The sequence below is a fragment of the Schistocerca gregaria genome, unplaced genomic scaffold (genome assembly GCF_023897955.1).
Source record: "Schistocerca gregaria isolate iqSchGreg1 unplaced genomic scaffold, iqSchGreg1.2 ptg000556l, whole genome shotgun sequence".
In the NCBI taxonomy this organism is placed as follows: domain Eukaryota; kingdom Metazoa; phylum Arthropoda; class Insecta; order Orthoptera; family Acrididae; genus Schistocerca; species Schistocerca gregaria.
The window spans coordinates 1,847,356-1,919,444 of NW_026061949.1; the positions used below are offsets into that span (position 1 = coordinate 1,847,356).

Below are 72,089 nucleotides of genomic sequence, written 5' to 3' on the forward strand. Positions count from 1 at the left end.
TTATTGATTTCCCAGAACATATGTATATGGACATATCACCAAACCATCATTTTCTTTATACATATATTGAGCGGACCAGGCAGATGGCGGCAAGCAGTTCAGGGGCAGATTGTGCTAGGCCATGTCTGAGTGTCGCACTCATTACCGTCACCACTCACATTGATTGTAAAGGAATATTTAATTTTCTTTATTGATTTCCTAGACCATATGTATATGAAAATATCACCAAACCAACATTTTCTATAAACATATATATCGAGCGGGCCAGGCAGATGTTGGCAAGGAGATCAGCGGCAGGTAGTGCTAGGTCTGACACGAGTGTCGCCCTCATTACCCTCACCACTCATATTGATTGTAAAGGAACATTGAATTTTCTTTACTGATTTCCCGGACCATATGTATATGAACATATCACCAAACCTACATTTTCTTTATACATATATCGAGCGGGCCAGGCAGTTGGCGAAAGGAGTTCAGTGGCAGATAGTGCTAGGCCTAGTCCCAGTGCCGCCATTATACATGTCAGCACTCACATTGATATAAAGAATATTTGAATTTTCTTTATTGATTTCCCAGAGAATATGTATATAAACATGTCCCCAAACCAACATTTACTCTATACATATATCGAGCGGGACCAGGCAGATGGCAACAAGGTGTTAAGGGGCAGATAGTGCTTGGCCTGGTCCGAGTGTCGCCCTCGTTTCACCACTCACATTGATTGTAAAGGAATATTGAATTTCCTGTTTGGATTTCCCATACCATATGTATATGAACATACCACCAAACCAACATTTTGTTTAACATATATCGAGCGGGCCAGGCAGATGCCGGCAAGGGGTTCAGGTGCAGATTGTGCTAGGCCTGGTCCCAGTGCCGACGTCATATCCGTCAGCACTCACATTGATAGTAAAGGAACATTGAAATTTCTTTACTGATTTTCCAGACCATACATATATAAACATACCAGCAAACACAAATTTTCTTTATACATATATCGAGTGGGCCAGGAAGATGGGGCAAGGAGTTCAGGAGCAGACAGAGCTAGGCCTGGTCCCATTGCCACCGTCACACCCATCAGCACACACATTGTTTGAAAAGGAACATTGAATTTTCTTTATTGACTCCTCTGGCAATGGCGGCAAGGAGTTCAGGGGCAGATTGTGCTAGGCCTGGTCCTAGTGCCGTCGTCATACACGTCACCACTCATATTGCTTGTAAAAGGACATTGAATTGTTTTATTGATTTTCCAGACCATATAAATAGGAACATATCATCAAACCAACTTTTTCTTAATACATATATCGAGTGGGCCAGGAAGAAGGCGGCAAGGAGTTCAGGGGCAGATAGTGTTGTGCCTGGTATCAGTGCCGCCGTCATAGCTTTAAGCACTCACATTGATTGTAAAGGAACATTGAATTTTCTTTATTGATTTCGCAGACCATATGTATATGAACATATCACAAAACCTACATTTTCTTTATATATATATTGAGCGGGCCAGGCAGTTGGCGAAAGGAGTTCAGTGGCAGATAGTGCTAGGCCTAGTCCCAGTGCCGCCATTATACATGTCAGCACTCACATTGATATAAAGAATAGTTGAATTTTCTTTATTGATTTCCCAGACCATATGTATATAAACATGTCCCCAAACCAACATTTACTTTATACATATATTGAGCGGGCCAGGCAGATTGCAACAAGGTGTTAAGGGGCAGATAGTGCTTGGCCTGGTCCGAGTGTCGCCCTCATTTCACCACTCACATTGATTGTAAAGGAATATTGAATTACCTTTTTTGATTTCCCAGACCATATGTATATGAACATACCACCAAACCAACATTTTGTTTAACATATATCGTGTGGGCCAGGCAGATGCCGGCAAGGGGTTCAGGTGCAGATTGTGCTAGGCCTGGTCCCAGTGCTGACGTCATATCCGTCAGCACTCACATTGATAGTAAAGGAACATTGAATTTTCTTTACTGATTTTCCAGACCATACTTATATAAACATACCAACATTGTCTTTATACATATATCGAGTGGGCCAGGTAGATGGCGGCAAGGAGTTCAGGGGCAGACAGTGCTAGGCCTGGTCCAAGTGTCGTCCTCATTTCCGACACAACTCACATCGATTGTAATGGAATATTGAATTTTCTTTATTGATTTGCCAGACCATATGTATATGAACATATCATCAAACCAACATTTTCTTTATACATATATCGATCGGGCCAGGCAGATGGCGGCAAGCAATTCAGGGGCAAATTGTGCTAGACCGTGTCCAACTGTCGCCCTCATTACCGTCACCACTCACATAGATTGTAAAGGAATAATTAAATTTCTTTATTGATTTCCTAGACCATATTTATATGAACATATCACCAAACCAACATTTTTTATATACATATATGGAGCGGGCCAGGCAGAGAGCGGCAAGTAGTTCAGGGGCAGATAGTGCTAGTCTGTGTGAGAGTGTCGCCCTCATTACCGTCACCACTCACATTGATTGTAAAGGAATATTCAATTTTCTTTATTGTTTTCCCAGACCATATGTATATGAAAATATCACCAAACCAATATTTTCTATATACATATATCAAGCGGGCAATGGCAGATGGTGGCAGGGAGGTCATGGGCAGATAGTGCTAGGCCTGGTGCTAGTGCCGTCGTCATACCCGTCACCACTCACATTGATTGCAAATTAACATTGAATTATCTTTATTGATTTCCCAGACCATGTGTATATGAACACATCACCAAACCAACATTGTCTTTATACATACACTCCTGGAAATGGAAAAAAGAACACATTGACTCCGGTGTGTCAGACCCACCATACTTGCTCCGGACTCTGCGAGAGGGCTGTACAAGCAATGATCACACGCACAGCACAGCGGACACACCAGGAACCACGGTGTTGGCCGTCGAATGGCGCTAGCTGCGCAGCATTTGTGCACCGTCGCCATCAGTGTCAGCCAGTTTGAATTGGCATACGGAGCTCCATCGCAGTCTTTAACACTGGTAGTATGCCGCGACAGCGTGGACGTGAACCATATGTGCAGTTGACGGATTTTGAGCGAGGGCATATAGTGGGCATGCGGGAGGCCGGGTGGACGTACCGCCGAATTGCTCAACACGTGGGGCGTGAGGTCTCCACAGTACTTCGATGTTGTCGCCAGTGGTCGTCACAAGGTGCACGTGCCCGTCGACCTGGGACCGCACCGCAGCGATGCACGGATGCACGCCAAGACCGTAGGATCCTACGCAGAACCGTAGGGGACCGCACCGCCACTTCCCAGCAAATTAGGGACACTGTTGCTCCTGGGGTATCAAAGAGGACCATTCACAACCGTCTCCATGAATCTGGGCTATGGTCCCGCACACCGTTAGGCCGTCTTCCGCTCACGCCCCAACATCATGCAGGCCGCCTCCAGTGGTGTCGCGACAGGCGTGAATGGAGGGACGAATGGAGATGTGTCGTCTTCAGCGATGAGAGTCGCTTCTGCCTTGGTGCCAATGATGGTCGTATGCGTGTTTGGCGCCGTGCAGGTGAGCGCCACAATCAGGAATGCATACGACCGAGGCACACACGGCTAACACCCGGCATCATGGTGTGGGGAGCGATCTCCTACACTGGCCGTACACCTCTGGTGATCGTCGAGAGGACACTGAATAGTGCACGTTACATCCAAACCGTCATCGAACCCATCGTTCTACCATTCCTAGACTGGCAAGGGAACTTGCTGTTCCAACAGGACAATGCACGTCCGCATGTATCCCGTGCCACCCAACGTGTTCTAGAAGGTGTAAGTCAACTACCCTGGCCAGCAAGATCTCCAGATCTGTCCGCCATTGGGCATGTTTGGGACTGGATGAAGCATCGTCTCACGCGGTCTGCACGTCCAGCACGAAGGACTACATCCAGCATCTCTACGATCGTATCCATGGGAGAATAGCAGCCTGCATCGCTGCGAAAGGTGAATATACATTGTACTAGTGCCGACATTGTGCATACTCTGTGGCCTGTGTCTATGTGCCTGTGGTTCTGTAAGTGTGATCATGTGATGTATCTGACCCCAGGAATGTGTCAATAAAATTTCCCCTTCCTGGGACAATGAATTCACGGTGTTCTTATTTCAATTTCCAGGAGTGTATATCAAGTGGTCAGGCAGATGGCTTCAAGGAGTTCAGGGGCAGATAGTGCTAGGCTTGGTCCAAGTTCCGTTGTCATAAGCGTCAGCACTCACGTTGATTGTAAAGGAACATTGAATTCCCTTTATTGATTTCCCAGTCCATATGTATATGAACATATCACGAAACCAACATCCTCTTTATACATATATCGAGTGACATTTAGATGGCGGCAAGGAGTTCAGGGGCAGATATATCTGGGCCTGGTACGAGTGTCAACCTCATTATAGTCACCACTCACTTTTATTGTAAAGGACCATTGAGTTTTCTTTATCATTTTTCCTGACCATGTGTTTATGAACACATCACCAAAACAACATTTTCTTTATACATATATCGAGAGGGCCATGCAGATGGCAGCAAGGAGTTTAGGGGCAGGTAGTGCTAGGCCTGATCCGAGTGTCGCCCTTATTACCATCACCACTCACATTGATTGTAAGAGAACACTGATTTTCTTTATTGATTTCCCAGACCATATGAATATGAACATATCACCAAACCAACATTCTCTTTATACATATATCCAGCGGTCCAGGCAGATGGCGGTAAGGAGTTCAGGGGCAGATAGTTCTTGGCCTGGTACGAGTGTCACCCTCATTACCGTCACCACTCACATTGATGGTGAACGAACATCGGATTTTGTTTATTGATTTCCCAGAGAATATATATATGAACATATCACCAAAACAACATTTTCTTTATACATATATCGAGTGGTACAGGCAGATGGCGGCAAGGAGTTCAGGGGCAGATAGTGCTAGGCCTGGTCCCAGTGCCACCATCATACCCTCACCACTCACATTGATTGTAAAGGAACATTGAATTTTATTTATTGATTTCCCAGACAATATGTATATGAACATATCACAAAACCAACATTATCTTTATACATATATAGAGCGGGCCAGGCAGATGGCGGCAGGGAGTTCAGGGGCTGAAAGTTACGGGCCAAGTGCCAGTGCCGCCCTCATGCCCGTCACCACTCACAATGATTGTAAAGGATCATTGAGTTTTTTTTAATGATTTCCCAGACCATATGTATATCAACATACCGCAAAAATAAGATTCTCTTTATACATATATCGTGCGGGCCAGGCAGATGGCAGCAAGGAATTCAGGGGCAGATAGTTCTGTGCCTTGTCCGAGTGTCGCCCTCATTACCGTCACCACTCACATTGTTGGTAAATAAACATCGAATTTTGTTTATTGATTTCGCAGACCATATGTATATGAACATATCACCACACCAACATTCTCTTTATACATATATCGAGCGTTCCAGGCAGATGGCGGCAAGGAGTTCAGGGGCAGATAGTGTTAGGCCTGGTCCCAGTGCCACCATCATACCCTCACCACTCATATTGATTGTAAAGGAACATTGAATTTTCTCTATTGATTTTACATACCATATCTATATGAACATATCACCAAACCAACATACTATTTGTACATTTATCGAGCGGGCCAGGCAGATAGTGGCAAGGAGTTCAGGGGCTGAAAATTCTGGGCCAATTAGCAGTGCCGTCCTCATACCCGTCACCACGCACAATGATTGTAAAAGAACATTGAATTCTTTTTAATGATTTCCCAGACCATATGTATATGAACATATCACAAAACCAACATTCTCTTTATACATATATCGAGCGGTCCAGGCAGATGGCGGCAAGGAGTTCAGGGGCAGATAGTTCTTGGCCTGGTCCGAGTGTCGCCCTCATTACCGACACCACTCACATTGATGGTAAACGAACATTGAATTTTGTTCATTGATTTCCGAGACCATATGTATATGAACATATCACCAAACCAACATTTTATTTATACATTTATCGAGTGTTACAGGCAGATGGCGGCAAGGAGTTCAGGGGCAGATTGCTATGGGCCAAGTCGCAGTGCCGCCCTCATACCCTCACCACTCATATTAATTGTAAAGGAAAACAGTATTTTCTTTATACATTTCCCAGACCTTACGTATATGAACATATCACCAAACCGACATTTCATTTTTACATATATCGTGCGGGCCACGCAGAAGGCGGCAAGGAGTTCCGGGGCAGATAGTGCTAGGCCTTGTCCCAGTGCCGCCGTCATACCCGTCAGCACTGACACTGATTGTAAAGGAACATGAAATTTCTTTATTGATTTCCCAGACCAGATGTATATGAACATATCACAAAACCAACATTTTCTTTATACATATATCGAGCGGGCCAGGCAGATGGCAGTAAGGAGTTCACAGGCTGAAAATTGCCAGCTAAATTCCAGTGCCGCCCTCATGCCCGTCACCAATCACAATGATTGTAAAGGATCATAGAGTTTTTTTTAATGATTTCCCAGACCAGATGTATATGAACGTATCACAAAACCAAGATACTCTTTATACATATATCGAGCGGGCCAGGCAGATGGCAGCAAGGAGTTCAGGGGCAGATAGTTCTGTGCCTTATCTGAGTGTTGCCCTCATTACCGTCACCACTGACATTGTTGGTAAATGAACTTCGAATTTTGTTTATTGATTTCACAGACCATATGTATATGAACATATCACCAAACCAACATTCTCTTTATACATATATCGAGCGGGCCAGGCAGATGGACACAAGGAGTTCAGGGGCAGATAGTTCTGGGCCAATTCCCTGTGCTGCCTTCATACCCGCCACAACTCACATTGATTGTAAAGGAACATTGAATTTTATTTATTGATTTCCCAGACAATATGTATATGAACATATCACAAAACCAACATTATCTTTATACATATATAGAGCGGGCCAGGCAGAATGCGGCAAGGAGTTCCGGGGCAGACAGTGCTAGGCCTTGTCCCAGTGCCGCCGTCATACCCGTCAGCACTGACATTGATTGTAAAGGAACATGAAATTTCTTTATTTATTTCCCAGACCAGATGTATATGAACATATCACCAAACCAACATTTTCTTTATACATATATCGAGCGGGCCAGGCAGATGGCAGCAAGGAGTTCACTGGCTGAAAATTGCCGGCTAAATGCCAGTGCCGCCCTCATGCCCGTCACCACTCACAATGATTGTAAAGGATCATTGAGTTTTTTTTAATGATTTCCCAGACCAGATGTATATGAACATATCACAAAACCAAGATTCTCTTTATACATATATCGAGCAGGCCAGGCAGATGGCAGCAAGGAGTTCAGGGGCAGATTGTTCTGTGCCTTGTCCGAGTGTCGCCCTCATTACCGTCACCACTCACATTGTTGGTAAATGAACATCGAATTTTGTTTATTCATTTCGCAGGCCATATGTATATGAACATATCACCAAACCAACATTCTCTTTATACACATATCTAGCGGGCCAGGCAGATGGACGCAACGAGTTCAGGGGCAGATAGTTCAGGGCCAATTCCCTGTGCCGCTCTCATACACGTCACCACTCACATTGATTGTAAAGGATCATTGAATTTTGTGTACTGATTTCCCAGACCATATGTATATGAATATATCAACAAACCAACATTCTCTTTATACATATATCGAGCGGGCCCGGCAGATGGCTGCAAGGAGTTCAGGTGCAGATAGTGCTAGGCCTGGTACCAGTGCTGCTGTCATAACTGTCAGCACTCACATTGATTGTAAAGGAACATTGAATTTTCTTTATTGATTTCCCAGACTATATGTATATGAACATATCACCAAACAAACATTCTCTTTATATATATTTCGAGTGGGTCAAGCAAATGGCGGCAAGGAGTTCAGGGGCAGATAGTTCTAGGCATGGTCTGAGTGTCGCTCTCATTACCGTCACCACCCACATTGATGGTAAATGAGCAATGAATTTTCTTTTTTGTTTTCCCAGACCATATGTATATGAACATATCACCAAACTAACATTCTCCTTAAATATATATCGAGCGGGCAAGGCAGACGACGGCAAGGAGTTCAGGAGCAGATAGTGCTAGGCCTGGTCGCAGTGCTGCCGTCATACCCATCAGCACTCACATTGACTGTAAAGGAACATTGATTTTTCTTTTTCGATTTTGTAGACAATATGTATATGAACATATTACCAAACCAACATTTTCTTTATACATATATCGAGAGGGCCAGGCAGATGATGGCAAAGAGATCAGGGGCAAATAGTTCTGGGCCAAGTCGCAGTGCTGCCCTTATACCTGTCACCACTCACAATGATTGTAGAGGAACATTGAATTTTTTTATTGATTTCCCAGACCATATGTATATGAACATTTCACAAAACCAATACACTCTTTATACATATATCGAGCAGGCCAGGCAGATGGCGGCAAGGTGTTCAGCGGCAGATAGTTCTTGCCTGGTCCGAGTGTTGCCCTCATTACTGTCAACACTCACATTGATTGTAAAGGAACAATGAAACTTCTTTACTGATATCCCAGACCATATATAATAAACATATCACCAAAAAACATTCTCCTTATATAAATATCGAGCGGGGCAGGAACATCGCGGCAAGGACTTCAGGAGCACATATTTCTGGGCCTAGTCTGAGTGTGGCCCTCATTACCGTCACCAGTCACATTGATATTAAAGGAACATTGAATTTTCTTTTTAGATTTCCTGGACCATATGTATGTGAACATATCACAAAACTAACATTTTACTTATACATATATGGAGCAGGCAAGGCAGATGGCGGTAAGGAGTTCAGGCGCTGATAGTGCCGGTCCTCGTCCTGTGCCGCCGTCATACTCGTCACCTCTCACATTGATTATAAGGGAAAACTGAATTTTCTTTATTGATTTCCCAGACCATATGTATGTGAACATATCACCAAACAAACATTCTTTTTATACATATATCGAGCGGAACAGGCACATGGCGGCAAGGATTTCAGGAGCAGATAGTGCTAGGCCTGGTCCCAGTGCCGCCGTCATACCCATCAGCACTTACATTGATTGTAAAGGAATATTGAATTATCTTTATCTCATTTTAAAGACCATATGTATATGAACATATCACCAAACTAACATGTTCTTTATACATATATCGAGAGGGCCAGGCAGATGTTGGCAAGGAGTTCAGCGACAGATAGTTCTGGGCCAAGTCCCAGTGCCGCACTCATACCCGTCACCACTCACAATGTTTGTAGAGGAACATTGAATTTTTTTAAAGATTTCCCAGACCAGATGTATATGAACATATCAGCAAACCACAATTCTCTTTATACATATATAAAGAGGGCCAGGCAGATGGCGGCTAGGAGTTCAGGTCCAGATAGTTCTGGACCTGGTCCAAGTGTCGCCCTCATTACCGTCACCACTTACATTGATTGTAAAGGAACATTGAATTTTCTTTATTGACTTCGCAGACCATATGTACATGAACTAATCAACAAAACAACATTTCCTTTATACATATATCGAGCTGGCCAGGCAGATGGCGGCATGGAGTTCAAGTTCAGATAGTTCTAGGCTTAGTCCCAGTCCCGCCCTAATACCCGTGAACACTCACAATGATTGTAAAGAAACATTGAGTTTTTTTATTGATTTCCCAGGCCATATGAATATGAAGATATCACCAAACCTACATTTTATTTATACATATATCCCAGGCTGATGACGGCAAAGAGTTCAGGGGCAGACATTCTGTGCCTGGTCCGAGGGTCGCCCTCATTACAGTCACCACTCAAATAGATTGTAAAGGTACATTAAATTTTCTTTATTGATTTCCCAGACCACCTGTATGTGATTGTAAAGGAATATTGAATTTTCTTTATCTCATTTTAAAAACCATATGTATATGAACATATCACCAAACTAACATGTTCCTTATACGTATATCCAGAGGGCCAGGCAGATGGTGGCAAGGAGTTCAGGGGCAAATAATTCTATGCCTGATCCGAGTGTCGCCCTCATTACAGTCACCACTCACATTGATTGTAAACGAACATTGAATATACGTGATTGATTTCCCAGACCATATGTATATGAACATATCACCAAACCAACATTCTTTTTATACATATATCGAGCGGGCCAGGCACATGGCAGCAAGGACTTCAGGGGCAGATAGTGCTAGGCCTGGTCCCAGTGCCATCATCATACCTGTCAGCAGTCACTTTGATTGTAAAGGAACATTGAATTTTCTTTATTGATTTCCAGACCACACGTATATGAACATATGACCAAAACCAACCTTCTCTTTATACATATATCGAGCGTGCCAGGCAGATGGCAGCAAGGAGTTCAGGGGCAGATAGTTCTCTTCCTGGTCGCAGTGCCGCCATCATACACGCCACAACTCACATCGATTGTAAAGGAACATTGAATTTTCTTTATTGACTTCCAGACCATATGTATATGAACATATCACCAAACCATCATTTTCTTTATACATATATCGAGCGGTCCAGGCAGATGGCGGCAAGGAGTTCATGGACAGATAGTTCTATTTCTGGTCCCAGATCCTCCGCCATACCCGTCACTACTCACAATAATTGTAAACGAACATTGAATTTTCTTTATTGATTTCCATGACCATATTTATATCAACATATCACCAAACCAACATTCTCTTTATACATATATCGAGCGAGCCAGGAAGATGGCGGCAGGGAGTTGAGGAGCAGATAGTTGTAGGCCTGGTCTGAGAGCTGCCCTCATACCTGTCACAATCTACATTGAATGTAAATGAACATTGAAACTTCTATATGGATTTCCAGACCATATGTATACGAACATATCACTAAACCAACATTTTCCTTATATGTATATCGAGCGGGCCAGGCAGATGGCGGCAAGGAGTTAAGGGGCAAATAATTCTGCGCCTAGTCCCAGTGCCGGCCACATATCCGTCACCACTCACACAGATTGTAAAGGAACATTGGATTTTTTAAATGATTTCCCAGACCTTATGTATATCAACTCATCACCAAACCAACATTCTCCTTATACATATATCGAAGAGTCCGTGCTGATGGCGGCAAGGAGTTCGGGGACAGATAGATCTGGGACTGGTTGGAGTACCACCTTTATTACCGTCACCACTCATATTAATTTTAAAGGCACATTGAATTTTCTTTCTTGATTTCCCAGACCATATGTATATGAACATATCACCAAATCAACATTCTCTTTTTATGAATATAGAGCGGGCCAGTCAGATGGTGGCAAGGATTTCAGGGGCATGTAGTTCTGTGCCTGGTCCGAGTGTCGCCCTCATTACCGTCGTCAGACACATTGATTGTAAAGCGACATTGAATTTTCTTTATTGATTTCCGAGAACATATGTATATAAACATATCACCAAACGAACATTCTCTTCATACATATATCAAGTACGCCAGGAGAGATGGCGCAAAGAGATCAGGGAAAGATAGTTCGGGGCCTAGTCCCAGTGCTGCCCTCATACCTGTCACCACTCACAATGATTGTTAAGGAACATTGAATTTCTTTAATGATTTCCCAGACAATATGTATATGAACATATTACCAAACCAACATTCTCTTTATACATATATTGAGCGGGCCAGTCAGATGGGGGCAAGGAGTTCAGCGGCAGTTAGTCCTGGGCCTAGTCCCAGTGCCGGCCTCATACCTGTCACCACTCACATTGATTGTAACGGAACATTGAATTTTTTTTATTGATTTCCCAGATCATATGTATTCGAACATATCACCAAGCCAACATTCTCTTTATACATATATCGAGCGGGCCAGTCAGATGGCGGCAATGAGTTCAGGGGTAGATAGTGCTAGGCCTGGTCCCAGTGCCGGCCTCATACCAGTCACCACTCACATTGATTGTAACGGAACATTGAATTTTTTTTATTGATTTCTCAGATCATATGTATACAGTCATATCACCAAACCAACATTCTCTTGATACATATATCGAGAGGGCTAGGCAGATGTTGGCAAGGAGTTCAGGGGCAGATAGTTATGGGCCTAGTCCCAGTGCTGACCTCATACCCGTCACCATTCATATAGATTGTGTAGGAAAATTGAATTTTTTTTAATGATTTCCCAGACCATATGTATATGAACACATCACCAAACCAACACTTTCTTTATACATATATCAAGCAGGCCAGGGAGATTGCGCCAAGGTGTTCAGGTGGTAGGCCTGGCCCCAGTGCAGCCATCATACCCGGCCGCACTCACATTGATTGTAGAGGAACATTGAATTTTCTTTATTGATTTCCCAGACCATATGTATATGAACACATGACCAAACCAACATATTCTTTATACATATATCGAGAGGGCCAGGCAGATGGCGGCAAGGAGTTCAGGGGCAGGTAGTTCTGGGTCTATTCCGAGTGTCGCCCTCATTACCGTCACCACTCACAATGATTGTAAAGGAACATTGAATTTTCTATATTGATTTCGCAGACCATATGTATATGAACATATCACCAAACCAACATTCACTTTATACATATATCGAGCGGGCCAAGCAGATGGCGGTAAGGAGTTCAGGGGCAGATAATTCTGGGCCTAGTCCCAGTGCTGGCCTCATACCTGTAACCACTCATATTGATTGTAAAGGAACATTGAATTTTTTTAAAATGATTTTCCAGACCTTATGTATATCAACACACCACCAAACCAACATTTTCTTTATACATATTTCGGGAGGGCCAGCAGATGTTTCAAGGAGTTCCGGGTCAGATAGTTCTAGGAATGGTCCGAGTGTCGCCCTCATTACTGTCACCACTCACATTGATTTCAAAGGAACACTAAATTTTCTTTACTGATTTCCCAGATCATATGTATATGAACATATCACCAAACCAACATTCTCTTTATACATATAATTAGCGGGCCAGTCAGATGGGGGCAAGGAGTTCAGCGGCAGCTAGTTCTGGGCCTAGTCCCAGTGGAGGCCTCGTACCCGTCACTACTCACATTGATTGTAAAGGAACAATGATTTTTCATTATTGATTTCCCGGACCATATGTATATGAACATATCACAAAATCAACATTCTCTTTATACATATATCGAGCAGGCCAGGTAGATGTCGGCAAGGAGTTCAGGGGCAGATAGTGCTAGTCCTGGTCATAGCGCCGCCGAAATACTCATCACCACTCACATTGATTGCAAAGGAACAGTGAATTTTCTATATTGATTTCCCAGACCATATGTATATGAACATATCACCAAACCATTATTCTCTTTTTACATGTATCGAGCGGGCCGGGGAGTTGGCGGCAAGGGGTTTAGGAGCAGATAGTGCTAGGACTGGTGACGGTGCCGCCCTCAAAACCGTCACCACTCCCATTAATTGTATAGGAACACTGAATTTTCTTTATTGATCTCATAAACCATATGTATATGAACATATCACCAAACCAACATATTCTTTATACTTCTATCGAGCGTGCCAGGCAGATGGCAACACGGGGTTCAGGGGCAGATATTTCTAAGCCTGGTCTGAGAGCCGCCCTCATACCTGTCACCACCCACATTTAATGTTCCTTTACAATCAAATTTCTTTATTGACTGCCCTGATCATAAGTATATGAACATGTCACTAAACCAACATTTTCTATATACATATATCGAGTAGGCCAAGCAGATGGCGGCAAGGAGTTAGGGGGCAGATAGTTCTAGGCCTGTCCCAGTGCCGCCGTCATACCTGTCGCCACTCACATTGATTGTAAAGGAACATTGAATTTTCTTTATTGATTTCATAGACCATATGCATATGAACATATCACCAACCCAACATTTTCTTTATATATATGTCGAGTGGGCCAGGCAGATGGCAGGTAGGAGTTCAGGGGCAGATAGTATTAGGCCTGGTCCCAGTGCTGGCCTCATACCCGTCACCACTCACATCGATTGTAAAGGAACATTGAATTTTCTTTATTGATTTCCCACACCATATGTATATGAACATATCACCAAACTAACATTCTCTTTATATATATATTGGGCGGGCCAGACTCATGGCAGTAAGAAGTTCAGGGGCAGATAGTCCTGGGCCTGTTCCGAGTGTCTCCCTCATTACTGTCACAACTAACATTGATTGTAAAGGATCATTGAATTTTCTTTATTGATTTCCCAAACTATATGTATATGAACATATCACCAATCCAACATTTTCTTTACACATATATCGAGCGGGCCAGGCCGATGGCTGTAAGGAGTTCAGGCTCAGATAGTTCTAGTCCGAGACCCAGTGCCACCGTCATACCCGTCACTATTCACATAGATTGTAACGGAAAATTGAATTTTTTTTATTGATTTCCCAGATCATATGTATACGAACATATCACCAAGCCAACATTCTCTTTATACATATATCGAGCGGGCCAGTCAGATGGCGGCAATGAGTTCAGGTGCAGATAGTTCTGGGCCTGGACCGAGTGTTTGTTGCCCACATTACCATCACCACTCACATTGATTGTAAAGGAACATTGAATTTTCTTTATTGATTTCCCAGGCCATATGTATATCCACATATCACCAAACCAACAATATCTTTATACATATATCGAGTTGGCCGGGCACATGGCGGCAAGGAGTTCAGTTGTAGATAGTTCTGGGCGTAGTCCCAGTGCCGGCCTAATACCCGTCAATACTCACATTGACTGTAAGGGAACATTGAAACTTTTTAATTATTTCCCAGGCCATATGTATATTAACATATCATCAAACCAACATTTTCCTTATACATATATCAAGAGGGCCAGGCAGATGGTGGCAAGGAGTTCAGGGGTAGATAGTGCTAGGCCTCGTCCCAGTGCTGGCATCATCCCTGTCACCACTCACATAGATTGTAAAGGAACATTGAATTTTTGTTATTGATTTACCAGACCATATGTATATGAACATATCACTAAATCAACATTTTCTTACTACATACATCGAGTGGGCCAGGCAAATGGCGGGGAGGAGTTCAAGGGCAAATAGTTCTGTGCCTGGTCCTAGTGTCGCCTTCATTACCGTCACCACTCACATGGATTGTAAAGGAACATTGAATTTTCTTTATATATTTCCCAGACCATATGTATATGAACATATCACCAAACCAACATTTTCTTTATACTTATATCAGGTATGCAAGGCTAATGGTGGCAAGGAGTTCAGGGGCTGATAGTGCTAGACCTGGTCGCAGTTGCAACATCATACATGACACCACGCACATTAATTGTAAAGGAACTTCGAATTTTCTTTATTGATCTCCCATACCATATGTATATGAACATACCACCAAACCAACATATTCTTTAAACATATATCGAGCGGGCCAGACTGATGGCAGCAAGGAGTTCAGAAGCAGATAGTTCTAGGCATGGCCCTTGTGCTGCCCTCATACCTGTCAACACCCACATTGATTGTAAAAGAACATTCAGTTTTCTTTATTGATTTCCCAGGCCATATGTATATGAACATATCACTAAACCAACATTTTCTTTATACATATATCGAGCTGGCCAGGCAGATGGCGGCAAGGGGCTCAGTGGAGGATAGAGCTATGCCTGGTCCCAGTGCTGCCCTCATACCCATCACCACTCTTTTTACATATATCGAGTGGGCGAGGCAGATGGCGGCAAGGAGTTAAGGGGCAGATAGTTCTAGTCCTGTTCCATTGCCACCCTCATACCTGTCACCACTCACATTGACTGTAAAGGAACATTGAATTTTCTTTATTTACACTCCTGGAAGTTGAAATAAGAACACCGTGAATACATTGTCCCAGGAAGGGGAAACTTTACTGACACATTCCTGGGGTCAGATACATCACATGATCACTCTGACAGAACCACAAACACATTGACACAGGCAACAGAGCATGCACAATGTTGGCACTAGTACAGTGTATATCAACCTTTCGCAGCAATGCAGGCTGCTATTCTTCCATGGAGACGATTGTAGAGATGCTGGATGTAGTCCTGTGGAACGGCTTGAAATGCCATTTCCACCTGGCGCCTCAGTTGGGTCAGCGTTCGTGCTGGACGTGCAAACCACGTGAGACGACGCTTCATCCAGTCCCAAACATGCTCAATGGGGGACAGATCCTTAGATCTTGCTGGCCAGGGTAGTTGACTTACACCTTCTAGAGCACGTTGGGTGGAACGGGATACATATGAACGTGCTTTGTCCTGTTGGAACAGCAAGTTCCCTTGCCGGTCTACGAATGGTAGAACAATGGGTTCGATGACGGTTTGGATGTACCGTGCAGTATTCAGTGTATTTCCCACAACATATGTATATAAACGTATCACCAAACCAAAACTTTCTTTATACATATTTCGAACGGAACAGGCAGATGGCGCCAAGGGGCTCAGGGCCACATAGTTCTAGGCCTCTTCAGAGTCTCACCCTCATACCCATCACCACTCACCCTTAAATTGTAAAGGAACATTGAATTTTCTTTATTGATTTCCCAGACCATATGTATATGAACATATCACCAAACCAACATTCTCTTTATACATATATCAAGAGGGCCAGGCAGATGGCGGCAAAAGTTTCAGAAAAAGATAGTTCTGGGCCTGGTCCGAGTGTCGCCCTCATTACCGTAACCACTCACATTTATTCTAAAGGAACATTGAATTTTTTTTTGGATTTCCTAGACCATATGTATATGAACATAACACCAAACCAACATTCTATTAATACATATATCGAGAGGGGCAGTCAGATGGCGGCAAGGAGTTCAGGGGAAGATAGTTCTAGACCTGGTCCAAGTGCCACCCACATACCTGTCACCACTCACATTGTTTATAAAGGAACATTGAATTCTTTTATTGATATCCCAGGCCATATGTATATGAATATATCACCATATCTAAATTCTCGTTATACATACATAGAGTGGACCAAGCAGATGGCGGGAGGGAGTTCAGGGGCAGATAGTGCAAGGCCCGCTCCCAATGCAGCCCTCATACCCGACATCACTCACATTGATTGTAAAGGAACATTGAATATTCTATATTGATTTTTAAGACCATATGTATATGAACATACCACGAAACCAACATATTCTTTAAACATATATCGAGCGGGCCAGAAAGATGGCAGCAAGGAGTTGAGGGGCAGATAGTTCTAAGCCTGGTCCGAGTGCAGCCCTTATACCCATCACCACTAACATTTATTGTAGCGGAACATTGAATTTGCTTTATTGATATCCCAGACCATATGTATATGAACATATCACCAAACCAACATTTTATTTATGCATATATCGAGTGGGCCAGGCAGATGGCGGCAAGAGGCTCAGTGGAAGATAGAGCTAGGCCAGACCCCAGTGCTGCCCTCATACCCGTCACCCCTCACATTGATTGTAACGGAACATTGAATTTTCGTTATTGATTTCCCACACCATATATATATGAACATATCACCAAACCAAAATTTTCTTTATACATATATCGAACGGGCCAGGCAAATAGCGGGAACGAGTTCAGGTGCAAGTAATTTTGGGAATGGTCCGAGTGTCGCCCTCATTAGCTTAACCACTCACATTGATTGTAAAGGAACATTGAATTTTCGTTACTGATTTCACGTACCATATGTATAAGAACATATCACCAAACCAACATTCTCTTTATATATATATCGAGCGGGACAGGCAGATGACGGTAAGGAGTTCAGGGGCAGATAGTTCTGAGCCTGGTCCGAGAGTCGCCCTCATTACTGTCACCACTCACATTGATTGTAAAGGAACATTGAATTTTCTTTATCGATTTCCCAGACCATATGTATATGAACATATCACCAAACCAACATTCTCTTTATACAAATGTCGAGCTGGCCAGGCAGATTGTGACAAGGAGTTCAGTGGCAGATAGTTATGGCCTGGACCGAGTGCCCCCTCATACCTGTCACCACTCACGTTGATTGTAAAGGAACATTGAATTTTCTTTATTGATTTCCCAGACCATCTGTATACGAACATATCACTAAACCAACATTTTCTTTATACATATATCGAGCACAGATAGTGCTAGGCCTGGTCCCAGTGCAGCATTCATACCCATCACCACTCATATTGATTGTAAAGGAACATTGAATTTTTTTACAAATTTCCCAGACCATATGTATATGAACATATCACCAAACCAACATTTTCTTTATGCATATATCGAGCGGGCCAATCAGATGGCGACAAGGAGATCAGGGTCAGATAGTTCTAGGCCTGGTGCCAGTGCCGCCCTCATACCTGTCACTACTCATTTTGATTCTAAAGAAACATTGAATTTTTATATTGATTTCCCAGGCCATATGTATATGAATATATCACCATACAAAAATTCTCGTTATACATATATAGAGCAGACCAGGCAGATGGCGGGAGGGAGTTCAGGGGCAGATACTGCAAGGCCTGTTTTGAGTGCAGCCCACATACCCGTCATCACTCACATTGATTGTAAAGAAACATTGAAATTTTTTTACTGATTTCCCAGACCATATGTCTATGAACAGATGACCAAATCAACATTTTTTTTTATCATGTATAGAGCAGGCCAGTCAGATGGCGACAAGGAGTTCAGGGGTAGATAGTTCTAGGCCTGGTACCAGTGCCGCCCTCATACCCGTCACCACTCACACTGATTGTTAAGAAACATTGAATTTTTATTATTGATTTCCTGGGCCACCATACCAAACCAATATATCACCATACCAAAATTCTCCTTATACATATATAGAGCGGACCATATGTATATGAACATATCATCAAACCAACATTTTCTTTATACATATATCGTGTGTCCCATGCAGATGGCGGCAGGGAGTTCAGGGAAAGATAGTGCAAGGCCTTGTCCGAGTGCAGCCCTCTTACCCATCATCACTCACATTGATTGTAAAGGAACATTGAATTTTTTTTACTGATATCCCACACCATATATATATGAACATAAGACCAGACCAACATTCTCTTTTTACCTATATCGAGTGGGAAAGGCAGATGTTGGCAAGGGGTTCAGGGCCAGATAGTCCTAGGCCTGGAACCAGTGTTGCCCTCATTCCACTCACCACTCACATTGATAGTAAATGAGCATTGAAGTTTCTTTATTGATTTCCCACACCATATGTACATGAACATATCACGAAACCAAAATTTTCTGTATACATATATCGAACGGGCCAGGCAGATGGCGGCAAGGAGTTCCGGGGCAGATTGTTCTGGGTCTGGTCCAAGTGTCGCCAACATTACAGTCACGACTCTCATTGATTGTGAAGGAACACTGAATTTTCATTATTGATTTCCCAGACCATATGTATATGAACATATCACCAAACCAACATTTTCTTTATACATATATCGAGCAGGCCAGGCAGATGGCGGCACTGGGCTCAGTGGAAGATAGAGCTAGGCCTGGTCCCAGTGCTGCCCTCATACCCGTCACCTCTCACATTGATTGTAACAGAACATTGAATTTTCTTTATTGATTTCCCACACGATATATATATGAACATATCACCAAACCAAAATTTTCTTTATACATATATCGAACGGGCCAGGCAGATGGCGGCAAGGCCCTCAGGGGCAGATAGTTCTAGGCCTGGCCGGAGTGCCGCCCTCATACCCGCCACCACAACATTGATTGTAAAGGAACATTGAATTTTCTTTATTGATTTCCCATAACATATGTATATGAACATATCACCAAACCATCATTTTTTTTATACATATATCAAGGGGGCCAGGCAGATGGCGGAAAGGAAATCAGGTGCAGATAGTGCTAGACCTGGTCCCAGTGACAACATCATACACGTCACCCCTCACATTAAATGTAAACGAACATTGAATTTTCTATATTGATTTCCCAAACCCTATGTGTATGAACATATCACCAAACGAACATTTTCTTTATACATATACCGGGCATGCCGGGGAGATGGCGGCAATAGGTTCAGGGGCAGACAGTGCTAGACCTGGTCCCAATGCCACCATCATACACGTCACCACTCACATTGATTCTAAAGGAACATTGAATTTTCTTTATTGATTTCCCATAACTATGTATATGGACATATCACCAAACCAACATACTCTTTATATATGTATCGAGCGGGCGAGGCAGATGGCGACAAGGAGTTCAGGGGCAGATAGTTCTGGGCCTCGTCCGAGAGTCGCCCTCATTACCGACATCATCCACATTGATTGTAAATTAACATTCAATTTTTTTTATTGATATCGCCCTGGTCCGCGTGTCTCCCTCATACCCATCACCACTCACATTAATTGTAAAGGAACATTGAAAATTCTAAGTTGACCTCCCACACCATATGTATATGAACATATCACCAAAACAAAATTTTCTTTATACATATATCGAACAGGCCAGGCAGATAGCGCCATGGAGTTCAGGTGCAGATAGTTATAGGCCTGGTCCGAGTGCCGCCCTCATATCCGTCACCACCCACACTGATTGTAAAGGAACATTCAATTTTCTTTATTGATTCCCCAGACTATATGTATATGAACATATCACCAAATATACATTCTTTTTATACTTATACCGAGCGGGCCAGGCAGATGGGGGCACAGGCTTAAGGGGCAGATAGTTCTAGGCCTGGTCCGAATGCCGCCCTCATACACCTCACCACTCACATTGATTGTAAATGAACATAGAATTTCCTTATTGATTTCCCGGACCATATGTATATGAACATATCATCAAACCAACATTTTCTTTATACATGTATCGAGATGGCCACGCAGATGGCGGCTATAAGTTCAGTGGCAGAATGTTCCAGGCCTGGTAGGAGTGTCGCCCTCCTACCACACACCACTCAAATTAATGGTAAAGAAACATTGAATTATTTTTATTGATTTGCCAGACCATATGTATATGAACATACCACAAAACCAACATATCCTTTAAACATATATTGAGCGGGCCAGACAAATCGCAGCAAGGAGTTCAGGGGCAGATAATTGCAGGCCTTGTCCAAGTGCCGCCCTCATACCTGTCACCACTCACATTGATTGTGAAGGAACATTGAATTTTCTATATTGATTACCAAGTCCTTATGTATTTGAAAATATCACCAAAAAACATTCTCGTTTTACATATATCAAGTAGGCCAGGCAGATGGCGGCAAGGATTTCAGGGGCAGATAGTTCTAGGCCTCGTTCCGGTGCTTCACTCATACCTGTTACACTCACATTGATTGTAAAGGAACATTGAATTTTCTTTATTGATTTCCCTGACCATATGTATATGAACATATCACCAAACCAACATATTTTTAACATATATTGAGCGGGCCAGACAAATGGCAGCAAGGAGTTCAGGGGCAGATAGTTCTAGGCCTGGCGCTTGTGCTGCCCTCATTCCTGTCAACACCCACATTGATTGTAAAACAACATTCAATTTTCCTTATATTTCCCAGATCATATGTATATGAACATATAACCAAACCAATATTCTCTTTATATATATATCGAGTGGGCCAGGCAAATGGCAGGAAGGATTTAAGGGGCAGATGATTTTGGGAATGTTCGGAGTGTCGCCCTCATTACTGTCTCCACTCACATCGCCCTCATTACTGTCTCCACTCACATTGATTGTAAATTGAACATTGAATTTTCTTTATTGATTTCCCACACCATATATATATATGAACATATCACGAAACCAAAATTTTCTTTATACATATATCGAACGGGCCAGGCAGATGGCGGCTAGCCGCTCAGGGGCAAATAGTTTCAGTCCTGGCCGGAGAGCTGTACTCATACCCACCACCACACACATTGATTGTAAAGGAACATTGAATTTTTTTAATGATTTCCCAGGCCATATATATATGAACATATCACTAAACCAACATTTTCTTTATACAGGAAGATGGCTTCAAGGAGTTCAGGGGCAGATAGTCCTGGGCCTCATCCGAGTGTCGCCCTTATTACCGTCACCACTGACATTGTTTGTAAAGCAACATTGAATTTTCTTTATTGATTTCCCAGACCATATGTATATGAATATATCACCAAACCAACATTTTCTTTATATATATATATCGAGCAGGCCATGCAGATGGCGGCAAGGAGTTCAAGGACAGATAGTGCTAGGCCTGGTCCCAGTGCAACGTTCATACACATCACCACTCATATTGATTGTAAAGGAACATTGAATTTTTTTACAAATTTCCCAGACCATATGTATATGAACATATCATCAAACCAACATTTTCTTTATACATATATCGTGTGTCCCATGCAGATGGCGGCAGGGAGTTCAGGGAAAGATAGTGCAAGGCCTGGTCCGAGTGCAGCCCTCTTACCCGTCATCACTCACATTGACTGTAAAGGAACATTGAATTGTTTTTACTGATATCCCACACCATATGTATATGAACATAACACCAGACCAACATTCTCTTTTTACCTATATCGAGTGCGAAAGGCAGATGTTGGCAAGGAGTTCTGGGCCAGATAGTTCTAGGCCTGGAACCAGTGTTGCCCTCATTCCACTCACCACTCACATTGATAGTAAATGAGCATTGAAGTTTCTTTATTGATTTCCCACACCATATGTACATGAACATATCACCAAACCAACATTTTCTTTTTACATATATTGAGTGGGGCATGCAGATGGCAGCAAGGAGTTTAGGGGCAGATATTGCTAGTCCTGGTCCGAAATCCGCCCTCATACACGTCACCACTCACATTGATTGTAAAGGAACATTGAATTGTTTTTATTGATTGCCCAGACCATATGTATATGAACATATCACCAAACGATAATTTTTTTTATACATATATCGTGTGTGCGGGCAGTAGGCAGCAAAGAGTTGGTTGGTCATTACTGTCTCCACTCACATTGATTGTAAAGGAACATTGAATTTTCTTTATTGATTTCCCACACCATATATATATGAACATATCACGAAACCAAAATTTTCTTTATACATATATCGAACGGGCCAGGCAGATGGCGGCAAGTAGTTCAGGAGCAGATAATTCCAGGCCTGGCCCGAGTGCAGCCCCCATACCCATTGAAAAGGAACATTGAAATATTTACTGATTTCCCAGACCATATGTATATGAACATATCGCCAAACCAACATTTTCTTTATACATATACCAAGCTAACCAGAAAGATGACTGCAAGGAGTTCAGGGGCAGATAGTGCTAGGCCTGTTCCAAGTGCCGTCCTCATACCCGTCACTACTCACATTGACTGTAAATGAACACTGAATATTTTTATAGATTTTCCAGGCCATATGTATATGAATATATCACCATACCTACATTCTCTATTTACATATATCGAGCGGGTGAGGCAGATGGCGGCAGGGGTTCAGGGGGGGATAGTTTTAGGCCTGGTCCATGTGTCACCCTCATACCAGTCACCACTCACATAGAATGTAAAGGTACGTTGAATTTTTGTTATTGATTTTCCAGGCGATATGTATATGAACATATGACGAACCCAACATTTTCTTTATACATGTATCGTACAGGCCAGGCAGATGACGGCAAGGAGTTCAGGGGCATATAGTTCTAGGCTTGGTCCGAGTGTCGCCCTCACACCCGTCACCACTCACATTGATTGTAAGGGAACATTGTATATTCTTTATTGATTTCCAAGACCATATGTATATGAACATATCACCAAACAAAAATTTTCTTTATACATATATCGAACGGGCCAGGCAGATGGCGGCAAGGGGTTCCGGGGCAGATTTTTCTCGGTCTGGTCCAAGTGTCGCCAACATTACAGTCACGACTCTCATTGATTGTGAAGGAACACTGAATTTTCATTATTGATTTCCCAGACCATATGTATATGAACATATCACCAAACCAACATTTTCTTTATACATATATCGGGCATGCCACGCAGATGGCTCCAAGGAGTTCAGGGGCAGATACTTTTAGGCCTGGTCCGAGTGACACCATCATACCCGTCACCACTCACATTAATTGTAAGGGAACATTGAATTTTCTTTATTGATTTCCCAGACCTTATGTATATGAACATATCACCAAACCTACATTTTCTTTATACATGTTTCGAGCGGGCCAGGCAGTTGGCGGCAAGGAGTTCAGGGGTAGATAATTCTAGGCCTGGTTCCAGTGCTGCCTTCATAGCTGCCACCACTCACATTCATTGTAAAGGGACATTGAATTTTCTTTTTTGATTTCCCATACCATATGTATATGAACATATCACCAAACCAACATTCTCTTTTTATGTATCCTGAGCGGGCCAGGCAGATGGCGACAAGGATATCAGGGGCATATATGTCTACGCCTTTTGCGAGTGCGCCCTCATACCTGTCACCAGTCACATTGACTGTAAGGGACATTGAATTTTCTTTATTGATTTCCCAGAGCATATGTATATGAAAATATCACCAAACCAACACTCTCTTTTTACGTATATCGAGGGGGCCATTCAGATAGCGGCAAGGATTTCAGGGGCAGATAGTTCTAGGCCTGGTTCCAGTGCTGCCTTCAAACCTGTCACCACTCACATTGATTGTAAAGGAACATTGAATTTACTTTATTGATTTCCCATACCATATGTATATGAACATATCATCAAACCAACATTCTCTTTTTACATATATCGAGCGGGCCAGGCTGATGGCGGCAAGGAATTAAGAGGCGGGTAGTTCTAGGCCTGGTCCGAGTGTTGCCCTCAAACCTGTCACCACTCACATTGATTGTAAAGGAACATTGAATTTTCTTTATTGATTTCCCTGACCATTTGCTTATGAACATATCACCAAACCAATATTTTCCTTATACGTATATCGAGCGGGCCATGCAGATGGCGGCAAGGATTTCAGGGGCAGATAGTTCTAAACCTGGTGAAGTGCTGCCCTCACACATTTCTCCACTCACATTGATTGTAAAGGAACAATGAAGTTACTCTATTGTTTCGCAGACCATATGTATATGAACATATCACTAAACCAACATTCTCTTTATACATATATCAAGCAGGCCAGGCAGATGGCAGAGAGGAGTTCAGGGGCTGATAGTTCTATGCTTGGTATGAGTGCCGCCCTCGTATATGTCTTCACTCAAATTGATTGTATAGGAACATTAAATTTTCTTTATTAATTTCCCACACCATATGTATATGAACATGTCAGCAAACCAAAATTCTCTTTTTACATTTATCGAGCAATTTAGGCAGATGGCGGCAAGGAGTTCAGGAGCAGATAATTCTAGGCCTGGTGTGAATGCCTCCGTAATACCCAACGCCACTCCCATTGATTGTAAACTAACATTGAATTTTCTATATTGACTACCCAGGCCATATATGTGATCATATGACCAAACCAACATTTTATTTATACATATATCGAGTGGGCCAAGCAGATGGCGGCACGGAGTTAAGGGCAGATAGTGCTAGGCCTGGCTCCATTTCCGCCCTCATACCCGTCACCACTCACATTGATTGTAGTGGAACATTGAATTTTCTTTATTGATTTTCCAAACCATATGTATATGAACATATAACAAATCCAACATTCTCTTTTTACATATATCGAGCGGCCCAGGCAGATGGCGGCAAGTATTTCAGAGGCAGATAGTTCTAGGCCTGGTCAAGTGCTGCCCTCACACGCTTCACCACTCACATTGATTGCAAAGGAACAATGAATTTCCTTTATTGTTTTCCAGACCATATGTATATGAACATATCACTAAACCAACATTCTCTTTATACATATATCGAGCAGGTCAGGAAGATGGCGGAGACTAGTTCAGGGGCAGATACTTCTAGGCCAGGTCCGAGTGCCTCCCTCGCATATGTCTTCACTCAAATTGATTGTAAAGGAACATTGAATTTTCTTTACTAATTTCCCACACCATATATATATGAACATGTCAACAAACCAAATTCTCTTTTTACATTTATCGAGCAGTCCAGGCAGATGGCGGCAAGGAGTTAAGGCGCCGATATTGCTAAGCCTATTTCCAGTGTCGCCCTCATACCTGTCACCACTCACATTGATTGTAAAGTAACATTGAATTTTCATTCTTGATTTCCCAGACCATATGTATATGAACATATCACCAAAAAACATTCTCGTTTCACATATATCATGTGGGCAAGGCAGATGGCGGCACAGGGTTAAGGGGCAGATAGTGCTAGGCCTGGATCCAGTGCCGCCCTCATACCCATCACCACTCACAATGATTGAAATGTAATATTGAATTTTCTTTATTGATTTCCCAGACCAAATGTATATGAACATATCACCAAACCAACACACTCTTTTTACATATATCGAGCAGTCCAGGCAGATGGCGGCAAGGATTTCAGTGGCATATAGTTCTAGGTCTGGTGCGAGTGCCACCCTCATACCTGTCACCACTCACTTTGATTGTAAAGGAACATTGAATTTTGTTTTTTGATTTCCCAAACCATATGTACATGAATATATCACCAAACCAACAGTCTCTTTATACATATATCGAGCTGGCCAGGCAGATGGCGGCAAGGAGTTCAGGGGCAGATAGTTCTAGGCCTGGTGCGAGTGCCACCCTCATACCCGTCACCACTCTGATTGATTGTAAAGGAACATTGAATTTTCTTTATTGATTTCCCAAACCCTATGTATATGAAGATATCACCAAACCAACATTCTCTTTATACATATATCGAGCGGGCCAGGCAGATGGCGGTAAGGATTTCAGGGGCAGAGAGTTCTACTGCTCTTGCAAGTGCTGCCCTCATACCCGTCACCACACACATTGATTGCAAAGGAACATTCTATTTTCTTTATTGATTTCCCAGACCATATGTATATGAACATATCACCAAACCAACACTCTCTTTCTACATATATCGAGCTGGCCAGGCAGGTGGCGGCGAGGATTTCTGGGGCAGATAGTTCTAGGCCTGGTTCAAGTGCTGCCCTCATACCTGTCACCACTCACATTGATTGTAAGAGTACATTGAACTTTCTTTATTGATTTCCAAGACCAAATGTATATGAACATATCACCAAACCAACACACTCTTTTTACATATATCGAGCAGTCCAGGCAGATGGCGGCAAGGATTTCAGTGGCATATAGTTCTAGGTCTGGTGCGAGTGCCACCCTCATACCTGTCACCACTCACTTTGATTGTAAAGGAACATTGAATTTTGTTTTTTGATTTCCCAAACCATATGTACATGAATATATCACCAAACCAACATTCTCTTTATACATATATCGAGCTGGCCATTCAGATGGCGGCAAGGAGTTCAGGGGCAGATAGTTCTAGGCCTGGTGCGAGTGCCACCCTCGTACCCGTCACCACTCAGATTGATTGTAAGGAACATTGAATTTTCTTTATTGATTTCCCAAACCCTATGTATATGAACATATCACCAAACCAACATTCTCTTTATACATATATCGAGCGGGCCAGGCAGATGGCGGTAAGGATTTCAGGGGCAGAGAGTTCTACTGCTCTTGCGAGTGCTGCCCTCATACCCGTCACCACACACATTGATTGCAAAGGAACATTCCATTTTCTTTATTGATTTCCCAGACCATATGTATATGAACATATCACCAAACCAACACTCTCTTTCTACATATATCGAGCTGGCCAGGCAGGTGGCGGCGAGGATTTCTGGGGCAGATAGTTCTAGGCCTGGTTCAAGTGCTGCCCTCATACCTGTCACCACTCACATTGATTGTAAGAGTACATTGAATTTTCTTTATTGATTTCCAAGACCATATGTATATGAACATATCAGCAAACCAACATTTTCTTTATACATATATCGAGCGGGGCAGGCAGATGGCGGCATGGGGTTCAAGGGCAGATATTTCTAGGCCTGGACTGAATGCCGCCTTCATACCCGTCACCAGTCACATTGATTGTAAAGGAACATTGAATTTTTTTTTATTGATTTCCCAGGCCGTATGTATATGAATATATCACCAAACCCACCCATTCTCTGCCTCGGTGAATACGTGCCGGGTAGCACGTCACTCAGTACTCGTTTGCATTTGGTGGGCCCATACAGAATCTCTCCATGCTGCCTAATGTTTTCCTAACGTCACACTCGTCACGTACTTCACTTTTATTTCATAATCATTTCTGAGAGGTAAAGGAATTGCATGAGAACCTGCAGAGCTAGTGGCGTCAAAATTAACACATATACTTGATGTGACTCATAAGCTGAACGAGTTATTCCCCGACGTTGTCTTAGATGTGCAAGTGCCAGTCAAAACACGCGGCGACGGTACTCTGCCGACTATTTCGCCAGTTAACACCGGTCTTGTTGTGTGTGTTTCGAGCTCAAGAGCATCTCCAAGCATGAAATGGTCAACAGCAATATTCAGACGCTTTCGTACTGCTCAATTGCTACACTAAAACGGTATGTTTCTTTTCCAGAACTGGAAAAACACGACCGTGACAGGATTCGAACCTTCAATCTTCGCATCCGAAGTTCGACGCCTTATCCAGATTTTTTTTTTCAGCTCTCATTTTGTGTGCTTTTCTCCGTTGTATCTGCTCGGGGCTGACGTTGTAAGACATCCGATGAAGTTCATTGATGACTGATTAACTCAGTTTTTTTTTTTATGACAGATGGTACGTAACCGTCTGACCGAACACGCTGAGCTACCGTGCAGGCAAAAATATCGTATTGTTCGTTTCATCTGCTCGTTGTGCACGTCGTAAGACGTCCATTTCAGTTCGTCGTTGATCCATTAACTCAGCTTTTTTTTTATTGCTGAGGGCAGCTAACACTGTGACCGGACACGCTGAGCTACCGTGCTGTCGAGACCATTTCGCTAGTTAACACCGGTCTTGTTGTGTGTGTTTCAAGCTCAAGAGCATCTCCAAGCAGGAAATGGTCAACAGCAACATTCAGACGGTTTCGTACTGCTCAATTGCTACACTAAAACGGTATGTTTCTTTTTCAGAACTGGAAAAACACAACCGTGACAGGATTCGAACCTTCAAGTCCGACGCCTTATCCATTTTATTTTTTTATTTATTTTTATTTATATTTATATTTATTTATTTATTTGATGGAGCAGGGAGGGGGCTGGCGGAGGCAAGGTGGGCAGGGGTCGCGGCCCAAGGCCTGTCCACGATGCCTGCCCCCTCCCATCCTGGGGATGTGATGTGGTACAAAGGATACAGTTGGTGTATTATTGTGATTTTTTTATTTATTCATTTATTTATTTTTAATTTTTTTTTAACAGTTAGGAACAGAAAACTAGTAAGTGCACTCCTTGCGTCGAGTTGGGGACGCACGTAACTAAAACCATGCTAATAGTTGTAGAAAAAGGCATAAATAAAGAGAGCAAAGTGCGGGGCTAAGGAAACCATGAAACAAAACTGAAGGGTGGAATCCATACCACCATTAACCAGAGCTACATCTTGCACCGGATGGTATAACTAAAACTGCGAAGACCTTTTCGCACCGGGGACAAAAAGAGGAAACGGGACAAATACTGCTACAGAGTGTGAGAGTTCACAACGAAACTCTCCATCTGCTGTATCATCCAGGTATGACTTCTCGTAATGATGAAAGTAGATCCCACGTTGTACCGTGTAGTGTTCTATTATCGTATTGTAATTTTAGCTTCTCTTACCCGTGACGTTCCAGCTACGTGGAGGGTCGTGGAACGCACTCCACAAAAAATTGGAAAAATATTGTCGCTACTTTGGGTTACGGAGGATCTTGCAATGTCGTTCCCGCAAATAGTTCCAAAAGTCTAAAGTGTCCTTAGTGCCGTCTTGAAACAAATAATGCACTGCATGTCCACGAAGCCACGTCATTGCATTAGTTTTAGTCCGTGGGTAATACGTTTCATCCGGGTATAAGGTAGTCTTAGGGGCGATCTGATTTGGCGTTACCGGAAGGAAGTATGCTGACATTTGCCTCACTAAGTGCCACACTGCTGTAGACTCGCCACAGCTAAGACGGTGTTCATCGTTGTCTTGAACGCCACAGCTCGTGCACGTGGGTGAGTCTACCATGTGGATCGCATGTAGCCTTGATCTGGTCACCTGCTTACCGTTGACAGTGATATACCACATCGCCGTGACGTCAGTGTCTAGTGTTACGTGGTGAATTGTCCTCCACACTACCCTCCAGTTGACGTTCGGGTGCTTCCTCTCCACTACGTTGTCGGGTCGTCCACGTTGCAGGACCCTACAAACCGTCTTTGCCGACGCCAGTTGAGTCGCTGGTAAGGCAAGTCGAACGTAACTGAGTTCGAGGTAAAAGACACCGATGTAGAAGAGCGAAGAGGGGACGTGGTGTATCGGCACAGGCGGCAACAGGGAGGGCGGTGCTAGTTCTTCTATTGACAAACTGGTCAGACTGTCCGGACGGCGGTGCCATAGTTTGACTAATGTGCTCACAAATAGGGCAACCGCTCTGTCATAAACGTGATAAAGGCCAAGCCCTCCCCGATCCGGGGGAAGGGTGAGAGTCTCACATTTGATCTTGAAAAGCACTCTAGAACTCACGAAGGACCCAAAAGCCGCAAGTATATGGCGAGCTGACATCACCGGTATAGGTAATATCTGGGCGTAGTGCGGAATGTGTGACGCTAAATGTGTGTTGACATACTGAGACCGTTGGACGATATCCAGGGCTCGTAGGCGGTTGTTGGCAATTCCAGTCCGAACATTTCGTAAAAGCCGTCGAAAGTTGTGAGCAGCAGTCCGTCGTATATCGTCTGTAAAATCAATGCCGAGACATTTCAAACTATCACTGAGCTGTAAGGGGGTGACACTGTTCTCAGACAATCAGACCCCGATGTTCATCGCCACAGATTTTGCGACGTTGATACGACTACCAGTGGCCATGCCATATTTCGCTATCCAAGTTAGTGCGCTAGCGGTGTCGTCACCGTTGCGGATGACAATCAGCAGGTCGTCAGTGTACGCTTTACATCGGAAAGTGTGGCCTCGTAACGTCATACCCGTTAGTCGTTGGCGCAGGCTGCAGAGGAGAGGTTCCATGGCCACAGCGTAAAGTAAAGTGGACAGAGGGCAGCCTTGGCGTATCGATCGAGAAATTGTGAGGGGCTGCGAAGGTCGGCCGTTGACGATCACCTTGGACGTCACGCCACGGAGTAGTCGCATGACGACAGTGACGAATGGCTGTGGGTACCGCATATGTTGGACGACCGCTTCCAAATAGTTGTGGTCCACTCGGTCGAAAGCTTGACTAAAATCGATGGCCGCCAGTGCACCCTTCAGACGACATGCCCTCGCCAGTGAGATCAAGTCACGATATTCGCTGAGTGCCGTTTGAATATTATTGTCGCCTCCCAATTATGTCTGATCGGGTGAGATAACATTGCGTAGGGTCTGGCGTATCCGCGCCGCCAACAGTCGAGAAATGATCTTAAAGTCGCAGTTCAATAGCGTCAACGGGCGGTAGTCCTGCAGTCGTCAGCCACCAGACGGTTTGTGAATAGGAATAATCATCCCTTCCACAAGGGCCGCAGGGAGCGGCACGTCCGGGGATAGTAGTTCGCGACAGATGTCCGTCCATCGGGAGGCTAATAAATATTGAAAAGTCCGGTAAAATTCCAAGGGGAGGCCATCAGGACCCGGAGACTTGTTGACAGCTCCTTTTCTAATGGCGTTGATCACTTCTTCTTCTGTAATTTCTTCCATCAAGGCCGCTTTTATTACCGGGGTGACGGTGCCGTAAATCGTCTGAGAGACGTCCTCCAGTGCTGTCGGATCACGGGTCTGAGCGGAATAGAGCTGGGCATAATGATTGTAGAACGCTGTGTTTATGTCTTGTTGCGTGGTGAGGCGATGACCGTCCTCCGTATCGATGAAGCGTATCAGCGCTCGTTGGCGTCGTTTACGTTCACGAAGGACGTGGAACATTGACGGGCGTTCGCTAGGTATCCGATCCTGCGTCCTCGAGCGGATGACTACCCCCTCTAGGTGGCGTCGCATATGAGCGAGGATCTGAGCCTTGGCACGGTGGACCGCCTTTTGTCGTTCCGGAGACGGCGCCATAGCATCGCAGGTGCGCAAGACCCGGAAGTAAAAGTCGAGTGTATGTCTTCGCCAAGTAGCATGGTCGCGACCGTAGGTTATCAACGTTCGCCTCAGTGCCGGTTTGGCGCAGTCCAACCACCAGCGGATCGTTGTGGGATACGCACGGAGGCGATTTTCACACTAATGCCACGTATCCTCAACAGCTTGGCGGCAATCCGGGTACGACAGGTGAGCGATTTTTAATTTCCACGGGCTGCGGCTTCTCCACATTTGTTGCCGCCGCAGGGTGACGGCACAAATGTAAGCTGAGTGGTCCGAGAATGCTGCAGGCCACAGTTCCACATCCTGTGTTCCAGCGACGAGAGAGCGTAAGACATAAATCCTGTCGATACGACTGGAAGAGTGACTCGTGAAGTGCGTGAATCCCGGTCGGTGGCCGTGAAGATGTTCCCAAGTGTCCACCATCTGCAGGTCTCAAATTAGCGTCTCGAGTTCCGGGCACGGATTATGACGTGGTAGTTGGTCTCTGGGTGCCAGTACGCAATTGTAGTCACCTCCAAACAACAGACGGTCGTGGGGGCCTTGGAAGAGCGGGGCGACGTCTTCCGCAAAGAATCGTGAACGTTCGCGACGTTTGTCCGTCCCGGAAGGTGCGTAGATATTGATAAGGCGGACACCCAGTACTGTGAGTGCCATTCCTCTTGCCCCAGGCAGAAACATCATATCGTCCGCCACTATCCCTTCCCGAAGAAGTACAGCGACACCGATGCATGTTGGGGAAGCTGGAGAGACGCAAGCATCGTAACCGTACATGCCTGGGAAGTCGTTGACGTACACTTCCTGGAGGAGAGCTATGTCGATGGAAGCAGAGTTCAACATATCCTGAAGCAAGGATAACTTAGCGCGCGTCCGTATAGTGTTGATGTTTATAGTTGCAATGCGATAAGTTTGAGGTGTATCCACAGCATCCGTGTTGGCCATCAGTACCCCTGTAAGGCTGTCTCGTCACTCTAACTGATGGCGGGAAAGGGTCAGCACTGGTGGGATAAATTTCCCCCCGTGTCGTCCGACACGATGGGCAAGGAGTGTGCCTCACAGTCGTCTGCCCAGTCGCCATGAAATACCATCGGCTGTTGGTGGCTGTTAGTGGCTGCTGCGGCACTCGGCGCTGACTCCATCGGCTCTTCTGGATGGGAATCGGCAGCGGCTGCCTGCTTGTTATCCTGCTGATCTGTGGGGTCGGAGGGGCTGAAGCCGTCACCACGGCGATCTGTTGAGTTTGAAGTTACAGCGGGCTCTGTACCGCCGGTACCGTCGTCGGAATTTCCACTGTCCATGTCAGACGATCGCTGCAAACACTCGTCCGATGGAGCACGCCGCCGTCTCTTGTGTTTTCGCGGGGAACGCTGTTTACGGTCGTGTGCTTCAGTATCTGAATGTGGGTGGATTTCTTCAGCTGCTCCGGTGTCTGGAAGAAAAGCCGCTGTCGGCACAACCCGTGGATCAATGTCCATCCTGGCATCCACGCCTTCTTGCAAGGTCGGTCGGCGATTATCTTCAGGTGGGGGTGCCGTTGTAGAGACCGGATCCTGTACTGTAGAGGCCATTATGTTCTCGCCGTCGGGGGCGGCTATCGGACTAATGTCGTCAGTATCGGTAAAGGTTGCTGCCCGTGTAACTTCGGCGTAATTGAGAGGAAGGGTCGTCACCGTAGAAGGAGTCATAGATTCACCTGTCGGGATTTGAGTAAGCCGTCGTCGGGGACAATCCGAACGGACGTGCCCTACTTGGCCACAACCAGAGCAAGTGCGTGGCTGACCGTCATACATAATGATCGCCCTACATCCGCCGATGACAAGATAGGACGGTACATGTTTGGTCAATTCAATTTTAATCTGTCGTACCCCGTTCTTAACGGGGTACGTTGTAAAGGTGGTCCATTTTTCTGCTATATGGCTGATCACTCCGCCGTAGGGCTGGAAAGCCGCGCCGAATACGTCCGGTGGTACTTCAAAAGGGAGTTCGAAGACGCGTATCGTACGTAGGCCAAGCCCCGCGTGATCGATAGAGACCGCCAAAATATGGCCATCAGAATGTTTGAATTTAAAACCGTTCGCATGTGCGCTCACGATTCTGTTGCACACCTCGTCATTTACTAGCTTGACGTAGACAACACTGCTCGTGATAGAGAGATGGATACCAATTATGTCTCGCAGGTCAATTTTAACGTCGTCACGTAAGAAACGTTCCACTTCAAAAGCTCGCGGTCGTGCATGATCGGGTTGAAAACTGATCTTGATGGTGGTTTGCCTGTATGAATGTGCCATGGTGCGTCGATAGTGACAACGCAGTAGTAAACAAGTACGAGCACTCGCGACCACGCGGACGGGACGTAAACAAGACGTCCTCGCCGCAGCGCTGCGGAAAGCAGACTGACCATTAGGCCACACGGTCACTGACGACCAAGTATAACTTATATACGACTCATCTCGAAACGTTCACACCCCGGAGGAATTGTGTTTTCGTTCTACACAGACGCTGCCCCTTGCTGTTTCCCACCCTTTCGTCACATTCAACCTCTTACGAGACCGACCAAATATAGACTGGGAAACAAAACCACACACTTTGTGCATTCGCAATCGAAGACAGGGCGTCTCTCGCCGCATTTGCTACGATGGCCATTTGCTACTTCTGCAGAAGCGGCGGCGACGACGACGACCGAGAGAGACTCTGAGATATATGAAAAATACATCTACTGCCTCGTCCCACATTATGCTGTACCGCTTTGACAAATGCTTTATCTGCTCCATTCGCCTTAATCACATCTGAGAGTAATTCTTAATAAAACGCCTGTCGCTAATTGTTCGTCATCCCAATTACTGTTTGCTATACGGCCACGACGCGCAACTGATTTCCAAAATTCGTCTGCCTCCTGTGAGAATCGAACTCATGACCCCTGGTTTACTAGACCAGTGCTCTGTAACTTCTTTTTTTTTTTTATGTGTGGAGAGTGATTTTGCCCCAGTGAGTGAAACGTGTACCTCTGGTGGGACTCGAACCCACAATCCCCAGTTTAGGAGACCGATGCCTTACCCATTTTCTTTAACGCGCATTTCCGGTACCTGGAATCGAACCCGGGCCTCTTGGGTGGGAGCCAGGTATCCTAGCCACTTATTTTTCTTTTTATCTTTTTTTTCCCCTCCTCTGAGGATTGAACTCACGACCCCTGGTTTACCACACCAGTGCTCTGCCACTTTTTTTTAATATACAATCATCTATATGAAGGAGATTATAACTGAAAATTATCGCGGCTCCATTGCCTTGTGGTAACAGAAAAACGACAAAGAAGTGAAAGGAAAAGGGAAAATCAATCCACTGAGCTAAAGATGCGTGGCCTAGCGGTACTTTTGCGTACTTCGTCCTTACGGTCGTCTGGATAATCAGTCTTCAGCTGACAACACTTCATATTGCCGACTAATATTTGCAGCTATGGCTACCCATTACTGCTTGGCTACACATCTGACACGTAACCGCTGTGATCTCCAACCAACACCACTTGCATTTCAGAACATGTCTTTCAAACATGTCTACAAAATCACCTTCACCTACAAATACAGTTTCCTTGCGACTGACGGAGACCTAGGCAAAGTTTAAAGTTGCTATTTCCATTAAATCACGTTAATCAGAAAAACGGTAATTTACATCTGCAGCGGAACTAAATTCCGTTCCGCCCAGCGTGAGGCTCGAACCCACGACCCTGAGATTAAAAGTCTCATGCTCTAGCGACTGAGCTAGCCGGGCTGCCTCTGTGAATATATGCCGGGTAGCACGTCACACAGTACTCGTTTGGGTTGGGTGGTCCCATACAGAATCTCTCCATGCTGCCTAATGTGTTCCTAACGTCACACTCGTCACGTACTTCACTTTTATTCCATAATCATTTCTGAGAGGTAAAGGAATTGCATGAAAACCTGCAGAGCTAGTGGCGTCAAAATTAACACACATACTGGATGTGACTCATAAGCCGAATGAGTTACTTTCCGACGTTGTCTTAGATGTACAAGTGCCAGTCAAAACTCGCGGCGACGGCACTCTGCCGATCATTTCGCTAGTTAACACTGGTCTTGTTGTGTGTGTTTCAAGCTGAAGAACATCTCCAAGCAGGAAATGGTCAACAGCAACATTCAGACGGTTTCGTACTGCTCAATTGCTACTCTAAAACGGTATGTTTCTTTTTCAGAACTGGAAAAAACACGACCGTGACAGAATTCAAACCTGCAGTCTTCGGATCCGAAGTCCGACGCCTTATCCTTTTTTTTAAAAAAAAATCTCATTTTGTGCGCTTTTCTTTGTTGTATCTGCTCGGGGCGGACGTTGTAAGACATCCGATGAAGTTCATTGATGATCGATCAATTCAGTTTTTTTTTTGTTTTTTTTATGACAGAGGGTTCGTAACCCTCTGACCGAACACTCTGAGCTAACGTGCCGGCAAAAATGTCACATTGTTCGTTTCATCTGCTAGTGGCGGACGTCGTAAGACAGTCGTTGATCCCTTAACTCAGTTGTTTTTTTATTACAGAGGGCAGCTAACACTGAGCGAACACGCTGAGTTACCGTGCTGGCAAGACCATTTCGCTAGTTAACATCGGTCTTGTTGTGTGTGTTTCAAGCTCAAGAGCATCTCCAAGCAAAAAATGGTCAACAGCAACATTCAGACGGTTTCGTACTGCTCAATTGCTACATTAAAACGGTATGTTTCTTTTTCAGAACTGGAAAAAAACGAGCGTGATAGCATTCGAACCTGTAATCTTCAGATCCGAAGTCCGACGCCTTATCCATTAGGCCACACGGTCACTGACGACCAACTCTAACATGTATACGACTCATCTCGAAACGCTCACACCCCTGAGGAATTGTTTTTTCGTTCTACACAGCCGCTTCCCCTTGCTCTTTCCCACCCATTCGTTACATTCAACCTCTTACGAGAACGACCAAATATAGACTGGGAAACAAGACGACACTCTTTGTGCATTCGGAATCGAAGGCGGGGCGTCTCTCGCCGCATTTGCTACAATGGCTATTTGCTACTTCTGCAGAAGCGGCGGCGACGACGGCCGCGAGAGGCTCTGAGATATGTGAAAAATACATCTATAAGATATAATTCAGACTGCCTCGTCCCACCTTATGCTGTACCGCTTTGGCAAATGCTTTATCTGCGCTATTCGCCTTAATCACATCTGAAAGTAATTCTTAATAAAACGCCTGTCGCTAATTGTTCGTCATCCCAGATACTGTTTGCTATACGGTCACGACGCGCAACTGATTTCGAAAATTCGTCGGCCTCCTTTGAGGATCGAACTCACGACCCCTGGTTTACTAGACCAGTACTCTGCCACTGAGCTAAAGAGGCGCGGCCTAGCTGTTCTTTTTCGTACTTCGTTCTTACGGTGGTCTGGATCATCAGTCTTCAGCTGACAACACTTCGTATCACCGACTAATATTTGCAGCTTTGGCGACCCATTACTGCTTGGCTACACATGTGACACGTAACTGATGTGCTCTCCAAACAACAACACTTGCATTTCAGAACATGTCTTTCACACATGTCTACAAAATCACCTTCACCTTCAAATACAGTTTCCTTGCGACTGACGGAGACCTAGGCAAAGTTTAAAGTTGCTATTTCCATTACATCACGTTAATCAGAAAAACGGTGATTTACATCTGCAGCGGAACAAAATTCCGTTCCGCCCAGCGTGGGGCTCGAACCCACGACCTTGAGATTAAGAGTATCATGCTCAAGCGACTGAGCTAGCCGGGCTGCCTTTTAAAAATTTTTTTTTAATTTTTTTATTGTTTATTTTTTTTATGCATCTCAGCGCTAGGCAGTCGGCGGCAAGGCGGGCAGGCGTCGCATCCTGAGGCCTGGCCACGATGTCATCGCCATACCCCGCACTCATTCGCATGGTTTTGTGATTTTATGTTATGGCTATTTGTGTATTATTCATTTTTGTATTAATTTTCAAAGTGGCATCATGTGCGCCAGTGTTTTTATACATATAAACAGAATGTTAAAATGAATCCATGTCTGGTCTTAGGATTACGCAGCACACTATGAAATCCAGCACAGCAGATACTCTAAGTTGGTCTTCGCGTACAAATAATTTTCCCAGTTTCCATGTCGTTTATTAGTATGGTGAATTCTGTTGCCAGATGGTTGATTGTGGATTTCTGCTTCTCAAAACCTTGAGCATGCTATGCGTTTGATGATGCGCGCTGGTAACGTGGGGGCACCATAGAGCAGGGACATGCCAAACAACCATTTCCCGTATTATAAGTCCTCTTGATAGGAATAATAGAAGCTGCAGAAAACTTCTGGTTCTTACTAAATCTTTGTGCAGCTTTGATGAAAGATAATGCGAAATGAAAGTAAACAAATGAGGATCCTCTTCTGGGTGTCGCACTGCGGAACCAAAAGTAAAGTGCTTTCATTGCAAAACGAAAAGGAACACCAAAATACAATTAAATGTTCGAGGCCGAGTGCACGATGTACTCTGTACCGTCTATTGATCCATGATGCAAATCACCCACATCTGACGGTGCGGAGCAGACCAATCCATGGAAACAATAACAATAATAACAAAGTAGTGAAAAAAAAGAAAAACTCCGCCCAATGTATTTAGAAACTTAAATTCTTCCATCACTTAAAGCAATAGTGAGAAAATATTGGAACTGGTCTTTATACTGTCGCAATTTCTTAATCGCATAGTACTCTTCTATGAAGTACATCTGATAATCGTGTAGCGTTGCCGTTGTATGGACGAGCATGTAATAGACGAACTGGCCCATGAGCCAGACATAACTATTATTCTTAGATTGAGGATAAAGCTGCCAGTCCGGTCGGAGCGCGTCTTGAAGTTGAATGGAAGTATCCGACGTCCTATTAATGACAGCGAGTTTCTTTCGTGTCCACTGCCATATCTGTGTTTGATCCCTGCAGTGGAAGAGATGCGGCAGGGTTTCCACTAGGTTACACTTGGCACAAAACGGGGTGGGCCGCAGCTTGATTTTGTGCAATTTCTCTCCAGTGGGAATCACCTTATTGACAGCGTCATACCAAACAGATCCAACTCTGGAACGAAGGAACGGATAACTAATGTTCTTCCATATATTTCTATAGTTCATGCCTAAATGTTTCTTCTCAATTGGGTTATTCAGCTGCCGTTTAGTAAGAGCACGATAGATCTCCGCCGTGTGGAACGGATGCGGGTTATCCTGAACATAGCTGAGCTCCACATAATATCGCCAGACATAGCTGAGCTCAGGATGAATGTGTCCCACATACGTTGGCGCAGACAACTCCTTTGGACGTAAGGTCTTGTAAAGCTGTTCCGTAAGGCTATTTTGGTTACTGTGTAGTATGCGGGAAGTACGAGTTAAAAAAGTAGCCACACATTGGGATTCAACGTCTTTGACTCCTAAGCCACCTCTGGAACGAAGTAACGAGGTAGCTTTAAAGGAAACTTTAAAGATGTTCCCTCTCCAGACATACCAGCAAGCAAGTGCTAAAAATTTTTTCGCAATGGCTGTTGGGATTGGTAAAACAGCGGCAGTATGATAGAGCTTACTGAAAACGTAACTATTAATAAACTGTGCCCTCTGCATCCGGTCTAAAGACCGCATGTTATGTTCTTTGATCACCGCACGTAAGATGGTAAGCTTGCGTTCCCAATTCGCGTTGAGCATTGCCTGGGGATGTGGTGATATAACCAGGCCTAAATGCCACAGATGTTCGGTCTTCTCCAACCAAGAAATATCGATGGAGTTTGGATTACGACCCAACGGCATGATTTTGGACTTTCGCTCATTAAGTCTGGCGCCACAAGCGACAGAGTACTGATGGACAATCCGACGAACTGACCCCAGCTCTTCGGTGGTAGTAATAATCACACTGATATCGGCAGCATAGGCGTGGCAGACCGTTTTGTTGTTTAACGTTTGCAACCCATGTAAAGTAATGTAAAACTTTTTAAGAAGTGGCTCTATAGCAATCGAGAATAAAGTCATGGAAAGGGGGCACCCTTGTCGTACTGCTTGTCGTATAGGCACAGGGGCGGTTAACTGGCCGTTAACCTTCACGCGTGAAGACGTTCCGCAGATACATTTCTTAATAAGCTGTCGAAAACGCTGACTGAATCCCATTTTACTCATTGTGCGCAATAAAAATCCGTGATTAATTCTGTCAAACGCCTTATCGAAGTCGAGAAATAGTAACGCCAAATCAGTGTTGGTAATCCAAGTTAAATAAGCCAGGTCACGATATTCACACAGGGCATTTAACATAGATCGACCACTGACTGAACTCGTCTGATAAGGGCCAAGTACTTTGCCAAGAAGCACTTTAAGCCTGTTGCTTATAATCCTAGTCAAGATCTTGAAATCGGAGTTAAACAACGTAATGGGCCGAAAATCATTTAACATAGTCGGATTTGATGTTTTAGGAACCAGGACAACCATTCCTTGCGTGAACTGCGGGGGGAAGGCAGCATGCGAGAGCAATTCATTGTACATTCGGGTCAATTCGTCGCCGATCACATCCCAATACCGTGAATAAAATTCGACCGGTAAGCCGTCTAAGCCAGCAGCTTTGTTCTTGGCAGCGCACGCAATAATGGACTTCACTTCAGAGTTGGTGACATTGGCCAAGAGATCAGCGTTATCATCCTGATCCACTGTGGAGGCGATGTCGGTTAAAAATCATCCCCCGCCGATAGATCGGTATCTGACTCGGAATAATGTTCTCGAAAATAATTGAAGACATACGCCTTGATAGCACCCTGCACATTGTACAGATGCCCCCCAGCATCCGTAAGATGAGCAATAAGTTTTTGTTTACCACGTTTCTTTTCCCGTATGATATGGAATAACGATGTGGACTCGTGGGAAACGTCATCAGAAGAGCGCGATCGTACCCGTTTACCAACAAGTGCTTCACGAACTAAAGCTGTAAGTTTTGCTTTGATACGCTTGATGCGGATCAGGTTGTCGGACAATGCGGAGGGATCGCTGTACAGCTGGCGTAAACCGAGGAAATAAAATTCTAGAGACTGTTTCCTCCAATAAGCCCTGGTCCTGGCAAACTTGCAGAGACATTTCTGAATCCGCGGCTTAACAAAATCCGTCCACCAAAGAATGCGCTCCCTATACCGAGCTTGCCTCTGGAGGCACTGCTGCCACGTGGCAACGAGGCAACGCCTTAAGTCCGCTTCTTCTAGCAGAGAGACATTCAGCTGCCACGTGCCGCGTCCCAAAAATGTCTTCTGTCGCAAATGCCTTAACGTTATGTGGTATGCGGAGTGGTCACTAAAACTGAGCGGCCATAGTTCACAAACACGAATGGTATTTAAAAGATCTTGAGAAACATAAAACCTATCCAGACGGCTGGAAGAAGCAGCGCTCACATAGGTATATCCCATCGTGTGTGGTCGAAGGTGACACCAACTATCTTTTAAATGCAGTCCATCTGTTAACATTAGTAGCTCGGGACAAAAATTAAAATTCGGACGTTGATCTGCTTTGCGCAAAACGCAGTTAAAATCCCCACCCAGGATGATCTTCAGACGAACGTTTGTCAATAATGGCACAACTTCAGCCCTAAAAAAATCACTTCTGTCCCGTCTGCCAGCGGACCCTGTCGGGGAGTACACGTTCAGGAGAAGCAAATCCTGTAATTGGGCGGCAATGCCGCGTCCCGTTTCTAAGATCGCTGTAGGTTGGTAAGCGATGCCAGCTTTGAATAAAATCGCAGTTCCCGTCTCACTGCCTAGATTTAATATGGCATCATACCCAGGTATTTCTCTAACCTTGGGTGACAGAACTTCTTGGAAGAAAACTATATCGATATCTGCTGCATGTAGAGAGTCGGTCAAGCATTTAAGTTTGACATCGGATGCGATCCGATTTAAATTAACTGTGGCAAGTGTGTAATCTTGCATGGTGGGGATAGGAAGGGTCTGTTTTATTCACTGTCGTCGGCCCAAGACTTTTCGGATGGCGTATGCTGATGGCCAGTATCCATCAGCTCAGGACTCGGACGGTCGACATGCATGTCCATATCGGCCTCCCCCACGTGGCGGGCGACGGAACCCATTTCATCTGTGCTGCCGCGGTCACTGCCGTCTTTTCGGATGTGCTTTATGGTGCGCTGCAGTTTCTTTTCCAGAGTGCGTATCTCCTCCTCACTCTGCTTCCGTGCCGCCCGCTTAGATTTCCCCGTTCTTTGGGGAGGTGCGTCGGCGTCAGAAACGGTTTTGGTATCCGTCAAGAGGCTGTGCGTAGAGCCTTCCTCAGATTGGTCACTGCCGGGAGGGAGGGGTGTGGGGGCGCAACGTCAGGGGTGCAAGAAACGCGCGACCAGTCGCCACCATCCGACAACTGTTTCAGCTCAGCGAACATGGTTGGAGTAATGACGGGAGTCGGTCCTGCATGGTCGGCACGACGGAAGACAGTCGTGGAAACCTGCAGGTGTGCAGCGTGGCTGTCGGCATCGGTGACATCACTACGAACGGGACATTGGGGGGTTGTCGCAGAGTTGTTGACAACAACTGCGCCGGCGTCTGGGGTCACCGCAGCCGGTTGGTGGAGCGTCGGGTGTGTCACAGGCGACTCCATCAGAGTCTGGGCGTAAGACAACCGATTGTCATCTTGCCCATCGAGAGGCGTAAGACGATGTTGCATTCTTCGTCGACCCGCCCGGACACGGGGACAAGCAGATTTTAAATGGTCGGTAGAACCACAAATTACGCAAGTTCTCGGTTGTCCTTCGTACAACACCACCGCTCGAAAACCCTGCACCAAAACGTTGGACGGGATGTGCTTCGTCAAATCAATTTTCGCATTCCTAAAGCCATTATCTACATTGAAATGTCTGTAACCCCTCCACTGCTCGGCATGAATTTGCAGGACATTACTGTAGCGAGACAAAGCTTGCCGAATTCTATCGAAGCTAACTTCGAAAGGCAGATTAAATATCCGGACGGTTCGTAGCCCTAGGCCAGCATGACTAACAGACACTTTGCATATTTCGCCTTTAGAATTCACAAAATCCGCTGTGCCCTCCGTGAGGGTCATAATACAAACGCAAGGATCGTCACTAACAAATTTTACATACACAACGTTCGCAAGAAAATCATATGAAAAGCCAAGAACTTCTTCATCTCGCACTCCTAAACGATCGTAAAACCAGTCAACGAGTTCGTGAACCTGAGGTCAAGGATATCCATACGGAAATCCAAATCGTAGCGTGTACCGTCTCAACTCATCTTCCATCACTTTCTTGAAGTACTACTTACAGTACCAACAGCTGCGGGCGACGCCAAGCTCAGGCGAAGCGACCACTACCGCACGTCTGCTCACGGCCGCGGCCGCGGCGGAACTATGTGCCTAGGTGAATATGTGCCGGGTAGCACGTCACACAGTACTCGTTTGGGTAGGGTGGTCCCATACAGAATCTCTCCATGCTGCCTAATGTTTTCCTAACGTCACACTCGTCACGTACTTCACTTTTATTTCATAATCATTTCTGAGAGGTAAACGAATAGCATGAAAACCTGCAGAGCTGGTGGCGTCAAAATTAACACACATACTTGATGTGATTCATAAGCCGAACGAGTTACTTTCCGACGTTGTCTTAGATGTGCAAGTGCCAGTCAAAACTCGCGGCGACGGCACTCTGCCGACCATTTCGCTAGTTAACACCGGTCTTGTTGTGAGTGTTTCAAGCTGAAGAACATATCCAAGCAGGAAATGGTGAACAGCAACATTCAGACGGTTTCGTACTGCTCAATTGCTACACTAAAACAGTATATTTCTTTTTCAGAACTGGAAAAAACGACCGTGACAGGATTCGCACCTCCAATCTTCGGATCCGAAGTCCGACGCCTTATCCATTAGGCCACACGGTCACTGACGACCAAGTATAACTTATATACGACTCATCTCGAAACGCTCACACCCCTGAGGAATTGTGTTTTCGTTCTACACAGCCGCTGCCCCTTGCTCTTTCCCACCCATTCGTTACATTCAACCTCTTAGGAGACTGACCAAATATAGACTGGGAAACAAGACCACGCATTTTGTGCATTCGGAATCGAAGGCGGGGCGTCCCTCGCCGCATTTGCTACGATGGCCATTTGATACTTCTGTAGAAGCGGCGGCGCCGCCGCCGCCGCCGACGACGCCGACCGCGAGTGGCTCTGAGATATGTGAAAAATACATCTATAAAATATAATTCAGACTGCCTCGTCCCACATTATGCTGTACCGCTTTGGCAAATGCTTTATCTGCGCTATTCACCTTAATCACATCTGAGAGTAATTCTTAATAAAACGCCTGTCGCTAATTGTTCGTCATCCCAGATACTGTTTGCTATACGGCCACAACGCACAACTGATTTCCAAAATTCGTCTGCCTCCTGTGAGGATCGAACTCACGACCCCTGGTTTACTAGACCAGCGCTCCGCCACTTTTATTTTTTTATTTTTATTTTTTTTGCAGGCTGTATGTACTATGTCCCTCTTGTTGTAAGCACTAGACAATCAGAACAGCTACAGGGCGGAGTAATTCACATCCTCAGCGGTAATTGCATTGTCACAAAGGCAGAGCAATTCCATAGGCGTCAGCTTCAAAAAGATCGCATGCCGATACCCGGGTTCGAACTAGGGACCTTTAGATCTTCAGTCTAACGCTCTCCCAACTGAGCTTTTTTTTTTTATCAACAACTAAAACACTCTTCTTTGCTTGTCTCTGATTGCTTCTGGAGAAGTATAGAAAAAAAATAGCTCCGTTGCTAACACAAGAATTGTCCTCATTTTCCGGCGTACTGGAGTCTGCGAGTGGCGGGGGTGGGAACCAGGACGCGTCACAGAAGCAGTGGGGCCTCTTCGCGGCATCACTGGTGTCCTGCGGCCCGGGCCCACCCACTTACACTCACATGTCTCACCCTATACCCATTCTATTAAATGTTAATTTAAGCATATTGCCGAAAATGTTGCCATGATTAGGATATCCGCAGGTTTTTGCGAATTCGATGTCCATAAACAGCTTGAATTCTAAGTGATCGTCACCACCAAGTTTATTAAAAACATAGCTGGAATAGGTGCCCAGCAACCACATAACTACATTACTTTTCGACGGCGGATAAAATCGCACGTCGGGTCGAGACAACATATTTGAAGGTATGTTGGTGGTTGTGGTCCTCGTAATAATGGCTAGTTTTTTTCTCAGCCAACCCCAATTTCGTGCACGTTCTCCGCAGGTATAACGGTGCATAACGGTATCCACCAGTTGACGGCTATGGCACAGAGTTGTATCACTGAGTCCGATTTTATGTAGCCTCTCACTTGTACTAATCACTTCATTGATTGCTTTGTACCATGCAGCTCGAGCGGCTGAAGTAAGGATCCTGGAACTGACATTACGCCACACTATATCCCAGTTGATGCCACTGCACTTCGTAACAATTGGATTTGGTCCTTCATGTTGTCGCCAGTATGCCAATACTGATGATGTAACTGCATGCTGATGTAGCTGCATGCAAGGAAATAGTCGCGGATGTATTTGAGCTTGTAACTGATGGTCTGAATGTTCAGCGGGGGGTCAAGACTTTGCGGCCTGACAGCATAGAATAATTGCGCCGTAATGCCCGAAGGGCAGTTGGTAAGGATAGAGACCGTCCTTGTGACATAGAGAGCCGCTGCCTTTTTCTTGATGTCGACTAAGCCCATCCCTCCGTTCAGGGGGTGGAGTGTAGTAGTTTTGGCAGATACACGAAAAATTTCCACGCGCTAAATAAAATTTGTTATCGTCGACATAATATTTCTAGCAATGACAGCAGGGAGCGGCAGAAGCTGCGCCATGTAGTAGGCTTTTGATAAGATACAGGCATTGATAAGTTGAATGCGTTCAAATTGGTTGAGGCTGCGATGGTAATTATCAATTAGGGCTCCATTTATTTTACGTGCTACATCTCGCCAGTTAGCCGCTATCATCTGTAGAGAGGACGCCGTCAACATGATCCCCAGAGCCTTGTGTTCTCTGACTTGTTTAGCATAATCAACACGCAAATGCTGGAGGCCACAGAGGTTCAGAAATTTGCTTTTGTGTTCATTTAACTGCGCCCCTGACACCAGACAGTATTTCCGAAGTTCAGCCTCTAATACGGTGACATCATCGACATCGCGAATCACCACACCCACATCGTCGGCATAAGCTCCGATTACACTTTTTACCCCAGAAATTGTAATCCCAGTGAGTTTCGTCTGCAACTGTTGTAACAGAGGTTCAAGGAAAAGTACAAAAAGCAACATAGACAGAGGGATCCCTTGTGGAACCCCTCGGTTGATTGGTATTGGTCGCGTCAGGTGTGAGTTGACAGAAAGTTTTGCAGTGATTCCCATGGCCGCGTTTTTAATCATGTCAATCGTGTTCCGAGAGTAGCCCAATCTTTGCATAGTCTCGAGAAGGTAAGTATGATTTACGAGATCAAAAGCTTTAAAAAAATCAAGAAAGATCAGCCCACATTTCATTTTACTAGCGTTCGTTAACGCAATGACGTCGCGGTAAAAAGCAGCCGTTTGCAGAATTGTTCTCCTGAAGGCGCATGTCTGCTGTTGGCCAATGATTTTAGCAGTGAGTGGCGTGAGTCTCATGTTAATTGCGCGAGCCACGATCTTATAATACGAGTTTAACTACGATATTGGCCGGAAATTGGTGATAGTTTTAGTACCTCTGTTTTTAGGGAGAAGCACAATTTTACATTCCTTAAAGAAGGGTGGGACAGACGTTCCTTGCAAGACTTCGTTCACGACGTGAGTGATTTTGTCCCCGATAATGTGCCAATATTGCTTGTAAAATTCAATTGGTAAGCCATCAGGGTCCGGCGATTTCCCAATCGGCGAACTGCAGACAACCCCCAAAACATCTTTATTACTGAAGGCCAACGAGATAGAGTCATTGTCTTCCCTAGTTACGGTAGGTGAAATGGCACTAAACAGTCCATCATAGCAGTCATCGTGTAGAGTCACTGATGCGTAGGTGTTGACAAAATAGTTGTGCAGTGCTGTGACAATCTCTCGTTGTGTGTCAACCGTTGTTCCATCCTCGAGTTTCAGGGCGTCAATAAAAGTCCGCCTCCTGTTCCTTGTATGTTTGACGAGGTGGTACAGAGCCGCTGCTTCATCATCTCTGACCGACGTCACTTTAGATTTTATCTTAAGGCCGTCCAGTTGCATCCTCTTCAGACTGATTAATTTTGCCTTTATTTTCCGAATGTCGTCAATTCTGGTGGCCGTCGCGTCTGCACGATCGTACAGGTCCCGTAAGATTGTGTAATAAAATTCCATCGTCTTTTTGATTTCCGCCGCCCTTTCAATTCCGAATGACATGATAACTTTTCGCAGTTTCGGCTTTGCCTGCAGAGTCCACCACTCTATAGTGCTGCGAAACTTGTGAGTAGTGCGCACCCCCTCCTCCAGCTCAACATCCGATAACAAAGACACATTCAGGTTCCATTGATCTTTATACCATCGCGTGGGTTGGGGACGTAATTTCAAGCACGCGATGACACCACTGTGATAGGAGAAACTGGAGGGGATCGTCTCTACTTTTAATAAATCATTCTCGATAACATCGGAAACATAAATCCGGTCGATTCTGCTACAGGAATTTGCCACGATGTGAGTGAAGCGTACCAATGTCGGGTACCTAATTTCCCACGCATCTTTAAGTTTGAGGTCGGTCACGAGGCGCTTTAATTCAGACGAATAATTAAAAGTTGGGGACTGATCTTTCCTGGATAAGACACAATTAAAATCACCACCAATGATAATGTGTCGGGGATTTTTCCGAAAGAAAAAAAGTAGCTCGTTCCGCTGTATAGGTATTTCCAGAAGGTGCGTACAAGTTGATGATGGTGACGCCGAAAACGGTGATCCCGATCCTTCTACCCGATTCCAATTTGTCGATCTGAGTAACTGGAATCCCTTCTCTAATTAAGACTGCGGTGCCCACGGTCGTTTCCAGGGAAAAATTTGCAATGCCGACAAACCCAGGAAGAGTAAATTGTGGCATCGACACCTCCTGCAAAAGTGGTATATCAGTACCGGGCTCATATAGATATTGTTTTAATGCATGCAGTTTCACTTCTGATCTGATTTTATTAATATTGAGGGTCGTGATCGTATAGGCCTGTGACATAATAACAGGACGTCTGAGAGAAGGAGGGATCAACTGCCGTTAATTGCCCACATCTCCATGCCATTCCATGTGAGTAGCGGCCGCGGAATTCCTGTCTGGAACGTCACTGAGTTGATCTCTTGCATCTTTGTTTTTACTCTTTTTCCGGACAGCATTAACATTGGGTGGTACTCGGATCCTGTGACGGACACTCTGGAGCACCGCTGCAGTCGGAGGTGTGGGAGGGTCTTGGGTGATGTCAATCATCTCTCCCAACACATCTTGCGCCGGGAGCGCATGCGCCGAAACCGCTGGCGAGCGATCAGCTGAGCCACCACTTTCACTATCAGCTTGTTTGGCAACCCTCGCTGCCCGAAGTTGTTTGTTGTCACTGACAGTCCCAGGCTGCTGTGTTTGTATACCGTCGCGGAGTTGCTGACATTCATGTTGTTCTGAGGCTAGGGTCGAAGCAGTTGCCACGTGTTGTGTACCGTCCGCTCCCGGAGACATTGTTTGTATACCATCACGGCGAGCCGCGATGTGAGTACTTCCAGTAGATACGTGAGCCACATCTACTTGTTGACTTTCCTGAGTGTGCTGTTGCGGAAGTTCTGAGACATGAGCCTGTGGTAACTGAACGGCGTCGACGGAAGTATCGACGCTTGAAATTGCGGTAGAAGAATCGTCCACAATCGTTGCACCGGTTATAACTTTAGTATCCGAAGCGATCCCCCGTACGACCGATTCCGCGGTCTCGTGCGCACTGAAGGTTTTATCATCAGAGTCACGGCTGTCACAAGTTCAACACCTCTTATTAGTCGTGGCATCGACCTTCGCGGGTGGCTTAGCACCATTGTCTCTCCTAACCAGAGCTGGAAACTCTTCAGGGCGAAATTCTTTTAGCTCTTCCGAAGGTACGGCAGAACTAGGTACCTCACCCTCTACGATAGGGTTATCCGAAACTACATCAGCCAACGTAAGACTTTTACGCTTCTGTACCGAATTTTTTAGCACAAACATTCGCCTGGGACAGTCATGACGCAGGTGACCACTCTCATTACATATATGGCATGTGGGAGTTTGGCCACTGTAAGTAACATGAGCCCTATAGTCACAAACGGTAACATGCTAGGGTATATTCTGCTTTATATGCATTTCTACTGATCGGACGCCACTGTAACATTGTAACCTGTGCTGGTTTGACCACCGTTCGTTACGAATCTGCTTGATATCCCCGAATTTGGACAGAACTTCCTTCAGATAACAATTTTCTACTTCAAGGGGTAGGTTAAAGATACGCACATTGGTATACTCCACATCGGCATTGGAAATGAGCACAGTACTTACAGACTCGTCCCGGTGTCGAAAAACAACTCTCCCTCCGTGTTTCGTCAGAATCTTTTCCAGTAATACAGGATTCAGCAATTTTACAAAGAAGCAATATTGCTCGGTATCATAATACGTCGTGTGCACTTGATCAGAGGTAATTCCAATGACATCCACAACCCAATCTGGTATTTCCAAGGAACTAGGCTGCACAGAACAGGTAGACTTGTCAAATTCAAATCAGAGTGTACACTTTCTCGAAAATAACCTGGACATTGCAAAACGATACCTAGCAAAGGAACCGCTAGAAGAACACAAGAATGAAAATCAAACTCAAGAACAATATACACTAAATAAAAACACTTCACGATAAAGAGAAAACTTAAGTTGTTATCACTACTTGTAAACACGTGGCGGAGTGGAGCACTTCACACGTCCGATCAGCACGGTGTCACAGGCGCGACTTCCACTGAGCTAAAGAGGCGCGGCCTAGCGGTTCTTTTGTGTACTTCGTCCTTACGGTCGTCTCGATCATCAGTCTTCAGCTGACAACACTTCATATCACCGACTTATATTTGCAGCTTTGGCGAACCATTACTGCTTGGCTACACATCTGACACGTAACCGATGTACTCTCTAACCAACACCACTTGCATTTCAGAAAATGTCTTTCTCACATGTCTACAAAATCACCTTCACCTTCAAATACAGTTTCCTTGCGACTGACGGAGACCTAGGCAAAGTTTAAAGTTGCTATTTCCATTACATCACGTTCATCAGAAAAACGGTTATTTACATCTGCAGCGGAACAAAATTCCGTTTCGCCCAGTGTGGGGCTCGAACCCACGACCCTGAAATTAAGAGTCTCATGCTCTAGCGACTGACCTAGCCGGGCTGCCTCGGTAAATATGTGCCGGGCAGCACGTCACACAGTACTCGTTTGGGTTGGGTGGTCCCATACAGAATCTCTCCATGTTGCCTAATGTTTTCCTAACGTCACACTCGTCACGTACTTCACTTTTATTTCATAATCATTTCTGAGAGGTAAAGGAATTGAATGAAAACCTGCAGAGCTAGTGGCGTCAAAATTAACACACATACTTGATGTGGCTCATAAGCCGAACGAGTTACTTTCCGACGTTGTCTTAGATGTGCAAGTGCCAGTCAAAACTCGCGGCGACGGAACTCTGCCGACCATTTCGTTAGTTAACACCGGTCTACCGGTCTTCTTGTGTGTGTTTCAAGCTCAAGAGCATCTCCAAGCAGGAAATGGTCAACAGCAACATTCAGACGGTTTTTGTACAGCACAATTGCTACACTAAAACGGTATGTTTCTTTTTCAGAACTGGAAAAAAACGACCGTGACAGGATTTGAACCTGCAATCTTTGGATCCGAAGACCGCCGCCTTATCCATTTTTTTTTATTATTATTATTTTTCTTCTGCTTACGAGATGAAGCTTGAAAATCTTGCCAATCGAATCCTTCAATATCGTTGTAACTTGGGAGTCGGTCAACATGATATATTATTCGCCTTATAGATGGTCCGCCTTTTTGCAGTGAATATCTGCTGAACGTTCTGTAACATGAAATTCAATCAGTTGACCTGTTAGTTTCTTTATTTTACGTCACACTTTAGAGCAGGTAGTTGGCGAAGTGATCCTCGTAGTTTTATGTTTTCATTAGCAGATGGTGCTGAGTTGTAAGATAGACCCAGAAGTCTTCTTTACTCTTTTCTTCTTTTGTAAATAAGTAGTGTACTGTAGCGGATTTTAACCAGTTTAGTGCGTTCCTTCTCGTCCGTGGGTACGGAGTATCATCCGCCGTTAGAAAGGCAGCAGGCGTTATATATCTGGGAGATGTTCTGCTGATGAGCGCCAACTTGTTCGTGATATATGCCCATATATCTTTTACTTTGTCGCACACAAATCTGTGTTCATCAGTATCTATTAAATTACACGTGATGCATAAAGGTGATTCTGCGAGGTGTATGTTATGTAGTTTGGAGTTAGTGGCCAATTTTCTGTTAACTGCGAAATACCAAGTGGCTTGCATTGCTGACAGCTAGTGTGGACAATGGATGTTCACCCAGATTACCTTCCAGTCGTAAAAATTGTATTTGTCTTCGACGTTATTTGGCTTCTTATCTTTCATGAGTTCCTGGTACACGCGTTTCACTGCCGTCATTGCTTGTACGGGGATCCTTGTCTGTGCATAACTGTACTCCAATAAAAACCGTTTTAAATGATAAAGTCCGTTTGGAATATGTTGCACCGTGATGGGTGGACTGAGGTCGGCCGGAGCTATCTCAGTAAGCAGGTGAGCAGCGAGACTATCAGCTGAGTGTTTCCATTGGTGGAAAGTTTTTGATATGTATAAAGCTTGCGCCTTCTTTCCAACATCGACAAGCTTTAAGCCACCATTTTTTGTGGCCAGCGTTAAGGTGTCAAACTGAACTTTAAAAATGTGACGATGGCTGACAAACTGTCCTAATGCTGACATAATTCATTTTGCAGTGAGTGCAGACATTGGTAAAATTTGAGCGATATAATTGAGTTTTGAGGTGAGATATACATTTGCGACCGTGACTTTCTGAATTTCATTTAGTTTTCGTACACTGTGTTCCCGTATGCCGGCACGAATAGTCTGTAGAAGCTTTCTATAGTTGGTTGCAATTGTGTGCCGGATATTACGCTGAAAATCAATTCCAAGACACTTGAAGATCTTCAGCTGACGTAGTTGCCTGTGAAGGCGCGATCCTAGGCCGCGGCCAATATTGAATATTCCAGACTTTGTCCAGTTTAGTTGTGCAGCGGACGCTTGCTCATATTGCCTGACTGTCTGTAGTGCGGTTTCCACTTCAGTTCTATTTATGATAAGGAAACCGACATCGTCTGCATACGCCTTGCACACAACTCGGGATCCATGTATGACGATGCCCTGTAAACTTTTCGTCAGGGTAGCTAACAAAGGCTCAATGGCAATCGCAAAAAGCGCCATGGACATTGGGCAGCCCTGCCTGACGGAACTGACTATCTCTATTGCTCGGGTAGGCTGGCCATTGATGATGATTCTGGATGAATTAGTCGCTACCATCTGTTGTATAATGGCAACGAACCCAGGTGGAAAACCCATCGCAGACATGGTACGAAAGAGATACTGGTGGTTTACCCTGTCAAAGGCTTTGTCGAAATCTAAGGACATGATGGCACATTTCAGTTTACAGACTTCCGCAATGGAGATTAAATCACGGTAGTCGCATAAAGTCTGTTGAATTTTCCGATCCTTGCCCACGCTGGTCTGGTAAGGTCCAATGATGCTGGTCATCGTGGATTTAAGCCTTTGGGCCAATAGTCTCGCAAAGATTTTATAGTCGCTGTTGAGCAGCGTTATCCGTCTTAGATTTTTTACGTTGGCACCGCCTGAGTCTTTTTTAATTAGAACGATTGCGCCTTCACAGAAGCTGGTGGGGATCACGTTGTTGTGGTCTAGAAGTTCGTTACACATGCAAGTGATCTTCGCCTTTATGGTGTTCCAGAGTTTTTGATAGAATTCGGCGGGAATTCCGTCAGGTCCGGGGGATTTATTCTTAGCACTTTCCCAGATGACATATTCCACGTCGTCTTCGGTTGCCACGGCTAATAGCTGTTCCGCGTTCGCGAGACTGACTCTGTTGTGCAAATTATTCAAAAGATCGTCCCGCACTTGCACGTTAACTTCTATTTTTGACATCAAGGTGGTGAAGTAGTTTAGCACCGCCGCCTTAATCTCATTGTGCGTAGTCAGCGTTGCGCCATCCTCAGCAGTTAACTCCGTCAGAATTTTACGGGATCCTTTCCTACTTTCTTGGATCATATGGTAGACTGAGATGAGTTCTTGGTGTGCAGTAGTCTGGACCCGCGACCTGAATTTGTAGCCTTCTAGTCCTCCTTAGGGTTAGGATTTTGACCTGGATTTTCTTAATTCGTTTACATTGCTCGACGGCCGAAGTGCCGAGCGCATACAGTTCACGCAGACAATGAAAATAGAAATGGATCGTCCTGTGAAGCCAAAAGCTCTTTTCCCGTGATTAGTTCATGAAACACCACGTAATTTTAGGTTTGGCGCACCTGAGCCACCAATCAATGGCTGTATTGTAAGAGGCAAATCTTTGTTCACATTCTCGCCAGGTTTGGAGGAAGGCTTCTTGACACGCCGAGTCTTGAAGATGTGAAATATTTAATTTCCACAGGCCCCTGTATCGATACGTTCGTTGTCGGTCTAGAGTGATAGTACAGATGTATGCAGCATGATCTGAGAACGCCACTGGCCATACTTCTGACTGCAGAATGTTATTCCTCAAATTAGGTGTGACATAAATTCGATCGAGACGGCTTGCCGAATGGGTCGTAATATGGGTAAACCCAGGTGCAGCCCCATGCTTGAGCTCCCAAGAGTCAATTAAGCGTAAGTCTCGTACAATTCGTTCCAGTTCAAGTGATCTGTTAAGATTGGGAGTCTGGTCCTTTGCACTGATGACACAGTTAAAGTCACCTCCGAAGATAACATTGTCGTGGCGGACGCCAAAGATTGGAACTATTTCTCCTTTAAAAAAATCTGCTCTTTGACGTCTATTACTGGAACCAGATGGGGCATATACATTAATTAGTCTGTTGTTATAAAAAGTGCCCGCAATGCCCCTACTGTTCGGCAATTCTGTGACGTCAGTGATAATAATACCTTCTTTGGCAATAAAAGCTGTACCTAGTTCACAACCGGCTCCAGGATTAGTAATCATATTATAACCTGGTATGCCATCAAGTCCGACCTCTGTTACTTCTTGGACAAATAAAATGTCTACATCAGCTGCATATAAAAAGTCCTTTAAATGTTGTAATTTACAAGCGCTACGTATCTTATTAATATTTAGAGTAGCAAGTCGATAGGCCTGTGGCTGAATTGTGGGTGACTAAACAGAAGCAATGCCTAAAATCCGTCCAATATCAATCATAAATAGCGCTGGAAAAGCAAACCACGTCGAAAATGCACTGTGCAAGCAATTTAAAAACATCTATGGACAGTCACTGTAAAGGCAGAGTTAAAAATATTCTCCGTTTGAAAATGGATCAGTCGCGAGTTCTTTTTGCACAGTAGTTTCTGTCGAGGCGTTACCTTTCTCATTAACATCGTCGTCCTTGGGGACCGAAGTTATGGCTGTCACCGTTTCTGAAGTATCCATACTGTCTACTTCGACATTGGATTCTGTATCGTCTGCCCAACTAGTTGGCTGTGGGCCTGTCGAGGTGGTTATTGACGCTTCAACAGGATAGAGGTCGATCATGTGGTTATCACGGTCGGCTCGAAGTGTAGCTGACTGTTCGGGGTTCAGAGGTAGAGCATCGGAGACATTGTCAAGGACTGATGGTAAACTAGCTGAGGGATGATCATGGTTTGTGCTATCAGATGCTTTTGCACTGATTTGTTCACCGAGCCTTTTCGCGCAGAACCGGTGCAATCAGTTCGGCACCCTGGCGGGGCAACTCTCCGTTTTTTAGTTTTTCTGGGAGATGCACACTTTTGTGGGCTTTTATCATCACCTGCTTGAGATTCCCCCCGTGGAGTAGCATCGGCCGGTGGAGACGCAGCCGTTTGCAACGCAGATGCCCGTTCTTCGGTGACTACGATAGACGTCGATATTTCTACTGGTTTAGGTTGACTCTGATCGGGCGTTTCAGCAGTCTCTATTCGTCTCACAGTCGCAGGCAGTTAAGTGGTTTCACTAACTTCTGGGACCGTGGGTGTAGCCGAAAGCCCACGCGCCACGGCCACATACGTTACAGACAGTGTTGTCATTGAGGGGGGCGTGGCAGCCCCGCCGATAGGCAGCTGCGCCACTCGCCTCTGCATGCATTCGGCTTGCACGTGACCTGTCGAGTTGCATGCTGCACATGTTCGAGGCTGGTCATCGTACATTACTATCGCACGATACCCGCAAACGTGAACATAAGACGGGATGTGCTTCTGCAGCTCGATTCTTAATTGCCGCACCCCGTTAAGAACTGGGAATTTATGTGCACTAGACCAGCGTTCCGCAATATTGCTTATGATTTTACCGTAAGGACAAAGCACTGCGTTTATCAGTTCACTGGTTATTTCAAATGGAAGTTCAAAAATTCGAACAGTCCGTATTCCTAGGCCGGCATGCGAAACAACAACTTCTCCCACATTTCCATCGCTATGTTTAAACGTTAGGATACCACCACAAGATACAACAATTTTCTCGCACATGTCGGATCTCGCTAATTTAACGAAAACGGTGCTACTGACAATCGAAAGATGTCCTGGCGACTGACAGAGACGTAGGCAAAGTTTAAAGTTGCTATTTCCATTACATCACGTTAATCAGAAAAACGGTAATTTACATCCGCAGCGGAACAAAATTCCGTTCCGCCCAGCGTGGGGCTCGAACCCACGACCCTGAAATTAAGAGTCTCATGCTGTACCGACTGAGCTAGCGGGGCTGCCTCGGTGAATACCTAGCGGGTAGCACGTCACACAGTACTCGTTTGGGTTGGGTGGTCCCATACAGAATTTCTCCATGCTGCCTAATGTTATCCTAACGTCACACTCGTAACGTACTTCACTTTTATTTCATAATCATTTCTGAGAGGTAAAGGAATTGAATGAAAACCTGCAGAGCTAGTGGCATCAAAATTAACACTCATACTTGATGTGACTCAAAAGCCGAACGAGTTACTTTCCGACGTTGTTTTTGATGTGCAAGTGCCAGTCAAAACTCGCGGTGACGGCACTCTGCCGACCATTTCGATAGTTAACACCGGTCTTGTTGTGTGTGTTTCAAGCTCAAGAGCATCTCCAAGCAGAAAATGGTCAACAGCAACATTCAGACGGTTTCGTACTGCTCAATTGCTACATTAAAACGGTATGTTTCTTTTTCAGAACTGGAAAAACACGACCGTGACAGCATTCGAACCTGTAATCTTCAGATCCGAAGTCCGACGCCCTATCCAGACGGTTTCGTACTGCTCAATTGCTACATTAAAACGGTATGTTTCTTTTTCAGAACTGGAAAAACACGACCGTGACAGCATTCGAACCTGTAATCTTCAGATCCGAAGTCCGACGCCCTATCCATTAGGCCACACGGTCACTGACGACCAAGTATAACTTGTATACGACTCATCTCGAAACGCTCACACCCCTGATGATTTGTGTTTTCGTTCTACACAGCTGCTACCCCTTGCTCTTTCCCACCCATTCGTTACATTTAACCTCTTACGAGACCGACCAAATATAGAATGGGAAACAAGACCACAAACTTTGTGCATTCGGAATCGAAGGCAGGGCGTCCCTCGCCGCATTTGCTACGATGGCCATTTCCTACTTCTGCAGAAGCGGCGGCGGCGACAACCGACGACCGACGACAACGACGACGACGACGACCGCGAGAGGCTCTGAGATATGTGAGAAATACATCTATAAAATGTAATTCAGACTGCCTCGTCCCACCTTATGCTGCACCGCTTTGGCAAATGCTTTATCTGCGCCATTCGCCTTAATCACATCTGAGAGTAATTCTTAATAAAACGCCTGTCGCTAACTGTTATTCATCACAGATACTGTTTGCTATACGGCCACGGTGCGCAACTGATTTCCAAAATTCGTCTTCCTCCTGTGACGATGGAACCCACGACCCCTGGTTTACTAGACCAGTGCTCTACCACTTTTTTTTTTTTTTTTTAATACTGGGTGAGAGCCAGGTATCCTAGCCACTTTTTTTTTGTTGACCCCTGGTTTACAAGACCAGTGCTCTGCCCCGTTTTTTCTTTTTTTTTCCATTATTTTGTGTCGTTTTCGTCTGCCATTGTTTAAAAGTTAGGGGTGACAATCAGATTCAGGCCTACGGAAACAAAGCGGGCAGGGGTCGAAACCCGTGGCCTGGCCACGATGATTCCACCGTCCTGTTTCCGAATGGCACCTGTACAACGGCGTCGTACTTTCCCCTACTGTCTCGGTTCTTGGTCTTACGTTTGTTTCTCTTGTTCGCCCTAAAGGTCCACGGAAACTTCAGTCCAGGTGTAGAGAAGAATTTTACATAAAGGCGGCAAAACCAGCTACAGTATAAAAGAAATCGGCTCACACAGGCGACCTTAGCCAACACCCTCCCTTTCAAATGTCAGGCTAAGCATATTTGCAAAATCTTTACGGAGTCCTGGCAAGCGCAATCGGTTCCAGTAAGCAGTAACGATGTACTGCCGAAACGTTAGGTGTTCATGCTCTTCATGACAACTATTGACAAAATGTACGAAGTGTCCAAGCAACCACATAACGGTATTGAGCTTCGTTCGCGGATAAAAGGAAGATTCGGGCCGTACGATGATGTCAATGGTATAAGCGGTTTCAGCAGTCCTAGTGACAAAAGCCAGTTGTTTCCTGAGCCAAAGCCAATTAGCAAGGTGCCCATTGCAGGTGAATCGATGCTCAAGTGTGTCCAGGAGACCACACCGAGTGCAGTTGTCCGTGTCGGAAAGACCAATACGGTGCAGTCGTACGTTGGTGGGGACCAAACAATTAACTACCCTATACCACGTGGACGCCACAGCCATAGAGTGGATCGGCAGACTAACATTCTTCCAGACGTTCCTCCAGGACACTGATGGCGACGCCAGTTCGATTGGATTGGGACCAGCCAGCCCCTCACAACGGGCAATCAAGCTCTTGGTCGTTGGCACCGGTCGTCGCAAGAAGACGTCACCGACGTAACTAACCGCAATATAAAATTCCCGGACGTGTTTCAACTTAAAATTGAGGCGACCGACGTCGACAGGTGGAGCAAGGCTCTTCGGACACAGAACAGTAAAAAGTCTGGATGTAATTGAAGTCACTTCTTGCGTAACAATTAGAGTCGTACGGTGGACGTACAAGGCAGATGCCTTGCGAGTAATGTCAGTGAGGCCCAAGCCTCCGGAGATACGCGGTTTCGTCATAACCTCGTAACGCAACTTGAATAGATGACCCTTCCATATAAACCTGCTAGATAATTGGCGCAACCTTTTCGCCACCATAATGGGAAGTGGGAACAGCTGAGCAACATAATAGGCTTTACATAACATGTATGTGTCTAAAATTCTGACTTCTTGCAAAATGGTAGCAGAGCGCTGCTCATGGACCATCAGAGCCCCCTGTATCTTCTCGGTGACAGATTTCCAATTAAGAGCCGCCGTTTTTATAGGACACCGATCAATGGTAATCCCCAATGACGTATGGCGATCGACAAAAGTGGCCCAAGGGACACCAGCATCGCGAAACCCTCGAATATCAAGGAACTTACATTTACCCTGATTGAGACGCGCTCCAGAGACACAACAGTATGCATCAACTGCCCCTTTCAACAATGTGATATCATCACGTTGACGGAGGAGAACAACGACATCGTCCGCGTACGCCTTAACAGTGAGCTTCCCACCAGAGAGGGTCATACCCTGAAACTTGAAAGCAAGAGTCCGAAGCAGCGGTTCCAGGGACAATATGAATAGAGACATAGAGAGCAGACTACCCTGAGGTACCCCTCGGCGGATAGCAATGGGCGGCGTCAGCTGCCCATTGACTGACACCCGAGCAGTTATTCCCCTATACAAATTGCCAAGAACACCACGTGATGAAGCGTTAAAACCTATTGTATCTAAAACACGATCTAAAAACACATGACTGACGTGATCAAAAGCCTTATAAAAATCGAGGAAAGCAAAGGCACAATGAACATTTGTAACCGCCGCAACCGAGACAACATCCCGATATTCGGCTACTGGGGTCAGAATAGATCTACCAGGAAAACAACATTGATGTGCACCAATCACACCCCGAAGCAGAGAAGACAATCGACTATTGAACGCTCTAGCAGCTGTCTTGTAATCAAAGTTCAGCAATGTGAGCGGACGAAGATTGGCAGCAGATAAACGACCAGTGGACTTCGGAATTAAAACAATTTTCCCTACTTTAAAATCGGCTGGCACATCCATCCCCCTGACAATGTAATTTAAAATCTGAGTGAAAGTGCCACCCAAAAGAGGCCAAAAACGGAGATAAAATTCTTTAGGCAGGCCGTCTGGACCCGGCGATTTACCGGACGGAGAGCAAGCAATAAAATCAAAAACATCATCTACCTGGAACTCCCGGAGAAAGTCGCCGTTCGCGTCAGACGAGATCGTCGCAGGAAGATCCTCAAGGACATCATCAGAAAGTGACGCACCAGAATCATCGGCAGAATAGAGACTAGCGTAATACTGATGAAGAGCACGAGTCATTTCCTCCTGTGCAATAAGCTGTTGTCCATCATCCACCATAAGAGAAGAGATGAAGGAACGACGACGTCGAGTCTGATGCCGCAGCAGGTGGTACAAAGAAGTCAGTTCACCTTCAACAAGAGAGTGAGTTTTCGACTTTACTCGCAGACCATCCAACTGTCGTCGTTTGAGGGTCAAGAGCTTGGCTTTAATACGACGAACATCATGGATCCGCAGAGGAGAAGGACCCGCCGCGTCATACAGTTCACGCAGGACAGAGTAGTAAAATTCTTACGTGTTCTTAAAATCACGCGCCCTTGCGGCACAGTAAAAAATCAAAGACTGACCAATCTTGGGCTTGGCAAACGCAGTCCACCAAACGAGCAAGGAGGGGTAACGCGGGACAGAGCGAAGACATCGCTCCCACACGGCACTTACAACTTCATCAATGGCGCTGTCGGCAAGGTGGGAAACATTTAACATCCACTGGGAACGATAAAGTTTTGCAGGTTGGTGACTAAGATTTACAGTTGCAGTAAAAGCACAATGGTCAGAAAAACTAGTAGGAATAACATCGACAGAAAGAATGTTATCACATAAAAAATCAGAGAAGTAGAATGTGTCGAGTCTACTGCATGAGGACGCGGTAAATACGTAAATTTCACCAGGGTTGGATATTTGTGTTCCCAAACATCACGCACGTGCATCGTACGAACCAAGTCATGTAAATCTCGGCAATAATTAAAATTGGGGGACTGGTCTTCAGGGCGTAAAACACAATTAAAATCGCCTCCGAGCAGGAGACTCCGAGGACTCTTGCGCAAAAGATAAATAAGCTCTTCCTTATAAAAGCGCGATCGAGCCACAGTGCGACCCGAACCAGAGGGGGCATACAAAACAACTAGGCAGATATCAAAAAGACGACAACCAATCCCACGGCCAGAGTCAAGGAATTCAATGTCAGTAACAGGGATACCTTCTCGAAAGAAAAGAGCAGTTCCTGTTGAATTTTCCGGTGCGACATTAAAAACAGTTTGAAATCCAGGTAGAGAGAGATCAGAAAACAATACTTCCTGCAAAAATACTACGTCCGCACAGGAGTCGTAGAGAAACTGCCGCAAAGAGGCAATGCGAACGTCGGACTCAATACGGTTAACATTTAAGGTAATAAAGGTGTATGCTTGAACCATGGAGAGAAAAGCGAGAGAAGAAACCACCTACACCGACGCATCAACAGCACAGTCCATATCAGGGGAGACGGAGGCATCCGAGGGAGGGGGACTGCTACCCCCTTCCGCGGATCCCTTACGTTTCGGTTTTTTACGAACAGCATTGACGTTCGGCTGAACGCGCAACTTGCGTCGGCTGACGGGCAAGGAAGCGGCAGCCGCCGGTGACGTAGGAGGGTCAAGTTCTGTATCCGACACCACCCGCGCCGGTCCACAGTCAGGGTCCGGCGTCGCGGGGGAAACATCCGACGAAACGGACTGGTCTACACCAATACTAGCTTCCGGCAAACATGGACTACACGGAGGCGAAACGTGAGCAGGAAGCACCGAAGCTGCTAAGTTGGAAGGAAGCGGAGCAGCTCCGCTGGCAGAGGTGTGGGGCAGCGAAGCAGGAAGTTGTTGCGACTCAACTTGTTGTGACAACGAAATCGGTTCGGAAGGCGGCGCCAACAGGCCCGACCGACGAGCCGACTCGAGAGAAGCCGCGTCGGAAGCCGGAGGGGCGTCAGCAGCCGCTACTGGAACAGCTACTTCAGGGGAACAGGGAGCATCTACACTACTCTGTGGCTCGGAGGATGTCGGTCTCTCGGAGTGGGGAATCTCGGGGAGATCCTCATCCGTACTATTTCCATCTTGTGCGCGACGCCGTTTATTATTCAAAAGCGGCACACCCACCTGAGGAACAGACGGAACAACATCAGATTTGGCACACAAAGGAGGAAATTCTGTGTCAGGGGCGTGCAAAACCTGCGGCTGGGTGCTTCTACCACTGGACTGTTCGACACCAAGAGGAGAACCACCTGCAACGAGGTCAGCGACCGTTAACTTGCGACGCTGTTCGAGAGAATTTTTTAACACAAAAAACCTCCGCGGACAGTTGGTACGCACGTGGCCACTCTAATTACACAAAAACCAGGTGCCAACCTGACCACTATATGTTACATGGACACGATATCCAACGATCTGCAGGTGCGAGGGAATATTCTGCTTCACGTGCATTTCGACGGAACGAATGCCACTGTAACACTGCAGGCGATGTTGGCTGGATCAGCGTTCAAGGCGAATACTCTTAACATCACCATACTTGAGTAAACCCTCCCTAAGATACACATTATCAACCTCCGGCGGAAGGTTGTAAACACGAACACTGGTGTACGTAATGGAAGCATTTGAAAGCAGTACGGTACTGACAGAACCATCCCGATGCCGAAAGAGAACCTGATGACCAAATTTGGAAATAATTTTATCAACCTGAAGGGGGTCCATAAATTTAACAAAGAAAACATAGAGTTCTGTATCAAAATAAGCAGTGTGCACCTGATCGGAATGAATGAAAAAGGTACCTACTAACCAATCATGAATCTCAAGGGAACTAGGTTCCACATGGCGGGTGGCCTTGTCAAAAGCAAAATTAACTGTAGCCTGACGAGGAATAACCTGAGACGACATATTCAAAAACTACGTGGTATAAACCGCTACACAAAAAAACACTTAAATACACACAGAAAGTAACACAAGGAACGAAACAACGACGGAGATAAACTCACAAAAGGTACAACACTACACATAACCAAACGATATCCCACTATACGTAACGCTACGGCGAAGCGGAAGACTAGGCACGTCCACACTGCACGGCGTCTGAAGCGGAACTGTCACTGAGCTAAAGAGGAGCGGCCTAGCGGTACTCTTGCGTACTTCGTCCTTACGGTCGTCTGGATCATCAGACTTCAGCTGACAACACTTCATATTACCTACTAATATTTGTAGCTATGGCGACCCATTACTGCTTGGCTACACATCTGACACGTAACCGATGTGCTCTCCAAACAACAACACTTGCATTTCAGAACATGTCTTTCACACATGTCTACAAAATCATCTTCACCTTCAAATACAGTTTCCTTGCGACTGACAGAGACGTAGGCAAAGTTAAAAGTTGCTATTTCCATTAAATATCGTTAATCAGAAAAACGGTAATTTACATCTGCAGTGGAACAAAATTCCGTTCCGCCCAGCGTGTGGCTCGAACCATCGACCCTGTGATTAAGAGTCTGACGCCTACCGACTGAGCTAGCCGGCTACCGCAGTGAATTCCTGCCGGATAGCACGTCACACAGTACTCGTTTCGGTGGCGTGGTCCCATTGAGTTTCTCTCCATGCAGCCTAATGTTTTCCTAACGTCACACTCGTCACGTACTTCACTTTTATGTCATAATCATTTCTGAGAGGTAAAGAAATTGCATGACAACATGCAGAGCTAGTGGCGTCAAAATTAACACACATACTTTATGTGACTAAAAAGCCGAACGAGTTACTTTACGACCTTGTTTTATATGTGCAAGTGCCAGTCAAAACTCGCGGTGACGGCAATCTGCCGACCATTTCGCTAGTTAACACCGGTCTTGTTGTGTGTGTCTCAAACTCAAGAGCTTCTCCAAGCAGAAAATGGTCAACAGCAAAATTCAGACGGTTTCGTAATGCTCAATTGCTACATTAAAACGGTATGTTTCTTTTTCAGAACTGGAAAAACACGAGTGTGACAGGATTCGAACTTGTAATCTTCAGATCCGCAGTCCGACGCCTTATCCATTAGGCCACACGGTTTCTGACGACCAAGTATAAATTGTATACGAATCATCTCGAAACGCTCACACTACTGAGGATTTGTGTTTTCGTTCTACATAGTCGCTGCCCCTTGCTCTTTCCCACCCATTCGTTACATTCAACCTCTTACGTGACCGACCAAATATAGTCTGGGAAACAAGACCACACACTTTGTGCATTCGGAATCGAAGGCAGGGCGTCCCTCGCCGCTTTTGCTACAATGGCCATTTGCTACTTCTGCAGAAGCGGTGACGACGACGACGACGACGACGACGACCGCAAGAGGCTCTGACGTATGTGAGATATACATCTATAAAATGTAATTCAGACTGCCTCGTCCCACCTTATGCTGTACCGCTTTGGCAAATGCTTTATCTGCGCCATTAGCCTTAATCACATCTGAGAGTAATTCTTAATAAAAGGCCTGTCGCTAATAGTTCGTCATCACAGATACTGTTTGCTATACGGCCACGACGCGCAACTGATATCCAAAATTCGACTTCCTCCTTTGAGGACGGAACTCACGAGCCTTGGTTTACTAGATCAGTGCTCTACCACTGAGCTAAAGAGGCGCCACCTAGCGGAACTTTTGCGTAATTCGTCCTTACGGTCGTCTGGATCATTAGACTTCAGCTGACAACACTTCATATTACCGACTAATATTTGCAGCTATGGCGACCCATTACTGCTTGGCTACACATCTGACACGTAACCGATGTGCTCTCCAAACAACGACACTTGCATTTCAGAACATGTCTTTCACACATGTTTACAAAATCACCTTCACCTTCAAATACAGTTTCCAGGCAAGTTTAAAGTTGCTATTTACATTACATCACGTTAATCAGAAAAACGGTAATTTACATCTGCAGCGGAACAAATTCCCGTTTGCCCCAGCGTGGGGCTCGAACCCACAACCCTGAGATTAAGAGTCTCATGCTCTACCGACTGAGCTAGCCGGGCTGCCTCGGTGAATACATGCCGGGTAGAACGTCACACAGTACTCGTTTTGGTTGGGTGGTCCCATACAGAATCTCTCCATGCTGCCTAATGTTTTTCTAACGTCACACTCGTCACGTACTTCACTTTATTTCATAATCATTTCTGAGAGGTAAAGGAATTGCATGACAACCTGCAGAGCTAGTGGCGTCAAAATTAACACACATACTTCATGTGACTCAAAAGGCGAACGAGTTACTTTCCGACGTTGTTTTTGATGTGCAAGTGCCAGTGAAAACCCGCGGTGACGGCACTCTGCCGACCATTTCGCTAGTTAACACCGGTCTTGTTGTATGTGTTTCAAGCTCAAGAGCATCTCCAAGCAGAAAATGGTCAACAACAACATTCAGACGGTTTCGTACTGCTCAATTGCTACATTAAAACGGTATGTTTCTTTTTCAGAACTGGAAAAACACGAGCGTGACAGCATTCGAACCTGTAATCTTCAGATCCGAAGTCCGACGCCTTATCCATTAGGCCACACGGTCACTGACGCAGAAGTATAACTTGTATACGACTCATCTCGATACGCTCACACCCCTGATGATTTGTGATTTCGTTCTACACAGCCGCTGCCCCTTGCTCTTTCCCACCCATTCGTTACATTCAACCTCTTACGAGACCGACCAAATATAGACTGGGAAACAAGACCACACACTTTGTGCATTCGGAATAGAAGGCAGGGCGTCCCCCGCCGCATGTGCTACGATGGCCATTTGCTACTTCTGCAGAAGCGGCGACGACGACGACGACCGCGAGCGGCTCTGACGTATGTGAGAAATACATATATTATATGTAATTCAGACTGCGTCGTCCCACCTTATGCTGTACCTTTTATTTTCTTTATTGTTATTTTAAACCTATACATAGGTAGGCCAGCAGCGGCGTAACTAAGCCGCTCTTCGTCCACAGACACGAACATAGTACAAGCAGTAATAGGCAAACAGAGACATGGAGGTTAAAAAACAGTAGGCAAAACAGAGTAAAAGAACAGAAGCCGTTCACTGTGGAGCAGTCAAGTTAAAAGTGATTCACAATGCACATACCGGAGAGATACAAAGTAGCACACGTGAACGATGGAGCACGGAACAAGAGACACGGATGCACTAGCGGGACGACAAGACACATAAGCACTGCGGTGACAATCTCTGGCAGTCGGTGATGTACTTGTCACACGAGTAAGGCCGGGGACCTGCCAGAGGGAAGGGGCGAGGGTAGGAGGGAATGGGGGAGGGGTTGATGCCAATGGGGAGAGGATGGGAGAGGGAGGGGTGTTGTGCGGAAGCCCAGGGAGAGGTGGAGGGGAGAGAAGGAGGGAGGGAGAGAAGGGAGAGAGGTTGCCCACAGGATAAGGAGAGGAGAGGGAAGGCAAGGCTCAAAGTTGGTAGGAGGGGTAGATGGAGAGGAGGAGGGCATCATCTGGGAGGGGGAGTTGGCGGAAGCCACCTTGGGAGAGGGTGTGGAGAGTGTGAAGTTGGAGAGCAGGTGGGATACAGGAGTACAGGCGCGGCAGCGGGTTGGGGTGGGAGAGGATGGGAGAGACAAGTGGGTGGGGAGGATCAAGCTTGCGGAGGTGTAGAGGATCCGTATCCATTCGAGGAAGAGGAGGAGGTGTGGGAAGCGGATGAGGTCATAGAGGATCCGCGTGGGGGAAGGAAGGCGGATGCGATAGGCGTGGCGGAGTGCATGGCGTTCAAGGATTTGAAGGGATTGGTAAAAGGTAGTAGGGGCGGAGATCTAGGCGGGATGGGCATAACAAAGGATAGGACGGATGAGGGATTTATAGGGGTGGAGTACGGTGGACGGGTCCAGACCCCATGTGCGGCCAGAGAGGAGCTTGAGGAGGCGGAGTCGGGAGCGTGCCTTGGCTTGGATTGTCCTGAGATGAGGGGTCCAGGATAGGCGATGATCAAGGGTGACGCCAAGGTACTTGAGGGTGGGGGTGAGGTTAATAGGACGGCCATAAATGGTAAGATAGAAATCAAGGAGACGGAAGGAAGGTGTGGTTTTGCCTACGATGATTGCCTGGGTCTTGGAAGGATTGTCCTTGAGTAACCACTGGTTACACCAAGAGGTGAACCGGTTAAGATGGGATTGGAGAAGGTGCTGGGAGCGTTGAAGGGTGGGGCGAGTGCTAGGAAGGCGGTGTCATCGGCGTACTGGAGAAGGTGTAGGGGGGGTGCAGGCGGAGGCATGTCCGCCGTATAAAGAAAGTAAAGAAGAGGGGAAAGGACAGAGGCTTGGGGCACACCGGCAGAGGGGTAGACGGTGTAGGAAACCGTGTTGTGGATGGTGACATAGGAAGGACGGTGGGAAATGAAGGAGGCGACCAGATGGACGTAGTTTATGGGAAGGGCAAAAGTTTGGAGCTTGAAGAGGAGACCAGAATGCCATACACGGTCATAAGCGTGTTCAAGGTCGAGGGAGAGGAAGATGGCAGAGTGACGGGAGTTGAGTTGTTCTGAAAGGAGGTGAGAGAGGTGAAGGAGAAGGTCATCGGCAGAGAACGATGGCCGAAAGCCACATTGGGTGGAGGGAAGGAAGCGGTGCTGGTGGAGGTGCTGGTGGATGCGGCAGGTAAGAATGGATTCCAGGACCTTGCTGAAGACCGAGGTAAGGCTTATAGGACGGTAGGAGGAGACAGCGGAAGGTGGTTTATCAGTTTTGAGGAACATTAGGATCCGGGAGGTTTTCCACAGGTCGGGGTAGAAGCCGGTGGACAAGACCACAGTGTACAGTCTGGCCAGGGTGGAGAGGAAGGAGGCGGGAGCTTCACGGACGTGACGGTAAGTAACACGGTCGTGTCCAGGAGCGGTGTTGCGTTTGGTGCGGAGTATAGCTAGGATGTCTTGAGTAGTGATAGGGGTATTGAGTTCGGTGTGTGTAATATTGTCCAAGTATTGGAAGCCAGGAGCGTGTGGAGGGACAGAGGTGTCAGTTCGATCGCGGACATCGGGGAAGAGGGAATAATCGAACTGGGGATCGTCAGGGACGGTAAAGATATCCGTGAGGTAGGAGGCAACATGGTTGGCCTTACTAAGGTTGTCAGGAAAGGGACGGTCATTATGGAGGATAGTAAGGGGGGGAGGTTTAGATCCGGTAATGCGGCAGAAGGCAGACCAGTACTTGGACGAGTTAAGAGGTAAGGTAGCATTAAGACAGGTGCATGTCTGTCGCCAGTCCCGGCGTTTCTTAGCCGCGAGCAAGTTCCGAATGTGTCTCTGGAGTTGCCGGTGGCGTCGTAGTGTGTCCCGGTCACGCGTGTGAAGGAGGGCACGGTAAAGACGACGGGATTCTCGAAATAGGAGAACGGCCTGTGGGGGTAAAGTGGGACGGTGCGGGTGGATAGCGACGGTAGGGGTGTGGGCCCCCACGGCCTCAGACAAGGTCTGCTGGAGAAAGGACGCGGCATGGGTGATGTCATCAGGTTGGTGGTAGGTGAGGGGGTGGCTATCGACTCGGGCAATAAGGGTATCCCGGTAGGCATTCCAGTCGTCACGGGAGTAATCATGGACATACTTGCTGCGTGGGTCAAGCCGAGGGTCGGGATCGGGGCGACGACCGTCACATATGGTAAGGAGGACAGGGAGATGGTCACTGCCAATAGGATCAAGGACGTCCACCACTATGCGGCCAAGGAGTTTGGGGGAGGCCAGGACAACATCGGGAGTGGTATTGGATTCAGGGCAGGTGTGTTGGGGAAGAGGAAGGACATCTCCTTGGAGGGTGTCGAGGAACCGATGCCACCCCCGTAGCTGGGCAGCGGAGCGACTATGGATGTTAAGGTCGGCGGCAATCACGTAGGAGGAGAAGGTACGGTCGATGTGAGAAAGGAAGTCGAAAGGAATAGGGGCAGTGGAGCGGACATAAATGGTGGCACAGGTAATGGTGAGGCCGGGGAAGTAGAGGCTGAGGATCAGATGTTCTGTGGGGTCAGGAAGGAGGGGTTGGAGCCGAACAGGGATCTGGCGGTGGTGGCCAATGGCGACTCCACCACGCGCTATCGGGAGGGGATTGTCGGAGCGATGAAGGAGGTAGGGGGAGGTGTGGACGGTGATGTGGGGCTGGAGAAAGGTTTCGTTCAGGAGGAAGGCATCCACGCAGTGGGTCGTGAGGGTATGCAGAAGGAGGTTCTTGTTGACAGGAAGGGAGCGGATGTTATTGAACAAGATACGGTGCTGTCGCGGTATGATGGGAATTTAGACGAGGGTGTCAAGACGGGAGAAGGTGAAGTGGGCCTGGTTATGGGAGTAGGTGGCATAGGTATTGAGATGGAACACGGAGCGTGTGGCGAGGGATATCTGCTGGAGGGTGTGGGGGCGCTGAAAAGGATGGACGTTTTGGAGGACAATGGTGACAAACTGGATGATGTCCTCAGCAGTGGGGGGGGGACGAAGGGAGTTACCAGGGGGGGTAGGGTCATCCAGAGGGCAGACAGGAACGGTGAGTTCAGGAGTGGAAGGGGCTGGTCGAGCCTTGCATTTCTGGGAGTATGTGGGGTGAGGGAGGTTACAGGTGTTGCAGGATGGAGGGGACTGAAGTTTGGGGCACTGCCGGAGGAAGTGCGCTTGCTTGCAGTGCGGACAGACAGGGGCCTCGCGGCACTCAGATGTTAGGTGTGCATTATAGCACAGGCACGTCTGGCATCGGATGGACTGGGGAGGGGAGCGGGAAGGGTCGACCTTGTAGCGGCGGTTGAAGAGGAGGGCACCCTCCTTAAGGAGAAGGTCGATTGAAGGAGCGTGCTCAGAAAAAACCCGCATAAGGCGGGTGGGGCCAGCAGGGTTGTGGATCCGGCGAACGGCACGAACATCGAGGTAGGGATGCGCCTTAAGCTCTGCCAACACCTCCTCCTCCGCGATCGTCGGACTAAGCCGAGTGATCACGGCGGTGAGGGTTGGCAGGCATCGCGGGGGTTGGGGTTGACGGGAGGAGGAAGGGGAAGGAGCAGAAGCGAGAGAGGCATTGGGGCCGAAGCAGGTAATGGAGATGCGGGATAGGATGTCGGTGTGGAGGGTGGGGCTATAGGAGGTGATAAGGACGGAGTCCCTACGGGGGGTGAGAAGGGAGATAGGGGCGCCAGGAAAGTGTTGGCAGAGGAGCAAGGTGAGGTTGCGGGCCTCCAGGAGAGAGGGATCCGCATGGGATAGGAGGTAACTGTTGGAGGGGGTGGTAGAGGAAGCAGTAGAAGGGGCGGGCGGAGAGACTTCCATGGCATCTTTGGGGGGAGGAGGGGGAAGGAGCTGTGATTTCTTGGGAGTGGAGTGGGCAGGGGTGCCACTTGGACGTTTTACAGGATGGGAAGAGGGGCGGGGTACAGGAGCAACCGGGAGACGGTGGGGGGAGACAGGTACCGGCAGTGGTGCTGGGGCCGGTGCTGCAGATGACGCAGGTGCGGGCGCAGGTGCTGGTGCTGGTGCTGGTGCTGCTGAAGGTGCGGCAGGGGTGGTGGCTCTCCGAGCCACAACCTTGGCGGGGGCTGCATGAGCGGATGAAGTGGCGTGGGGGAGTGGAGGGAAGGGGTCAAGTGAGGTGGTTGGGGGAGAAGAAGTGACAAAGGGAGCTGGGGAGGGAAGGGTGAGGAGGGGTGGGATGTAGGGGGCGGGGGGTGTTTGAGCACACCAAGTTATGGTGGTGGTAGCTGCTGAGGGGGAGGTGTAAGTTATGGCTGTGATAGAGGCGGTGGTGGTAGGGGTGGTCATGGTGAAATGAAACAACTGAACGGGATGAGGGAAAAGAAACACTAAGGATGACAGACAACGAAGACGAAGATGAAGAGGAACACTACACTACACTGCACATGTCCAGGAAGGCGAAGGCTGCGGCGGCGGCTGCTGCTGCGACGGCGGGAAGCGGGGTCCGGGGCCCCGCCCTGCTGCTGCGGCGGCGGAGGAGGACGGGCTCGGCGGCGGGCTGGCGGAGGCGGCGGCGATGACGACGAACGCTGCAGACTGCGTCAGCCGGCGACGAGAACGGCGAGCAGGAAGGGCTGCACCGGCGACAGGAGTCGCGCTGCGAGGCCGGCGGCTGCTGCTGCTGCTGCTGACACTGGTGCCTGCGCTGCCGAAACTGCTGCTGCTGCTGCTGCTGCTGAACCTATCGCTTCGACGATTGCCGAAATCAATCCTCGAAGGGCGCAACTCTCTCGAGTTCCGATGAAGAAATATGCTGTACCGCTTTGGCAAAGGCTTTATCTGCGCCATTCGCCTTAATCACATCTGAGAGTAATTGTTAATAAAAGGCCTGTCGCTAATTGTTCGTCATCACAGACACTGTTTGCTATACGGCCACGACGCGCAACTGATTTCCAAAATTCGACGTCCTCCTTTGAGGATGGAACTCACGACCCTTGGTTTACTAGACCAGTACACTACCACTGAGCTAAAGAGGCGCGGCCAAGCGGTACTTTAGCATACTTCGTCCTTATGGTCGTCTCAATCATCAGTCTTCAGCTGACAACACTTCATATCACCGACTAATATTTGCAGCTATGGCGACCCATTACTGCTTTTCTACACATCTGACACATAACCGATGTGCTCTCCAAACAACAACACTTGCATTTCAGAACATGTCTTTCACACATGTCTACAAAATCACCTTCACCTTCAAATACAGTTTCCTTGCGACTGACAGTGACGTATTCAAAGTTTAAAGTTGCTATTTCCATTAAATCACGTTAATCAAAAAACGGTAATTTACATCTGCAGTGGAACAAAGTTCCGTTTCGCCCAGCGTGGGGCTCGAACCCACGACCCTGAGATTAAGAGTCTCATGCTCTACCGACTGAGCTAGCCGGGCTGCCTCGGTGAATGCCTGGCGGGTAGCACGTCACACAGTACTCGTTTGGGTTGGGTGGTCCCATACAGAATCTCTCCATGCTGCCTAATGTTTTCCTAACGTTACACTCGTCACGTACTTCACTTTTATTTCATAATCATTTCTGAGAGGTAAAGGAATTGCACGACAACCTGCAGAGCTAGTTTCGTCAAAATTAACACTCATACTTGATGTGACTCTAAAGGCGAACGAGTTACTCTCCGACGTTGTTTTAGATGTGCAAGTGCCAGTGAAAACCCGCGGTGACGGCACTCTGCCGACCATTTCGCTAGTTAACACCGGTCTTGTTGTGTGTGTTTCAAGCTCAAGAGCATCTCCAAGCAGAAAATGGTCAACAGCAACATTCAGACGGTTTCGTACTGCTCAATTGCTACATTAAAACGGTATGTTTCTTTTTCAGAACTGGAAAAACACGAGCGTGACAACATTCGAACCTTTAATCTTCAGATCCGAAGTCCGACGCCTTATCCATTTTTTTTTATTATCAGATTGACTTGT

General features: G+C 46.1%; 8 non-coding genes across 8 annotated transcripts; all 8 read right to left on the bottom strand.

Annotated features, from left to right (window-relative positions):
- Positions 1–35,804: 35,804 nt before the first annotated feature.
- On the bottom strand, positions 35,805–35,877 carry Trnak-uuu (transfer RNA lysine (anticodon UUU)). Its single transcript has one exon. It is a non-coding gene; the product is annotated as a tRNA-Lys (tRNA).
- A 1,537-nt stretch (positions 35,878–37,414) lies between these two features.
- On the bottom strand, positions 37,415–37,486 carry Trnat-agu (transfer RNA threonine (anticodon AGU)). Its single transcript has one exon. It is a non-coding gene; the product is annotated as a tRNA-Thr (tRNA).
- A 338-nt stretch (positions 37,487–37,824) lies between these two features.
- Trnak-cuu (transfer RNA lysine (anticodon CUU)) lies at positions 37,825–37,897 on the bottom strand. The gene has a single exon. It is a non-coding gene; the product is annotated as a tRNA-Lys (tRNA).
- A 12,560-nt stretch (positions 37,898–50,457) lies between these two features.
- Trnak-cuu (transfer RNA lysine (anticodon CUU)) lies at positions 50,458–50,530 on the bottom strand. Its single transcript has one exon. It is a non-coding gene; the product is annotated as a tRNA-Lys (tRNA).
- A 5,530-nt stretch (positions 50,531–56,060) lies between these two features.
- Trnak-cuu (transfer RNA lysine (anticodon CUU)) lies at positions 56,061–56,133 on the bottom strand. The gene has a single exon. It is a non-coding gene; the product is annotated as a tRNA-Lys (tRNA).
- A 576-nt stretch (positions 56,134–56,709) lies between these two features.
- Trnar-ucg (transfer RNA arginine (anticodon UCG)) lies at positions 56,710–56,782 on the bottom strand. Its single transcript has one exon. It is a non-coding gene; the product is annotated as a tRNA-Arg (tRNA).
- A 7,859-nt stretch (positions 56,783–64,641) lies between these two features.
- Trnak-cuu (transfer RNA lysine (anticodon CUU)) lies at positions 64,642–64,715 on the bottom strand. The gene has a single exon. It is a non-coding gene; the product is annotated as a tRNA-Lys (tRNA).
- A 6,764-nt stretch (positions 64,716–71,479) lies between these two features.
- Positions 71,480–71,552, bottom strand: Trnak-cuu (transfer RNA lysine (anticodon CUU)). Its single transcript has one exon. It is a non-coding gene; the product is annotated as a tRNA-Lys (tRNA).
- Between the last annotated feature and the right edge of the window lie 537 nt (positions 71,553–72,089).